This window comes from Geotrypetes seraphini, chromosome 7, assembly GCF_902459505.1.
Source record: "Geotrypetes seraphini chromosome 7, aGeoSer1.1, whole genome shotgun sequence".
NCBI lineage: Eukaryota > Metazoa > Chordata > Amphibia > Gymnophiona > Dermophiidae > Geotrypetes > Geotrypetes seraphini.
The window spans coordinates 127,336,091-127,408,179 of NC_047090.1; positions in this window are offsets into that span (position 1 = coordinate 127,336,091).

The following is a 72,089-nucleotide window of genomic DNA, read 5'->3' on the forward strand; positions in this document are numbered from 1 at the left end:
GTCCTTTTGATGTTGGGAAACAGTAGTCAGAGATAAGTGTTCCACAAAATCCACACAATTCTCCACCTGCTCAACTGTCCTGCCAATCACTCAATTCTTGCCAAATCTCTATCACGGCAGCCTCAAATTCATAGGTACCTCTTTCATATCATAGTTTAGGGCACGGAATCAGAAATTGAAATCCTTTGTAATGACCTCATCATCACTGAACACGTGGGGCAAATCATTGTCCTCTTCAGAATCGGACTGCCTCGATGTCATTTTGTCAGGCCATTCAATTTCTCTCCCAGCGTCCTCCGGTCACTTGCATTTTCAACAACGCATTTGAATTTCTTAAGACGGAACCTTAGTGAGCCAGGGGAGGAAGGTCACCGCAGCCTCGCGCCTCAGATGAAAAGGTTCATTTTTTAGGGACCCTGTAAGCTGATCTGGGACAGTCTTCAGCGACTTGGAGCCCTCCTCCCGGCTGGGCAGAAGGAGGAGGCTTTGGCGGTGGTGGTTTTGGTGGTGAGTGAGGGCGGGAGGGGGGAGTCGCCGGCTGTGCTGTGTGTCAGCGAGTTGCCTGGCTGCTGCATCTGCACTCCTGCTGGCCACAGACCTACTGATCAAAGAGCAGAGATCACAGAAGCACGCAGGTAAGTGCGCATGCGCGGCTAGGGTTTTATTATATAGGATATACACCTATCGCATCTCATTTTCATCACAAACACATTAGCAAGACTATACACAATACATTACAAAGTTGAGCTTGGGTTTGATAAATAAACAGCATAATTTTGACTCTGTATTACATTTATTGAACCATACTTAAGAATATGGGTTTTACATCTGTGACAGCGGTGCTTTACACCATTGAGCTACCAGTCTTTTGGCTCAACTAATTGTGAGATGATAGATAAGTAGATTATACCTTAGCATATCACTAAGGTATGCTATGACAGGGGAGCCAGAGACACTGGTGTAAAAGGTTAGGGTTAGGGTAGGTCAGTGAGTAAAAGCACTGTATCGATCATCCGTAGGTTGTGAGTTCAACTCCCGGCTTGTTTTTTACTTGTGGCATATCTACCTTCCAGGTGCACCTTGATGATGTCACAATGAGGTCAGCATTGTGCTGCTGGCTACTTCCTCTTCCTGTGAACTAGAAGCCACATTCAGGTCTGATCTGTGTTTTGATTCTGTTTCTAAGTTGGGCCAGTGTAAGTTATGGGATTTACATTTGTTCTGAAGAATGAGCTGATTGTAGCAATGTTTTAAGACCAGGAGAGTGTTATTTCGAGCAAGATATCACTTCTAAACTATCCTCTCTGAAATAATGTCTCTGGGAAATCCAGAGAAAGCTTATTGGATGACTTAGGGTGCCTTTCCTGCCAGTCTTTGTGGAACTTAAACAAAGTTTATAAGAAGTCTATATGGTGTTCAAAGTCCTATCCTTTCCACTTCTAATAGGAGGTGAGTATGACATTAATGTACAGCTTTCTGTGTAGCATACATCTACCGGTTCCCACCTTCTATACTGATAATGTAAGTTCAACACCCACTCGGTACGTTTCATCTTCTAGTTCTCCTTTGAAACATAACATATTTTTTTACCTTGTATTAATGGTAAACTGTACAATTCTGATATCCTAGAGGAAAAAGATACAACACAGAAGTGTTTTCTGTCTGCCATTCCCTACCTCACTGATATTCCCAGATCAACTAATATATAGTTTACAAAATGGTATACTGTGTTTTGATTATCCTTTTCATCATCCTATACTTTGGGTTAATTATGTGAAAGCTTACAATGCTGAATGACTGATAATAAATCAGTAAAGAGTATAAAAAAGTATAATTAAATTAAAAAAAAAACCAAAAACAAACATCATACGGACGTCTATCTGGCGTCTAGGAAGGGTCCATTGGAGACGTCTAGATGACGTTTCAGAACCCTGCGTCTATCCTGCGCCCAGCGTCTGTAGAGACGTCTACCGGACGCCTAAGCACCGTTTGATTGACACTTGCATTTTTCGGACGTCTAAAGCATGCCTAAGTTAGATGTAGTATAGAGAATTTACCCCTAAGGGGCTCATAATCAACCCCCCCACCAAAAAAAAAAAAAAACCACCATGTAAAAAGTAGCCTAAATGGGTACTTGGATGATCAAAAACCCATAACCAAAGCTGGTTTTAGACATATCTAAAACTAGCTTAGGCCTTTCCATGCCTCTAAATGCATAGAGCGAAAAGAGGCGCTTTTAGAGGAGGGGAAAGTGCAGAAGGTGGGCCGACCTACACCTAGGCGCACAACCAAGTCAAAACAGGTATAAGTGCCAAAAAAGGGCCCGCTGAGTTGATGGCAGCTGGCACGATCAGCCCGGCAATCTCCCCATCTCCCCACTGCAACCATCGTGGCAAGAGAGATGCCTCATCTTCCCTGCTGCGATGTGATCACCCTTCTACCCGAACTGCCGTGACCCGCGGCAGGAGAGATGCCCAATCTCTCCTGCTGTGGTTTGTGGCAGTTCAGGTAGAAGGGTGATCGCATCGCGGCAGGGAAGATAGCCAATCTCTCCTGCCGTAATGCATCACCCCCCCGTCACAACGATCCAGGCAGGAGGGAGCCCCTCCCCCAACATGGTCGTGGCAAGAGGGAGCCCAAGACCTCCTGCCCTGGTGAGCCGCGACCCCCCAACAGGATTGGGGCAAGAGGGAGCCCAAGCTCTCCTGGCCAGGTGACTCCACTACCCCCCACCCCCACTGATACAGGCAGGAGGGATCTCAGGCCCTCCTGCCCTTGACGCACCCCCTCCCATGATTACCCCCTGAACCCCCGATAGACCCCCTTGCTGACCTGAGAGACCCCCCCTGCTGACCCCTTGAGCACCCACTCCCAATCCCCCTCCCCATACAAATTGGCCGAATGGATGAGTCCCAAGCTTGTCCTTCCGGCAGGCCAGCCATTCCTGGAATGGCGGGCCTTAGGGCCTGATTGGTCCAGGTGACTGAAACCCTACCCACAGGTGGGGCCTGAGGTACCTGGGACTTCTGGAATCAGCCCAGTAGCCTTAGGCCCCTCCTGTGGGCAGGACCTTAGGTACACTCTCTTACCCACCCCTTGGGATTCTTTGTCCTTGGACATAACTCAGTGTATAGCAAAATTACAAGCATGTGCATTCTCCATTCAAATGAAATTAAATGAAGCCAAAACTAAACTCTTATGGCTCGGCTCAAAATTCCTTGCCATCAGGTATTTCTCTGCAAATTGACTTTTCCTCCAAAATTTTGTGCATCATCGTATACTCCTCTCTTTCATTCAATGAACAAATTAACTCTCTAGTAAAAAAAAAAAAAAAAGCTTCTTTAGCCTTCACATGTTGAGGAGAGTCAGGTCCTGTTTTCATCAGCAGCATTTCTCTGTTATAGTCTATTCCATCATCCAACCTCGGTTATTTAAGTCTAACCAAAACAAGCTTATAGAGGCTCCAGTTGATTCAGAATACCGCGGCTAGGTTGATTTTCAGCAAGGGTAAATATGAACATGTATCTGCACTACCGGCCAAACTTCATTGGTTTCTGATATTCACCAGGATACTTTTAAAATGTTCCTGCCTAATTTTCAAGATCCTGTTTGCCATATGTTCCTCACTTGTATCTTTTTCTTGGAATTCTCAAAGAATGGGTCTTGTTAGGACCACACAAAAATTCAAACTGTCTTTTCCTTCTCTTAAAGAAATTATTTTTACTGGTAAATAGGGGAAATCCTGTCCTTTCAAACTAACAGAATTATGGAATGATATTCCTTTAAGGTTGAGACAATTAGGTTAATTTCAACTTTTTTGTAAAAACTTTAAAACATGGTTATTTTCTAAATTGTAAATTCATGTTCTTTTAAAATATTTTTTAAATGATGTAAACTGAATCGAGCTTTATTACATGAAGATGACCCGGTCTATAAAACTAAGTTTTAGTTTAGTGTATGTCCCTAAGAACACCACAGATACAGCACTTATCTTACATATATATGGAAGATAGTGACTAGGATTGAGCACATATTGTAGGATAGTATTATGAAATTATGTAAGACTGAAAAAAAAGGAATGGGTGACATACAAGGTCAAGTAACCAATTTGAGGTTTCAAATGAAAATCTTTAAGGGGCTGGAATCAGACAGTATATGCCACTGTTCCTCCATTGCCTCATCTTTTTCCCATACTGTCTAGTTAAGTGGTTCAAGGTTCAATTTATTTTATATACTGCTCAAGTAAAAGTCTAAACAGTTTACAATTATAAAATCATAACAATAGTAACAGGCAGAAACACAGACAACATAAAAATGTAATAATAGAAGAAATAGGAGGGAAAGATTACAGGATACGTTAAGGAGAAGAAGCTGATGGGGAATAAAAAGGGAAAGATAAGAGATTTCTCATTCTAAAATTGAATGGCAAGCCTATCCAGAGCAAGATGAAATCTTAAAGTAGAAGTTGTCAGTTCTGTTGTTCAATGTGTGAAACGCCATGGAAAAATAATGTGCTTTATGTGATGTTTTAAATCTGTGAATTGATAACCCTAGTCAGAGATAAAAGGGTAAGAAGTTCCTTTGAGAGGGATATGAGACATTGAAGCATGAGTTCTGGATGGTGTCAAGACGGACATATCAAAAGAATAGAACAGACAAGATCTTTGAGAGAAGTGAAGTACTGTGCGGTACGTGAGAAGGGAAATATGGTATGAGATGCTTAACCAGTATTACTGGAAAGCCTAGGGACTGAGTCAGAAGATATAATATGATAAAGTTGATAAAGGGGTTGGAACTCCTCTCATATGAGGACAGATTAAAATGATTAGGGCTCTAAAGCTTGGAAAAGAGATGGCTGAGGGGAGATATGACTGAAGTCTACAAAATCTTGAGTGAAGTAGAATGGGTACAAGTGGATCGATTTTTCACTCCATCAAAAATTACAAACACTAGGGGCTCCTTTTACATAGGCACACTAGGGCCTTAACGCGCGGAATAATGCACGCTAAATTGCCACACGCGCTAGCCGCTACCGCCTTCTTTTGAGCAGGCGGTAGATTTTCGGCTAGCGCACGCTATAGCGCGCCCTAATCCGGTGCATGCGCTAAAACCACTAGCACACCTTCGTAAAAGGAGCCCTAGGGGACACTCAATGAAGTTACAGGGGAAGACTTAAAAAAAAAATCTTTATTGATTTTCTATTCAAAAATAGTGCATTAAAATATACATAGACATATTAAATAACTTCAAAATTACTCTTGAATCAATCATCAAGGCATTTTCGCCCCCTCCCACCCCAAATGCATTACTTCAGACAAGTAATGAAAATCATATTGAACATATTGATCAAAATCTGCTATCACTCCACCCTCCCACCCACTCACCCACTCACCCTGGATGTGAAAATAAAAAAATCAAGGGAATAATCCAGCTAATCATCGTTAACAAATTTTGTCAATGGACTCCAAGTTAATTTGAATAACTTAGTATTACACATTTCTGAATTCATTTTCTCGTATTTGTAATATAAACATCCAGAATCCCACCAAAAGGAGAAATTAAGCCGATCCCAAACAGGGAAAGACTTTTAAAACCAATAGGAGGAAATATTTTTTTCACTCAGAGAATAGTTAAGCTTTGGAACGCATTGGCAGAGGTTGTGGTAAAAGTGGATAGCGAAGCTGGTTTTAAAAACGGTTTGGACAATTTCCTGGAGGAAAAGTCCAAAGTCTGTTATTGAGAAAGACATGGGGGAAGACACTGCTTGCCCTGGATTGGTAGTATGGAATATTGCTACTCCTTGGGTTATGGACAAGTACTAGGGACCTAGATTGATCACTGTGACAATGGGCTATTGTGGTCGGTAGCATGGAATGTTGCTACTCTTTGGGTTTTTGCCAGGTACTAGTGACCTGGATTGGCCACCATGAAGATGGGCTAATGGGCTAGATCAGTGTCCCGTAAGCTTTTCTGGCCGACGGCATACTAAATGCAGTGCCCCAGCCGGAAGGTACCTGGAAGTCAAAGCGATGACATCACGCACATGTGTGACATCGTCACATCAATGTCCATGCATGCACGGAGGCCCAGCTTGCCTCTATCCCACTGTTATAGGGATCTGGGCAGTACAGGGAGAAGAGGAGAGATGCACAGAACTTAGGGCGATCGGAATCACGCCCCAACTGACCATACAGATCACTGAACAGCGAGCAGAGCGCTTTTGATTGTTTTTTTTTTTTTCCAGGGCGGCAGAAGCAAGACAGTCGGCAAGGTTTAGTGAATTGCTGCAAGAATACGTTTTCCCTCATTTGCGTATCGGATCGGGAGCGGACAGGATAAGCCAGAAGGTTAGTGAATCTGGTCAGGGTCGCAAACTGATCACAAACGGGTCGGGACACGATTGGTCAGCTTAGTGAATCTGGCCCTTACTGCTTCATCCTGAAGAAATTCACAGTAGGGATGCCGAAACATCAAAGGGGTCAATTTGACTCCCCTCAATTGTTCTAGGTGTGACTGCTTATATCTTAGACACCACTGTACCTTAACCCCTTGAAACTTACATAAAACAGCAATGAGCATGAAAAGTAGTAGCTGCACAATATATAAATTAGCTAAAGTTAAACAATCTAATTTTGTTAGGGGTCAAACTGATCCTTGTGGTAGGTCTAGTGTTAACTTCCCACTCCCTCTATTGTTTATGTACAATCTAAGGAAGGAGATGAATCAAAAAAACTAAACTACCGGTAATCAGTCTGATAGTAGGAATTATGTCCTGCAGTTTAACTGGCCAATCTGAGTGCTCATAGATGCTAGGCTTTACTTTTTGAAGGTTCATTTTCTTAAAAAGAACATTTTTTTTTCACTAATGAGTTCACTTGACATATTGTACAGAATAATAGTCTTTAAATCTCTGAATCATATCTTTGTTATGTTTCAAGAGCATATCTCCTTTTTGGTCAGCATGAATTCTGTTTCCATGGCATTTGGTTCTCAAACAGCAAGTATTCTACCAGTTTCATTTGGTCCAATATAATCCTTTGCCTTTGTTGTAATAATAGATCACTACTGGGGAAAACAGTGGAATTCTACTGAAATTTCATCTGGGATAGTTGTTTAGAAATTGTATCATCTTTGGTTTGAATATGCAATTTCTGCAGCCTATTTATATGAACCTCTAATGCCTGTAGCAATGTAAGTTATTGCTTTTTCTTTCATGCAGAGTAACTGCCTTTTAGGCGTCCTATACAATTTCATATCAAACATCCTTCTGCTCATTAAATAGGATAAATTCAAAGATGTTAATACATTAGTTCCAAAAAATTCCTAATAAAGATGGAGCTGAATTTCCACAACAGAGCTGCTAGATATCCTCATATCAAAAGTAAGAGAAACACAACATCATCAGAAACTAATCCCCTCTTTTACTAAGCACGATAGTGCAGGCCGATGCATTAAATGTTCCAGTACTTATAGGGATTATATATTCCATTATTTTAATGAACAGCCAGGGAAACCACACATTCTTTGACTAAGAGAAGTTCTCAACATGGGCTACTGTTAAGAAAGGCTATTTTACCTCTAAGGGCTAGATGCACAAAACACGGTCATTAAGACTATGTAAGTCACTGCTGGCTGATATTTTGGCCAACTCTGCAACAGCGACTGATTTTCCTACAAGTTTGGATGCAAATGATTTGCACAAAGGTTCACCGTAATCACATCTGATCAGTCACAGTGAGAGCGACTAACACATGTGCAGAGCTGGTTTGGACAGCCCGAACGACTGAGTGACAGAGGAAGCCCCAAGCAGCCTCATGCCACCCAGCTGTTGGGGCTTTCTTCTTTTTTTTCAATAGCACAGATATTGTGTGTGTGTGTGTGTTACACATGCACGATACCTGCCCCATTTTTTTTTTTTAAGGAAAAAGCCCCCCATGATGGTCCTCCACATCAACCCCCATTGAATGAACCCGATATCAAAAAATCGGCAGGAGGGATGCCCATTTCCTCCTGTTGCAGTGAACTTCCCCCATATTGACCCCCACCCCTGTAAGGACCACCTGAACTGACCCCCTCCCCTCTCTTTCCCCAAAAATCAGCAGAAGGGATGCCCACTCCCTCCTACCACTGCAAAACCCCCCTGCACTGAACCCCCTACCATGCTCCCACCAGCCGAACCCTCCCCATGTCCTTTCCTAAAAACAAAAATCATCAGGAGGTAATGCCCACTCTCTCCTGCCACTGGATGCCCCTGACCCCCCAAACTACCTCCAAACTCCATGAACCTCCCCCCGTACGTTAAAAATAGATGACAGCTGGAAGGATGCCCAGTCCCTCCTGTTCACATGCCTGCCACTCCAAAATGGTGGGCCTTCCCCATGCCTGTGCATCCTGGGATGCACAGGTAGGGGCCTAAGGCATTGACTAGCTCAGATACCTAAGAACCCTCCCCTGGGATTTGTGTGAGTGTTCCATAAAATGTCATATCTAAAATGCCCCTCCACCATCTGTGTGTAAATCCTTCATATGCTTTAGAATTCTTTTCCTTTAAATAGGTTAACACCTCCCATTTTTCAGAGAGCTAATTTAATTTTACCTCCGATAATTTTGCATATATCATACACATAATATACTACCAATATCCCTCCCCATACCAGCCCTCTCCCTGTTCTTCCCCCAGCCCAGAGGTAGGGAACTCTGGTCCTCGAGAGCCGTATTCCAGTTGGGTTTTCAGAATTTCCCCGATGAATAGGCATTGAAAGCAGTGCATGCAAATAGATCTCATGCATATTCATTGGGGAAATCCTGAAAACCTGACTGGAATACAGCTCTCGAGGACCGGAGTTCCCTTCCCCTGCTCCAGCCACTAAACCCCCTTTCCACCAGAGATTCTATACCAGGGCTGCCCAAGTCCAGTCTTCGAGATCTACTGACAGGCCAGGTTTTCAGGATATCCATAATGAATATGCATGAGAGAGATTTGCCTGCACTGCCTTTTTGGTATGAAAATCTCTCTCATGAATGGTCATTTTGGATATCCTGAAAACCTGGCCTGCCAGTAGATCTCGAGGACCGGACTTGGGCAGCCCTGTTCTACACTGTTTCCCTGAAATCCCAAACTCTCCCTCCCCAATTGGAATCCTCTCCATTAATCGTACTTCCATGACTACCATCCACCTCCTCTGCCTCTCCCCATCTCTCATAACACAAAGTTCAGCAATTACAAACTAGCACAATGAAACTTTAACTAATCTCTTCCAACAAACTGTCTCAAAATGAATGTCAATAAAAGATTGCAATCAAACCCGACTCAACAGTCTTCAGAGTGATCTTCTGGATCCTGCAGCCTGACCAGTGATTACTTCCATCTGATCCATGGCTCAGGCTCCATGCCCAATGCATCTGGAGGCTTGAGACTATCCTCCTGCTCAGAAGACAGGACTCTAGCATTCTTGCTGAGACTTCCACAACTTTCCGGGGTAATGGGGATTCATCCGTCCCAGCACTATTTTCAACATTCCCAGGGGAGAGTGTGGTACAGGGTTAAAGCTACAGTCTCAGCACCCAGACATTGTGTGTTCAAACCTATACTGCTCCTTGTGATCTTGAGAAAGTCACTTAATCTCCCCATTGCCCCAGGGACATTAGACAGATTGTGAGCCCACCTGGGCAGGCAGGGAAAAATGCTTCAGTACCTGAATAAATTCATGTAAACCGTTCTGAGCTCCCCTGGGAGAACAGTATAGAAAATTGAATAAATAAAAAAACTTGGAGCTAGGGAAGATGGTGCTTTCTCAAATGAGCAAAACCTGTAGCTTAGATGCAAAGATTTAATAGTATACTCTAACTCCAGAGCCACCATTCTCTGGGAATGTATGGCTCACCTAGGGAATGTGAGATCAAATCCTAGTGCTGTTCCTTGTGACCCTGGGCAAGTCATTTAATCCTCCAGTGCCCACCACTTTGAATGTCAGCTTTGAATGCCAAAATCACAAAAAAACAGTATACAAGTCCCTATTCCTCTTCCCTATCCATCTTGGAAAATAACCAATTTTTCAGGGTGCCATAGACCCACCCGAATGTCATGTGTAGCCCAGTGGCGTACCTAGCATATGTGACACCTGGGGCCCATCATTTTTTGACACCTCCCCCATTTGTATGAAAAACATGATTTTTAGTAACAATCCACATGTCACACAAGAGTGTACCTAGGAAAAGTCAGCAACTTACATACTGCAGTGAAAAGTACATCAATACACGCATTGTAAAACTAAACAAGCCAGACTAGTACAGATCAATCCAATACGGTCAATCCTAACAGAAAACCATGTCTTTTCGAAAACACTGAGCACAGAAAACACCTTCATCTAGTATGTAATCACAAACTAACCCCTCCCCCTTTTACAAAACTGTAGTGTGTTTTTTAGCCATGGTGGTAACAGCTCAGATGCCAACACTAAAAAACGGTCTACAGTTTTGTAAATGGGGAGATAGAATAAAAATACATAGACAAAGGTTAAACTGAAGCACCATGCAACACCACAGAAACAGCGATGCATCTCCCCTAAAGCAAAAAAAAAAAAAAAATAGAATTTTTTTTTTACCCTGTCTTCTCTGGTTTCTGTTTTCCTCGTCTTCTTGTCACTCTCTTCCTTTCATCCACTATCTACCCTCTCTCTGCCCCTTCTATATGGCATCTTCTCTCCTTCCAGAAACTTTATGCCTCCCCCTTCCATCTCTCCCTTCACCTCCATTAATCTGGCATCCATCTTCTTCTTCCCTCCTCCAAGGGCTGGCATCTCTCTCCTTCCCTCTCCCACACCTCCATGGTCTGGCATTTCACTCTCTCCTCTCCCTTCCCCCCACTTTCATAAGCATCTGCCCCTTTTCTCTCCCTCCAACCCAATTCCATGCAGTATCCTTCCCCTTATGTCTCTTTCCTCTTTCCCTGCAATTCCATCAGCATCTGCCCCCTTTCTCTCCCTCCACCATGCTTCCATACCACCCTGACCCCCTTTCTCACCCTTCACACTTCCATACCACCCTGACCCCCTTTCTCACCCTTCACACTTCCATACCACCCTGACCTCCTTTCTCACCCTTCACCACGCTGCTATACCACCCTGACTCCATTTCTCACCTTTCACCACGCTTCCATACAACCCAGACCCCTTTTTTACTCTCCATACCCTTCCTTACCACCCTGACCCCCTTTCTCTCTCTTCACCACCCTTCCATACCACCCTGACCCTCTTTTTCTCCTTCTACCACCTTGCTATGCTCCTTTCTCTCTCCATCCAAATCAGCAAGGTCCCGGGATGACTACTTCTGCTGCCTCTGCGGCAGAAGAGGTAAGTGACGTTGGAGGGGGGCTGGGCCGGCAGACGCAAGGAGTTGCGGCAAGGTCCTGCGATGACTGTGGCTGCCAGTCCACCCCCCCCCTAACATCACTTACCTCTTCCGGAGCAGAGGCAGCAGACGTAGTCATCGCGGGACCTTCCTGCACTTCAGTGCGGCTGCCGACTCTACTCTGGAATAAGTACAGCAGATGCACTGAGGTGCCGTTTTGAGCAGCGCGGGAGGTTCCGGACCCAGCCGGCTGTGCACCCCCTTGAAGCATGGACCACCCCCCCCCCTTGGTACACCACTAGTGTAGCCAATGCCTGCTTGTAGGGTCACAACTCTCTACACTGCTGCATGGTCTCCATACTCAACCCCTGTTTTACTAAGGTGCGCTAAGCATTTTAGCATGCTTTTAGCATGCACTAAATCTATACGCATAAACCGCTAATGCTTCCATAGACTAGCATGCACATGTTAGCGTTTAGTACGTGGTTAGTGCATGCTAATATTTTGCATGTGCTAAAAAGCATAGTGCACCTTAGTAAAATGACCCCTAAGTCCCAGTTGTCACATTTACAAGTCTTATTTATTAAAAAATATATACTGCTTTAAATCAAAGCAGTATACAAACATCTAACACATCACTTATTATTACAAACAGATTCTATAAATAAAGCAACCTTATGATTCATATAAATGCCAACACAAACCAATATGTTTTCAATAATTTATTTATAAAAATCTTTTGTCTTACATAAACATAATTGCTCATTCAGGCATTCCAGAATTTCACTAGCAAAAGAGAACATCGATATCCCAAGTCTTACATGAGAGATGTACATGCCCTATCCAGGGCTAGTCTTATAGCATGTTCCAATCACAATTCTTTTGTTGGAGATTATAACTTCAGTGTTTCCAAAAAACAATCAGAGGCCTTATGGTATAAGACCTCAAGTCTTATGTTGCCTGACCTGTTTTGATATGTATTCCACCTCTTGGTATCTTAGAAGTTGAGCTATAAATGTCCTTGGTGGAAAATTGGGGTCAGGGCAAAGTTTAAGATTTCTGTGGGCATGATCTAAGTCAAACACACGTTGCACATGAGATTCAAGAAAACCCTTAACTAGTAGCCACTGAATCAATTTGAGTTGATCAATGTTGGACAACCCTGCTCTAAAGCAGTGGTTCCCAACCCTGTCCTGGAGGACCACCAACCAGTCAGGTTTTCAGGATAGCCCTAATGAATATGAATGGGGCAGATTTGCAAACCTGTCATTTCCATTATATGCAAATCTCTCTCATGTATATTCACTAGGGCTGTCCCAAAAACCCAACTGTCTGGTGGTCCTCCAGAACAGGGTTGGGAACCAGTGCTGTAAAGCATCTTCTGCCCTTTGCATTATGGGGCTGCTTTTATCAGTCAGAGGTTGAGCAGATCTCCCCCTGCCAAAGGGTCAACTTCCCTTTCTGGTTCACCTCTACTCCAGAATCTTGATTCCCGACCTTAGCGGAGTACATATCTTTAATGGACAGAGTACTCTTTGCTTTCAATACCCATGGCATTTTTTATAAACCTCCACAACCACTGCTTTTTGTCTCCTACTAGCAGCATTTAACATAAGGATTTGGCACGGGAGGTACAATTTCACTCACCTCCTTTCATCATAGCAGCTCCACTGGAAGTCCCTGGTGGGAATAAATTGAGAAACAAGAGTAATTGACAAGATCTTCATTCTCTAGGTTTCTTACCACATAAGGACATAAGGGCAATGTGAATAAGTATTTCATTCCTCACCTATTTCATTTACATTTCTATAAACTGGAATTGGATTACACTCTAATGTACAATAGTTAATATTTTATCTAATCTTTCACCTTTATTTTTCCAAGCTAAGTTTCTCTAGAGAATTACCATTGACTGATACAATGTTCCACTTAAAAAGCAGAGGATTAAAGATTCAAATATACAACTGTCAAAAATCAAGGTCAAAAGATCATCCCCTAACTGCAGCAAAGGTTATAGCTTTATTGAAAGTAAGGTGCATCCGAAGTCAATGGGGCACTCATTGTTTAATTATTAAAATAGATTTATTAATCATTCCTTCTAATGTTGTTAAATTAACATTTAAATATAAAATCAAAGAAAATCCTTTCAAAAGGAAACAAATTAAGTACAGAGATTTTAGAACATCCACATGGCATAAGGAAAAAAAGATTTATCGTATACAATCAAAGGGAGCAAAAACTGAACAAACAATAGAAATATAGTATTTAATGTATGAAGCATTTACAAAGGAAATGAGAGCAAGTATATCGTACTGAAAATTCTAATATGTCCAGAAATAAAATGTGAATAGAGGTCAACCAATATTAATTAATTGTAGATACATTTTTTCTTTTCAAATAAAATATCTCAGAACATAAGATTTGCCGCTACTGTTCATCGTGCCCAGCAGTCTGCTCATGCAGTGGCCCTTAGGTCAAAGACCAGATCCCTATTTGAGTCTAGCCTTACCTGCATACGTTCTAGTTTATCAGGAACTTATCTAACTTTTTCTTGAATCCCTGAAGGGTGCTCTGGAAGAGCGTTCCAAATTTCTATCACTCTCTGGGTGAAGAAGAACTTCCTTACGTTTGTACAGCTTCATAGAAAACATATCTAGGGGTCATTTTACTAAGCTGTGGAAAAAAAGTGACCAGCACTATCAGTATCACGGGACTTTCCCATGTGATGAAGCTTAAAAACGCTGCATTTTCCATTTACTTTATTAGTGGCCATGTGCTAATGTGGTAATGGCTCCCACTCTAACCATCCACTAATTGGTTAGAGCATGGCGATATAGCTCCACTAATCGATTAACACTGGGCACACCTATAAAACCACTACAGAAAGCCAGAGGGTTGGATTCTCAAAACTTACCGTGCCCTTAACGATGGTCACTAAATTGGTTCCAGCCAGTTTAGCATGCCAGTATTTTACCGGTCGATTATCAGAACGGCTCACCGTGGCCTTTTCCGAGCTTCCTAGCAGTCTCCAATTCTGCCATTCAAATGTTATACAATAAGATCATCAATATTAAAATGGTAGTAAAATAGACTCATTAATATTTAAATGAGCACTCTGGGTGATTCTCTGTCATTGCCAGGTGATTCTCCAAAGCACGGCACCGGCTTTTGATGACTTAAAATTACTGGCTGGTCCAGGGGTGCTGGTTCTGTGAAAAGAGCATCTTAGGCATGTGTTTCTAACTGTGGTTCATGATAACATTTAAAAAAATATGCTATTCACATAAATTATAGTAGTTTTGGGGAAAAAGGCCTAGATTCACAAAGCAAACCAATCATGTACTGATCGGTTTGCGATCCCTTTACGACCAAATTTCCCTCCTGCCTGATTCACTTACCACTTCTTGATCCGCTTCCAATCCGTGCATACAAATGAGGGGAAACACATGCAAAATAGGCAGGGACATGATTCACAACACAAAATTTCTCATCCGACTGGGCTGGCCGATCAACTGAAGAAGCGACTGCTGGGGAGCAGTCGAAAACGTCTTTCCGACTCTCCTGCTCTATTGAAGCCCTGCTCTGTCAGCCCCGATCTCCTGCAGCCCTGATCTGCCTGCCCCAAATGCCTCCCGCTGCCCCGATCAGCCTGCCCTGATCTGCCTACTCTGAACGTTTGTCTGACATGTCCTCTCTACTCCCCCTGGCTCTGCTGCCTTCCCTGCAGTGCGAGCCCATGGGTTTAAAGTGGGGCTGCACGCTGCAGCCCCACTTTAAACCCGCAGGCTCACACTGCAGGGAAGGCGGCAAGAGCAGGGCTTGGAAATAGTCAGGTCTAGACGTATGTGAAGAACATCTACAGATGATCTGCGCATGCGTTGGGATCGCAGACCTGTGATCTGTGCCAGCAGATGGGGGCTTTCCTCCGATCGCCCCCATCTGCATATTTGAGTTTAGGGAATTCATCGGACCTGCTCGGATTGGGCCCAATTGGGCAGATTCGTGAATCTAGCCCTATGTCTCAGAAGCACGCATCTCGGGTGCATGTATTAAAGGCGTGAAAGCTGACACTTGCACCTCGCTTCAGCACCTAATGATTGATGCTAATTGGCCCTAATTAGAAGTTACACACACAACATTCTATAAAGTGGTGCACGTAAATTCTTGTGTGTGAATCTCAAAAGGGGGCAGGGCCAGGGGAGGAGAATGGCTGGATCATGGGCATTCCTAAAAGTTAGGCACACTGTTATAGAATATGCTCGATCTGCATGGTTTTCGTTAGCTTAAATGGGTAAACCTAAATGTAAGTCATGCGTACAGATGCTAAGCATGATTCTATAAATGGTGAGTGTCTTTTATAGAATCACTCTAAGTGCTGTTCTGGTCGGCACTGATTTTTTTAGGCAACATATATAGAATTTGTGTGTATATGCATAAATCTTAATTCCACCCATGCCCTATCTAAACTCTTCCCCTCAGCATGCCTACTTTACAAATATACCCTGATCCATACCATGCATACTTATAGGCAAAGTCCAATGTAATAAGAAGCCTTATACACATGCAAAACAGTGTTTTGTGCATATAAAAGGTTTATTCACATACCCTACATGTCTTGTTGAATATTGTTATAGTCGCTACTAGGCTACACTATGCTTCACCATACCATTCTATAAGGCATTCAAAGTACCGGTAGAAGCAGAGTTTCAAATGACCACTGTGTGTCTCAAATGCTAGATTGCAGCTAGAAATAGATTTAAACCTAGCAGGTCCAAATTTGAAGAAATACATTTAAGCCTACAACTTACACAGTTAGTTTTGGACACCATAGCTAGCAGGTTAATGTTGAAGATCCAGACCAGCAAGCTAACATTTACTTAGAACATAAGAACAAAATAATAGCCTTACTGGGTCAGACCAATGGTCCATCAAGCCCAGTAGCTCATTCTCACAGTGGCCAATCCAGGTCACTAGTACTGGCAAAAACCCAAGGGGTAGGATCATTCCATGCTACCGATCCAGGGTAAGCAGTGGCTTATCCCATATCTTTCTCAATAACAGACTATGGACTTTTCCTCCAGGAACTTGTCCAAACCTTTCTTAAAACCAGCTACGCTATCCGCTCTTACCACATCCTCTGGCAACGCGTTCCAGAACTTAACTATTCTCTGAGTGAAAAAAATGTCCTCCTATTCTTTTTAAAAGTATTTCCCTGTAACTTCATCGAGTGTCGCCTAGTCTTTGTAATTTTTGACGGAGTGAAAAATCGATTCACTTGTACTCCTGCCTTAAACTCTGTTTCGGTGACTGCTGATTTTTGAAGTGGTTAAATATACCTGTGTTAGGCCCCCCCTTTTACTAAACCGCGGGAGTGAGTGCCGTGCGGCAAATGCTCCGACACCTATTTAAACCCTACGGGCATCAGAACATTTACCTTGCCTGCCCACATTGCCGGCTTTAGTAAAAGAAGGGGTTAGGTAGGTAATTTAGTGATGTCACTCAGCAGTGGGTGGGTAGAAAATTTTCAAAAGTAGAGGTATACCTGTAGTCAGCTAAGCCCTTTGAAAGGTATTCCAAATATTTGAAAATTAAAGGTTAAGTATAAAAACTTCAGTTGGCCCTAATGAATCTACTATAATTTTTCAGATTTTTCATACTAATGTTTAGCAGACATTTGTTTCACTAATTTGCATTCTAATGCACTTGCAAGCAAGCATTATAGAACTAATGATGCCATTTGGAAGACAGAGATAAGGGATTAAGATGGAATGATTTAAGAGCTTCCTTGAATTATAAACTCAATGTGATAATACATGCTGCAGGATATATTTATTTTGGACAGCAGTCGATTTGAAATGCATGAAATGAACCTAGAAGCTAGCATCCTGCTTGGAATGCTTGGCAAGAGTAAAGGATATGGTGTTTGTATGGCTCTTGGCTTTTATTATCTTGTAGCCACTTGTTTGGCAGATGACAAGAACACATAAATGAATTGATTGCAATCTCCCGTTGGTTACATATTGGCTTTTTTTAAAGCCCCAGAGATCAGAAAGAGGTCTGAAGGTAAACAAAGATGGCAGGTTTCATATACTGTGTCCCTGAAGTTTCTAAACATAATACTCACTGAAAACTTTTCATTTTAATATTGGGAGAATAACATTTTTGTTGAAAATCAATCTTTTCCAGTTTTATTTGGAAAACGGATTGGAGTTTATGCATTACAAAATACCCAGATTGGAAACCACAGTAACATCTTTCACTGTGGGGGTGTTATGGATCTAGTCCTTGACAGCTATGCTCTGGAAACACTTGCTTTTGATTTACTTTCTCATTACCAACTACAATAATAAGTCTTATAAACCTAATTATAGAAAGAAAATCCTCTTATTTACACTGAGATTTCACATATGATTTCTAGCGTTAAATGGAAAATTGACAAGACTGACAATAAATTAAAGCAAACCAGCATTTCACAAAAGGACTACCTTTCCAGTGGAGTTTTGATGGGTTTTTTTTATTGGGGGAGGGTTGTTGCTGTCCTTATGTTGTAACAGATTTTTTTTCTTTATTTTCGGAATTTTTATTTCTTTTCACTATAGTATATTATCTCTCATAGAGCTTTTCACTATAGTGCAGTGGTCTCAATCTCGCGGCCCAGGGGCCACATGCGGCCCGCCAGGTACTATTTTGAGGCCCTCGGTATGTTTATCATAATCACAAAAGTAAAATAAAATAGTTTCTTGATCATATATCTCTTTAGCTATAAATTACAATAGTATTATTAAGACTTAGCCAAAAGGAAAGATTTATAAAGTTTACCTCATGCAAAATTGTCATTTCTTTAATAAAACATTAACTATTTTTTTTCTGAGGCCCTCCAAGTACTTACAAATCCAAAATGTGGCCCTGCAAAGGGTTTGAGTTTGAGACCACTGCTATAGTGTATTATCTCTCATAGAGCTCTTGAATTTTGGCACCAGGCAGAGAGCATACCTTCCAGGACATCATGTCTGGTCTGCAGATGGATGCCTCTGTACCCCTCAAAAAGGACTCGCTAACCACCACTACCTTTCACCTCCTAGTAGTCAAAGATCCAGCAACTTTGGGGATTTCATGCTTAGGAAGAACCAAAGCTTGGAATCCCCAAAGTTGCTGGATAAGTGACCACTAGGAGGTGAAAGGTAGTGGTGGCTGGTGATTTCCTTCTGAGGTGTAGAGAGATGTCCATCTGCAGACCATGAAATAATGGCTATATGGCAAATAATCAATTACAATCATAAACAGACTCGCTATTTTGCCACATGTATCTCTAAATGCAAGGACTATATACTGATACGTAACCACTGGGGATCACTCAGAACGCTACTCTGAAAGATATCAGCGTAGCAGCACTCCTCACTGATTTCCCCCGTGTGTATTGTAATTAATTTTATCTTTTCTTTCCTTTTATTCCTTTTTGTTTATCTTTTAATATTTTTAGTTGATTTTGTTTTTAAATTTTATTGTTAAATTTAGCCCTCAGCTGTTTCTGAGAGCTCCTTCATCTTATCTTTTAAGTTTTTACTCATAGAAGCATTGCATTCTTTAACAGTCATGAACAAATAAAGCACTTAGCTTAATGTTAGAGCTGAATAGCCGTACTGCTCCCCACCAACGCGTTTCGCCTTCTTCGTCAGGCCGGGGCTAGTGCTGCAACTGTTGGTTTCCACCGTACCATTTCATTCATACCGCAACCATTTTAAACATGGCTGTTAAAGAAAGCAATGCTTCTATGAGTAAAGACTTAAAAGATAAGATGAAGGAGCTCTCAGAAACAGCTGAGGGCTAAATTTAACAATAAAATTTAAAAACATAATCAACTAAAAATATTAAAAGATAAACAAAAAAGGAATAAAAGGAAAGAAAAGATAAAATTAATTACAATACACACGGGGGAAATCAGTGAGGGGTGCTGCTACGCTGATATCTTTCAGAGTAGCGTTCTGAGTGATCCCCAGTGGTTACGTATCAGTATATAGTCCTTGCATTTAGAGATACATGTGGCAAAACACCGAGTCTGTTTGTGATTTCATCTGCAGATCAGACATGTTGTCCCTGGAGGTGTGCTGTCTGCTGGTGTCAAAATTCAGAATATTACTGAGAGCTCGTCAAGACTCATCAAGTGTAATGACTATTATCTGATTCTGCTAATTCATGTTGACACTAACAATACTATTAGGTACCCCTCCAAACATATCAAAAGTGATTTCATGGCTCTAGGAGAAAAGGTGAAGCAGACAGGTGTGCAGGTATACTCCCATCAAAAATCCCTGTTGGTGGTAAAGGCCAAGACAGAGAAATTTGCAACCTGGAGAAGAATGTGTAGCTGCACAGATGGTGTTGTCGAGAGTATTTTGGCTTCATAGACCATGGTATGATTTTCCATCTATTAAAGGAGGGGAGAAGTGTCTTCAGTGGCAGACTGGCTAACCTAATGAAGAGGGCTTTAAACTGAAACCATTGAGACTAGGTGATTGAGGCCCCCCCCCCCAGGTAAGTATAAGCCCTCAGTTAAGTGAATCATTAAATACCTCTACACACATGAGAAAAAGGCGCAATGTGTGGAAAGCAGTATATACTAGTGCTTGAAGTATGGGAAACAAGGATTGTGATGGAAGAGGCTGATTTGAATTTAGTGGTGATCGTGGAGATGTGATTCTTGGAGAATCATGACCGGGATATAGTTATATTGAGCTATAATCAAGTACTGCAAGGTATTTAAATTAGTGTGGGGCTCATTAGCAGCTTTTGTTGCATCTATTTAAGTTATATCTCTTTTCAAGTTAAGTTAGGTTTGGTTCCATACACATCCGGAGGGGGATATTTCATAGCAATGTATTGGAATATGTCTATATTTCGGGTCTGTAAAGGGTTGGGGGGGATAATGATGATCTTTTAAAATTTGTTGTTCAAAGGTGTGTTTTTATGGTTGATATCTTTCAAATGTATACATTTGTATTGTACGGTTCATATTAGAAAATAATAAAAAAAATCATAATAATAAAAAAGTACTGCAAGGCTGCAGCTATGGGTCATGGCACATCACCTTTACCCATAGGATCCCCTAAACCAGGGGTAGGCAATTTCAGTCCTCAAGAGCCACAGGCAGGTCAGGTTTTTAGGATATTCACAATAAATATGCATGAGATAGATTTGCATCTCAAGGAGGCAGTGCATGCAAATCCATCTCATATATATTCATTGTGGATAGCCTGAAATCCTGACCTGCCTGTGGCTCTCAAGGACTGGAATTGCCTACCTGTGTCCTCCATCCCTTAAGCCCCCTCCCCAAGCCTACCAGTGGCCACTTAAGCCCCCCCCCCCACTTAAGCCCCCCCCCCCCCCAAGGTAGGCTTGGGGTGGGAGCTTAAGGGATGGAAGAGAGCTAGAGCTCATGTTTGGAGGGAATGAGGGATCAAGCTAGGGCACTCATTGTATTCTGGGGGAGTAGGGGGATCGGGCTGGGGCTCTCATTGTCTTTGGGAGAAGAGAGAGGGCTCAGTCCAGGAATATGATTTTCTTAGGGGGTGGGGGGTGGAGATAGAGGGGATTGGAATTGGGGGAAAAAGTAGGAATTAGAGGAGTTGAGGGAGCCTGTTTCTATTTATGTGTGTCCCAAGTAAATATTGGCTAGGTTCAATATAAGCTCTGGGGGCCAGCACATATCAAATTAGTCCAGAATATTCAGTGTTGGTATATGATATGGCTTTTAATGTTACTCACCCTTATTTTATATCTAACTCCTGCTACTCTGTTATGGTTACTGTCCAAGTTATAGGAGCCAACTTTTCCAAAATTATTGGGGGTACCCAACATCCTCCCTCCCCTGGCCACCACCAAAAAAAGAATTTTATTAAACTTTGTCATAAGAATATGGCAAGATCCCAAGGAGAAAAACAGATTTTGTGCCGCTTATCCTAGGAATAAGCAGTAGATTTTCCCAAGTGACTTATAGATTTCTCTTTTAGGAAATTATCCAACCTTTTTTTTTTTTAATCCTGGTAAGCTAACTGCTTTTACCACATTCCCAAGCAATTAATTCCAAAGTTTAATTACACAATGAATAAAAAAATGTTTCTTTGATTTGTTTTAAATTTACTACTTAGTAGCTTCTCTATCATATATCTTCTCAAGGCTGAAATATACTTTCCTGTGTCCAGTTCCTCAAAATGTTGAACCTGCTCCTGTCTCAAATCTCATGCCCTCCTGAGTCCTAGCGTGCACCCCCATCTCCTATGCTACTTCTTCCCAACTCTCCGTTCTTTACCCTCAGTCCCTAAGTCACTGCTAAAGAAAACAAATTTTCAATCACATAACAAATAATAATATTTTAAAAACTAAACTAAAAGCTCTCTCATAGAATATATGCAACGCAGGAAGAAAGAGAAGCAGCGAATCAGGTGGGAGTTGTGACAGTTCCTACCCCATGCGCCACTATCACGTCCTAACACCTTGCTCAAACTGATTGGAGCCTTCCTCACATTTATGCTCCAATCAGCCTCTCTTTCCTTTGTTATCTATGCTCCTTCCCCTTGCACTCCCTTATTGTTTAAGATCATAATGTTTTGTGGTATTTTTAAGTTATAGCTTTCTTCCTTCTGATGACAAACAGGTACCAAAAGGAATTGATTTTATTTTGCAACAGACAGCAGTTACCTCCCTTCCCCCCCCCCCCAAAAAAAAAAAAAAAGATAAAATCTAAAATTGAACTAGATGTGACTTTTAAACAAATTAATTTTACCGTGACTGATGCAAATTTTTGGAGTTCCATTCTTTGTAAGCTCTGTGGTTTGGGGCCTTCCTTGTAAGTTGACAACTATGATTAAGATTTCAAGGTCCAATATATTTTAAACCCATTTTGTGAGGAGAATTAAATTCCTTTTTCATCTTCTTTCTCATTCTGTTCTGCCTTTCACTGCTTCTGCTTTTTACTAAAGAACTGATTTTCAGCCCTGTTGAGCAGCATCCTTGACATACATTGGAAAATCAATATTTGTTTTCTGAGGCAAAGAGACTCACTGAAAGCAGTATAACATCTGCAGACCATCAAAGTGCCTTGAAATTTTACACACCAAATAGGGCTTAGAACTTCTAATGCAGGTAACAGCACACTATTGGAGCTTTCTATAAAGTCTTTTGTGTGTTTATTTGAGATTCTATTTACTTCTCCATGCTCTTTTACAAAGATGGACTGTCTCGCATGCATGTAGAGTCAAAACACAAAGGGTTAAAAGTACACATATATATATATATATAAAGGGGGAATGTAGGAAAATAAATTACAAGGGGGTGCTGAAAAGTTCTGAGCCCAACCAAGAAGAGAATGACATGGATATGGTTAAATCAATGTTCTGAAACTGTCAAAACATAGAATTTTGTTTCTGCAAATTGACATTTAATGAAATAAGATAACACTCTTTTCAGATACAGTGGCAAAATAACACTCAGACTATAGGAAGTGGGTTGGGCTCTGAACTTTTCAGCACCCCCTCATATCCAGATATGTTTGTTTAAAATAGTGATATTAGAAGAACCTTCTTTGCATAGCTTAAAGAGGAGTCTGAAAAAAGCACTTTATAATCATAAACCAAAGACATTTTTTAACCACAAAGAATACAATACTATGTTGGAATAAATCAGTGCTAATTCCTGTGCCTAACTTTTGCCTGCTGAAACCTGGTATAAATACTGGCACCTAAGTTTATTTAATTTTCTATTCTGTTCTCCCTGGGGAGCTCAGAATGGTTTACATTAATTTATTCAGCTACTCATACATTTTTCCCTATCTGGGCTCACAATGTATCTAATGTACCTGGTGCAATGGGGGGATTAAGTGACTTCCAAAATTATATATAGGATAAAGAGAGAATACTCTTCATACTCCCAAAAAATACCTCTCTTGTTAAACTCTCAGTTCTTCTTATGTATGGAAACAGTGGTGAATGCTTTCTGATTAAACTTATCTCTGGTGATTAAAACAGAGGTTAACCAGATTTTATAAGAGGTAGGAGCCTCAGATTAGAGAATAACACGGTGACAAAATTAATCACCGTTCCCGTCCCCGTGGATAATCGCGGGAAATAATCCCATGTCATTTTCTAGTGTCTATTTTAACCTTAGTCCTTCTACATCAGCATTCTTCAAAGCAAAGCTTGCGGGTCAGTGGTTGTGGCCATCCATATTCTGATTCTTATGTGAGCCAAGGATAATGAAGCCATTGTGACATCACTGATGTGATTGGCTCTTAGGCACTGGTGAATGAAGCATTATGACATCACAATATCTGCTCTGGATACCAGAGACTGTCATTCTGTAGTGTCTATTTCAACCTTAGTCCTTCTACACCAGCATTCTTCAAAGCAAAGCTTGCGGGTCAGTAGTTGTGCCCAATTATACTCTGATTCTTCCCTCTCTCCTTAAAGAATGACATGAAGATGGTTTCCTGCGGTTATCCGCGGGGACAGGAACGGTGATGAATTTTGTCACCGTGTCATTCTCTATCTCAGATCTCCGTGTGTTGCTGGTATATTAACTCTGCAACTACACTAGATAGGGAAATAACCTCATCGGCCCCACTCCCTCTCCTGCTTAGCAATAAATTTTAACAATCTTATAATTCTATAGTTGCTGACTGATTTATCTAGTCAAACAAAGAACGTAGCTTAAGTAGGGTGAAGTCAAAATGCTGCAGCGTGTTTATATGTCCTGCTGTCTTTGCTTTTCCAATTTTGCCAACATATTGCTAGCGAGCGTTTTGCTGTATCACTGCGTCAGGGCGACGTACTCTCAGCACTACAGTTAATGCTCAAAATGGCAAGCTAAGTTCTTTGTTTGACTAGATAAATCAGTCAGCAACTATAGAATTATAAGACTAAAATTTATTGCTAAGCAGGAGGGGGAGTGGGGCCGATGAGGTTATTTCCCTATCTAGTGTAGTTGCAGAGTTTTGTTTTTAAATCTTTATTGATTTTCAAACTTTGATAGTGCAATACAATTTGTAAATCATAAAATACTGCATAGAACGCACTAATAACTATACAATTATCACATTAAACAGTCATTTACTCCCATTTTCATCTTAATTATTAATACAATAAAACATATGATGTGATTTCAATATTATAATTAAATAATTTAACTCCTCAAAGTACATTTCCCTACCCCCCCACCCCCGGATGTGTAAAGAAATCTAATGGAAAGGGAAGAAACATGACCCTTATTGTAATGCAACAATAGTAGTCAATGGATTCCATACATCATTAAAGGACCTACTAGTCCCCAAACGTTCCGCCATCATTCTTTCATACTTATATGTGGTACACACATTTACCCACCAAAAAGTCTAATCCTGTCATGATTCTTCCAATTATGTGTGATCAGTTGAACAGCTATTCCCGTCATGAACAGAAAAACAACCCCCCCCCCCCTACCATAGCAAACCTAAAATTAAACTCCATCTTATATCCCTTACAACCCAACCTAAAACTGCTGGGAATAATGATAGACAACTGCAACTGCAAATCGGCAAAACGTCCAGAAGGCATTCGCAACCATGTACAACCTAAGAAAAATCCAAAAATACTTAAACAAAGAACAATTCAGACTCCTGGTCCAAGCGCTAATCCTGGGACTTCTGGACTACTGTAACATCCTATACCTGTCATGCCCTGCCAACACTTTAAAACAATTGCAAACAGTGCAAAACACAGCTCTCAGACTGATATACTCACTGAAAAAAATACGATCACATTACCACTGCTTTCCGAGACTCACACTGGCTCCCAATACAAGCACACATACAATACAAATTCTGCTGCACCCTATTCAGAGTCCTAAATGGAACTGGTCCTAGCTACCTAAACAACCACCTAATCAGAAAAAACACATCAAGACCAAGGAGAACACAAGCTCTCTTCACCGATCCACCAGTAAAAGGCATACAAAGCAAACAATTATGACAAACTACTAGCCACCAGAGCAGCGGAAATAGACTGCCACATCTTCAAGAAATTGGCCAAGATGACCAACTACAAAACATTCAGGAAAGAACTGAAACTATCCTTTTCAAAAAAATGTGTCAAATGATCTAACTAAACCTTATAAACCCTTCCCCATATCCCATCGCTCACGCTATCCATCAATTCGTGTAAGCTCACTCTATCTGTTCAATTTTGTAAGCTCCCTGGGAATGAGCAGACCAATTCTTTTTGTAAACCGCCTAGAACTGAAAGCTATTAGCAGGACAGAAAACAGTAATGTAATGTAATAGCAGCAAAGTCCAAAGGAAAAGAACACGTTCAAAGCATTCTTATCAGTCATAAAAGCATGCCTTTTTTACATTTTACAGGCATATAGGGCCAGATTCTATAAACGGCACCTAAATCAGCAGGTGCCTTGAAAAAAGGTGTCATTCATGCTTAGGCGCCGTTTACAGAATCATGCCTTTTGATGCCTATCACAAAATTTAGGTGACAGCAAATGATTCTAGTGGCCTACAATGCAGGCACCTAAGTTCTTTTCAGAATCTTGCTTAATGGTGCCTATCTCTGTCTCTAGCCCCAAACTCACCCATTTAGGTGTTAGACACTACTAAGGTGCCATGCAATAGGTGTCTACCTTTTATAGAATCGGGTAGGTGCCTATCAGCCAATTATTTTTTTTTCCAATTATAAGCTTGTTATAGCTCCTTTAGGTAATTAATGCAGGCACCAATTTAGGCAGCTAGCAGCATCTAACATAGGTGTCCTTTATAGAATCTGGCAGATACTGTATGTCTGAAAAAAGCTTTTATAAAATATCACCTATGTGCAAAGAGTTCACATATACATATATGGAGGTATTTGATGTGTTTTATGATGTGTGGCTCATTTAAGTATGAGTGGTAGCAATGACATAGCGAGGGTGAGAGGCGCCTGGAGCGGTGGCGCCTCCTCCCCCCGCTCCTTCCCTGATTCCGCCTGCTGCAGATGCCCCCCTCTTCCCTTCCCTTGTATCTCTAGTTGAAGTTGTTGTTGTTGCAGTGGTCAACAGCATGCTTCTCGCGACCCCTTTGGCTCTCCCTTTGATGTCAATTCCTCTGCTTGGCACCCAGAAGTGATGTCAGTGGAAGAGCCAACGGGGTCATGAAGAGCAAGTTGTTGACCACCAACAACAATAACTTCAACTAGAAGTATGGGTGAAGGGAAAGGGGTGGGCACGTGGAGGGGAGGAATGGGAAGAGGTGGGAAGGCAGATAGGAGGAGGGGTCCTGTAGCCCCCACCAACATGATGCCCATGGCAGATCAATACCCCCTTTCCCTACTCACTACACCACTGAGTGGTAGTACATTGAGACAAGGTGCTTTATAAAGGGTTTTGGCTTTTAACTTTTAAGATGAATGAAATGCGATGTGTCTGTTTCATGCAATGTTTGTCATCACAGGACTAATGAAACTCAGTGGCTTCACAACCTGAGTGGTGTGCATGCAGCAAGGTTTGGCAGAGAAAGCCATATGCTTGAAGTTTGAAGCAGTTGTGCCCAGATGCTCCACAACTGGTAGAGTTTGATGACTTTGGAAGGAAGCAATGCAAGTGCAGTCAAGGGTGTTAGAGAGTGAAGAAAGCTGCATCTGTGCAGCAAGTCTTTGTGTTAGAAATGTTACTTTAAGCATTTTCAATGTTTTGTGCTCCACTAATTCTTTGTTTCTTTTTAGTTTTAAATAGCCCCCAAAGCAGACAAGCTAAGTACTAAAATACTGGTGTCAGGCATTCACAAGAGGATGAGAAGAGATTTTGGACTTATCCTGTCCCTTTTCCAGTTGTAGCTCAAGACATTCAGGTACAGCAGATATTTTCTTGACCCCCCAGAGAGCTCAAAATTTAAGTTAGTACCAGAGGCAATGGAGAGTGAACTGACTTGCTGAAAATCACAAGGAGATGCAGTGGGATTTTCACCGAGAGCAATATGTCCTTGCAATCTTGTCTATGTGGGAAGAAGTACTCCCCAAATAAAAGTGCGGCTGAATGAACACAAATCAAAAATTCTATTGGGTAATGTTCAGGTGCTCTTGGTGCAGCACTGGCTAGACTACAATCACTCAGTTTAAGATGTTCTTTGAAGAGTTATTGATGTTGTTCAAGTAGGGTGAGAGGATGGTCAGCTTGAGAACTGCTTAATTAAAAAGAACAACAATGGATTTTTTTGTTTTTTAAATTACATTCAGAATCCCCATCAGGTTTAAACAAGGAAGTGGAAAGGATGATGCTTGTTTAACCTTACTCTGTGTTGGCTACCTGTGCCCTTGTGACTTTATTTATTCAGAGAAAAATGTTGTGGCCATTTTGGGAACAACTATTGAAGTATTATTGTAAGTTAACACTGGTATAAAATAACCATTTTTGAGATGTTACTATATTTTTGATTATAGAAGGAACTGGACACCTATAAGCATTTTTATATAAATGGGGATTTTGTTTGTTTGTTTCTGTGTGGGAGACCTCAATGACTCAGCCTGAGACGAAACATGGATTCATATTGGGGAATTCGTGTCTCCAAGGATCACAATTTTTGAATCAATACCTTGCCTTAATAAAGAGCAGTTAATCACCCTTTTTAATTTCTCTATTTTGAATATATTGCATTATTAATATGATGGGCACATATGCATGAAAAATTTTGGACCTAATGAAGAATTTGGTATATTTCCCAAAGGGATTGTTCAAGCCTAAACTTCCTGAAGGTTACCCCACTGAAGGTCATTTTTAAATATCATATTTATTTGATTTGAATATAGCATCAGTGAAGTTTGTTTATGGGTATATTTGTTTGAAGAGGACTTTTTATACCTATTGACATTTATGTGCCTATATTGAGCCTTCTGACATTATCTATCATGGAACCCTTTGAACATCATTCCTCTTCTATAATACATAATTCAATATACTTTAATTTTATAAAAGTTTTGTGTGTACTGAGAAAATGGCTGCCTCCTCAGCAGCTTGTGCCCATTTTCCCAACAATACAAAGAAATGATAGTATAATAAATGCGAATTTTAAAAAGTATATTGAATTGTATATTATAGAAGAGGGATTTCATATACCAAAACTCTCCACTTACAGGATGAAAAGCGATTATGTGTGCCCTTGGGAAGTGCCTTTCACCTTCAGAATGCCAGGAAGAGATATTACTCGCACCACTTACCATACCTCTGGAATAAACTACCTAACTACATGAGATCATTAGAAGGTCTACTGAGCTTCAGACTCTCCTGACTCTCTATGAGATTGTGCTGATCTAAATTCTTCTAGCCCTCTGACGAAGTTCCCTGACCCTCAAGCCTCAAACGCTAGGTAATTTGTCCCATGCCAGACCATACCATATGTTCTTATTCAATGTTCTTCCACACCTTGTCATACTGTTCACCATTTCTGTCCTAATATACTAAAATATATGTTACTATTCACTATACTTACCATACTATTTTGCAATACTATGTCTACCAAGCCATAATCTCTCATATCATGTACTGTATGCCACTCAGTTTTTACTGTATCATGTCTTTCATGGTATGCACATTTGCCTTACCTTTTTTCCAAGTCATGTCCCACATTATCAGCCATTTTTGTAATACCATGACTGCCGTGCTATGCCCTGCTATTCACCATGCTGTCTCACTATATCAGTTTTTTGCCATTTTATGTTTTACCACGTTTTAACTGTTTGCCATCTCTATCAAACAATGGTTATCTTGTTATTTTCTAGCATACAATATCCGAGAGTATAGTGCAGGGGTTATAACTACAGCCTTGACACCATAGTTGTGGGTTTAAGCCCACATTGTCCTCTGTGACCTTGAGTGGATCACCTGGTCCTCCATTGCCCCAGATACATTAGATTGTGAGCCCACTGGGACAGATAGAAAAAAAATGTATGAGTACCTGAATAAATTTATGTAAACCATTCTGAGCTCCCCTGGGAGAACTGTATAGAACAGTGGTCCCCAACCTTGTCCTGGAGGACCACCAGGCCAATCAGGTTTTCAGACTAACCCTAATGAATATGCATGGAGCAGATTTGCATGCCTGTCACTTCCACTATATGCAAATCTCTTTCATGCATATTCATTAGCGCTAGCCTGAAAACCCGATTGGCCTGGTAGTCCTCCAGGACACGGTTGGTGACCACTGGTATAGAAAATTAAATATTACATTACATTAGTGATTTCTATTCCGCCTTTACCTTGCAGTTCAAGGTGGATTACATAAGAATTGTTATGATATTAAGAAGTATATATTGTTAAGAAATTGAGAAGTTCTTTAGGAACTTAGTTCTTTAGGAACTTAGTTTGAACATTTTCTAATCTGCTAAGGAGTAGTTGGTAATTGCAGGAGTTCGGAACATATTTGGTTGTGTTATATTGGTTTTATGTATTTTTTGAAGAGTAGGGTTTTTGTTTCTTTTTTGAAGGTTTTGTAGTCTGTGGTCAAAGTCAGCAGATTGGTGAGTTGTCAGTCCAGTTTCGCTGCTCTGGTGGCCAGTAGGTTATCATACATTTTTCTTCATTTGACATTTTTGGTTGGCGGGTGTGTGAATATTGTGTGGGTTCTCCTGTGTCTGGATTGAGTTAGTCGATTGTTCCAGTAGGTAGGGCTATCTCCATTTATAGCTTTGAATAGTAGGCAGTGGAATTTGAAGTGTACTCTGGCTTGTATTGGGAGCCAGTGTGAATTGTGATATGCTTCTGTGATGTGGTTGTATTTTTTTCAATAAATAGATAAGTCTTAGGGCTGTGTTTTGTATTGTCTGAAGTTGTTTTATTGTGGTTGCTGGGCAGGGGAGATATAGTATGTTGCAGTAGTCTATTAGGCCTAGGATTAGTGATTGAACCACTAGTTGGAATTGTTTTCTGTCGAAGAATTTTCAGACTTGTCTTAGGTTTCTCATGGTTGTGAATGATGTTTATATTATTTTGTTGATTTGTGGTTGCATGGTACAGCCTCTGTCTATCAGTACTCCCAGGAGTTTTAGTGTGGGTTGAATGGGGTATGAAATTGAGTTTATTACTAGGTTAGTCAAAGTTGGGGTTTTGCTGTTTTCTAGGAGGATGAAGTTTGTTTTGTCAGGTTTACGTTTTAGTTTGTGTTCTTTCATCCATGTTGCTACTGTTTCAAGTGTTCTGTGTATTGTGCCTATCATGGAGGGCTCAAGTTGGTCGAAGGGGAGGAGTATGGTGATGTCATCTGCATAGCTGTAAGCTTGTCTAGGTAGGAGTTTAGGGAGGCAATGTATAGGTTGAAGAGTGTGGAGGATAGGGGTGATCCTTGGGGGACTCCACATGGGTTGGACCATGGTTCTGATTTTTCTTTGTTTGTTTTGACTCTATAAGTTCTGGATTGTAGGAATCCTTTAAACAATGTTAGTATCTTTCCTGTAATTCCTATTGAGTCTAGAGATTGTAGGAGGATGCCATGGTCTACTAGATCAAAGGCTGCGGAGAGGTCTAATTGTATGATTAGCATTTTTTTTGCATGTGCTGAGGTGTTGTCTCGCGATGCCCATGAGTGTTCCTAGTAGGTTCTCAGTGCTGTAGTTGGTTCTGAAGCCAGACTGTGTAAGACCAGAGGTCCATCTCGCCCAGCGGTCCGCTCTCACGGCGGCCCATCAGGCCCACTGCCTGAACAGTGGTCTCTGACTAATTTTACAAATTACCTCTAATCCTATCCCTATAACCTTACCTCTACTCTTATCTGTACCCCTCAATCCCTTTGTCCTCCAGGTACCTGTCCAGACCTTCTTTGAAGCCCTGTAGCGTGCTTCTGTTTATCACATCCTCCGGTAGCGCGTTCCATGTATCCACCACCCTCTGGGTGAAAAAGAACTTCCTGGCATTTGTTCTAAACCTTCCCCTTCTCACTTTCTCTGAGTGCTCCCTTGTATTTGTGGCTCCCCATAGTTTGAAAAATCTGTGTGGGGTGGAATAAGTTGTGGTTTTCTAGGTATACATTTAGGGCTTTAGCTACAAGGCCTTCCATTAGCTTGATGTAAAGTGAGATTGAGGCTATGGGTCTGTAGTTGGATGGTTGATCCTTTGCTCCTTTTGGGGTCTTTTAGGATCGGAGTTATGATGATTTCACTGAGGTCTTGTGGTAACTGGCCATCTGTGAGTAGAGTTTGTATCCACTGTGGGAGCAGAGTGCGGAATTGCGTACTGGAGGTTTTCAACAGGTATGAAAGAGATAAGTGGAGAGGTTGGTTCGGGGTGTAGGGCAGAGGTTTGGAGGTCATATAGGCTGGTACCATGTCATGGAAGAGTTTGTAGGTCATTACTAGGCATTTGAATATTCATCATTGGTTAATCGGCAGCCAGTGGGCAGAGCACAATGCCGGGGTGATTGGACCTCATATGTGGAGATTCTTCAGGAGTCATAGAACAGCATTTTTTACATGTTGAAGTTGATGGAGGTTTTTTCCAGTGAGTCCATTTAGGAGCATGTTGCCATATGGAAGAGGACAAAGGTATAAATTAGTTGTGAGAAGTCTGGCTCCAAGAAGTATTGTCTGATTTTCTGTAGTTGTTGAGGTAGTAGAACAAGGTAGATACCATTTGGGATACGTGATCAGAGAGCAAAAGGTCACTATCAAGGGTCACCCCTAGGCTATGTACTTTGTCTTTGGCTATGAGAATGGTAGATTCCCAAAAGATCAAAGGATGAATGAGTTTGGGGTCACAGAGTGCCACAGGGTTCGGTGCTTGGACCCGTGCTCTTCAACATATTTATAAACGATCTGGAAATTGGTATGACGAGTGAGGTGATTAAATTTGTGGATGATACAAAGTTATCCAGAGTAGTGAAGACACAGGAGGTCAACGAAGATCTGCACCGTGACATAAACACGCTCAAGAAATGGGCTGTGACATGGCAAATGAGGTTCAACGTGGATAAGTGTAAGGTGATGCATGTCGGTAACAAAAATCTTATACATGAATACAGGATGTCCAGGGTGGTACTTGGAGAGACCCCCCCAGAAGAGAGACTTGGGAGTACTGGTCGACATGTCAATGAAGCCGTCCACGCAATGTGCGGCGACGGTGAAAAGGGCAAACATAATGCTAGGAATGATTAAGAAAGGGATCACGAACAGATCGGAGAAGGTTATCATACCGCTGTACCAGGCCATGGTATGCCCTCACCTGGAATACTGCATCCAGCACTGGTCACGGTACCTGAAGAAGGATACGGTACTACTTGAAAGGGTCCAGAGAAGAATGACTAAAATGGTAAAGGGGCTAGAGAAACTGGGCGTCTTGTCCCTTGAAAAGAGGAGACTGAGAGGTGACATGATAGAAATATTTAAGATACTGAAGGGAATAGACTGAGTAGATAAAGACAGGTTGTTCACCCTCTCCAAGGTAGAGAAAACGAGAGGGCACTCTCTAAAGTTAAAAGGGGATAGATTCCGTACAAATGTAAGGAAGTTCTTCTTCACCCAGAGAGTGGTGGAAAACTGGAACGCTCTTCTGAAAGCTGTTATAGGGGAAAACACCCTCCAGGGATTCAAGGCAAAGTTAGACAAGTTCCTGCTGAACCGGAGCGTATGCAGGTAGGGATGGTCTTAGTTAGGGCACTGGTCTTTGACCTGGGGGCCGCCGCAGGACCAGATCACTGGTCTGACCCAGCTATGGCAATTCTTATGTTTTTACCTCTCTGTATCCAGAGTAGCTTGGTTTATGCAGAGTTTAGTTGCAGCTTGTTTCAGGACATCCAGCTTTTAATTTCTGAGAGGCAGTCATATAATGTGGAGATTTGGGCAACTAGGTTAGAACCTAGTAGTAGGTAGAGTTGTATGTTGTCAGCAAACAAGTGGATATTTATGTGATGTTTTGAAGCAATGTCTATCATCAGTCTGATACAGAGGTTGAAAAGTAGAGGGGATAGGAGAGCACCCTGTGGTGCTATATATTTTATCAGTTTTGGTTGCAATAGAGTAGATCTTAGTGGGACGCTTTGGATCCTATGGCTCAGGAATGATGAGAACCACCAGAGCAGTTTCTCACCAATTCCAATCTTTGTGAGTCTGATGAGGAGGCAGGGGGTAATTGATGGTATCAAAGGTAGCACTGAGGTCCTTGTCTAGCATGTTTCAGCAGTCATCAGTAAAGTCTGCCAGGATTGTTTCCATGCTATGGAATTTTCTGAAGCCAGATTGGTAAGGGGAGAGGGTGTTCCGTTTGTTGACGAAGGCCGAAGTTGCAATAGTATGGTCCTTTTCAGGATCTTGGAGATGAAGGGAAGTTTGGAGATTGGTCTGTAGTTGCTGGGTTCATTGGGATCCAGGTTTGATTTCATTATGATTGGCCTGGTGATTGCTCATTTCCAGTTTTGTGGTATTATTCCTGTTTGCAGTGAGGAATATATTAGAGGTAGGATCGATTCAATGAAATCATCTTTTCTGGCCATCGGGAGGTTTGGAGGGCACAGGTCAAGGATGGATCCAGATGATCGTAGTGAGATGATTTTTTTTGCTAGGTCACGAGATGCCAGTTCAAAGTGATCAAGGGTTTCGGTTCTGGGGTTTCTCACAGAGGGGGGTTCATTCTTTGTGTTTGCTGGGTTTTGAAGTGTTGAATCAAGATTTATGCAATCAATTGTAGATATATTCAATTTGGGACTATGAAACTTGTCTCCTGTATTTGCTGTGATTGTATAGTCTATCGTTGCACAACTTACAGTGATTGAATTTTCTGAATATATGGATCAGTAGGTCAGATATTATTTCATCCTGCCATATTAGAGGATGAATCAAGGGAAACTGCACAGAGTTCTTGGCTGGACTTGAAGAATCTGCAGAATGCCTAATTAAGGATGAATTTAATTGGAATACTTTAGTTCAATATCTTATAAAATCAATGATTCATCAAGGTCTATGAATCATAAAACAACCTTAGCTATTCAGTTGTGATAAGATTTTTACGGACAAATGGATAAATAATATCAACAAGTGTAGTCAAGATCTTATGGAACTGGATAAACAGGGTTGATGAACTTAAAGATCAATTGAAACAAAGTAGTACACTGGAAAAGTGTGAGAAATGTCATTATTTTTTTTGAAACTCTTGTGAAACACACTAAACTCTTTGAAACACGGCTAAAGCACAAGTCAATAAATCCAAAAATGGATGTAATGGAGAGGTACTAAGGATCTCAAGCGCTCACAGCTATAAGCCTGATGTATTTTTCAAGCTAATAACTACAAAGTGAGCTATCATCGGTCCTGTATGTTCTCCTTTTTCTTCAATTGTTATCAAAAAATATTTTTTTCTTTCTTTTAAGATTTTTAAATATTTTAAATACTTTGTAAGTCTTATTTTCATTTATATAATAATCTTCATTTACTGAGCAATACTCTCCCACTATAGAATATAGTTCCATAACTATATTCTATAGTGGGAGAGTATTGCTCAGTAAATGAAGATTATTATATAAATGAAAATAAGACTTACAAAGTATTTAAAATATTTAAAAATCTTAAAAGAAAGAAAAAAATATTTTTTGATAACAATTGAAGAAAAAGGAGAACATACAGGACCGATGATAGCTCACTTTGTAGTTATTAGCTTGAAAAATAAATCAGGCTTATAGCTGTGAGCGCTTGAGATCCTTAGTACCTCTCCATTACATCCATTTTTGGATTTATTGACTTGTGCTTTAGCCGAGTTTCAAAGAGTTTAGTAGATTATTTTTTTGAATACAGTGAAAGCATTTCGTGAAACTTCACATCAGGGAAAGATTAAGAAATATAGGCGAGAAGAAAGAGATTATAAACAAAATATGATTTATTCATGGTTAATTAAGAATGACTGAGAGGTAATGTGAGAAGGAAGCAAGCTTATGAAGAATCATTGGAAGAGTTGGAAATTAGTAGTGAAGAGGACAGGAGAGGTTAGAAAATATTTTTTTATCAACAATCGCGCCCTCAGTGAGGGTCCATGGAAAGGGAAATCAACGAGTAAGAATTCATCATCAAGAAGGGGAGGTCTGAATACTTGATCCTGTACAATGGGGACTCAAGAGTAGTAAATCTATCCTCCTATCAGCTTTCTTCAGCACAAAAAGTTTTATTGGATCTTGGTCTGGGTTTTGTTCCATCACAAAAATACACTCATTTAAAGTCTGTGAAATGTTTTTTGGGGGGTTTCTCAGTTTGAACAATGATTACAACTTTGTGTATAATTTTCTTCTAATCCAAGTCATCCAAATATATTGGTGATGTGTCCTCCCTCAAAACAGTACCCACCAGGTATCGTGAATTGCCATTGTTACTTCTCACTCTTATGAACACTTTAGAAAACAACTGAAGTCTTATCTTTTCCCTAAGTACTGAGTAGTTATCTATGGCCCTTTTTTGTAGATTATGTAATTTTTGTAAACCACATTCAACTTATGGTTATGAGGTATAGAAATATGATGTTATGCTATGTTATGTCCAATGGATTCTGCAATTTCAGCCTTTAAAGATTTGGTGTTGAGAGATCTGGAGCAGTTGGAAAATAGCAATACACAGAAATGGAGTAGGAACAACATCTCCTCAACTATGAAGTTTCAGGTACCACTTTATAGAATATGCTTCAAAGGCTGTGCATGTAACTTCTAATTTGTGTTAATTATTAGGTGTTAATTGCCAATTACTGGCGCTCATTAGCTTGTTAAATAATCGTGTACCGATTGGTTTACGAGCCCTTTGCGACCCAATTTCCTTCCTGCAGTATTCACTAATCTGTTTTACGATCCGATTCCGATCCACGCATGCAAATGAGGGAAACTGCATGCAAAGTAGGCAGGGATGCGATTCACTAAACAAATTTGCTGATTCGACTGTGCTGGCCGATCAACCCAAAAAGCGACTGCTGAGGACCAGTTGCTGAAGCCCTTTCTGACTGCCTTCTGCCACTCTGCTCTCAGCCTTGTCAGCCTCGATCTCCTGCTTCCCCGATCTGCCTGCCTGCCTCAACGCTGCTCTGATCACTTGCCTGCCTTGAGCTGCTTGCCTGCCCCAACACTGCCCTGAATAACTTCCTGCCCTGAGCTGCCCTCATTGCCTGCCTGCCCCAAATCTCCCACCCTTCCCCGCAGTGTAAGCCCGTGGTTTTAACCCACAGGCTTTAAAGCGGGTTAAAACCACGGGCTGTAAAAAAAAGTTTGAAAAAAAAATAAGTGTCGGGCCAAGGTCCAGCACATGTGCAGACCATCTAAAGATGGTCTGCGCATGTGAGGGAATCGCTATAGAGCAGGGATCTCAAAGTCCCTCCTTGAGGGCTGCAATCCAGTTGGGTTTTCAGGATTTCCCCAATGAATATGCATTGAAAGCAGTGCATGCACATAGATCTCATGCATATTCATTGGGGAAATCCTGAAAACCCGACTGGATTGCAGCCCTCAAGGAGGGACTTTGAGACCCCTGCTATAGAGCAAGCTATGCCGGCAGATGGGGACGTTCCTCCGATCGCCCTCATCTGCATATTGGAGTTTGTTGAATTCGTCGGAACTGCCTGGATTGGGCCCGATCGGGCAGGTTAGTGAATCTGGCCCTAAGTTGCATATACAACTTGGGTCACACAATACAGAATCTTAGCCACAGAGGGTAATTTTATAAAAGATTGCTTAGTTAGGGAGGCCAAATAGGTGCATATTTAGAGGTCATCCTGTAAAGACTCATATGCATCTTTATAAAACTGTATCACAAAAGCTGCAAAAAATCTTGAACAAAATGCAGCTGTGTACATTTACATGCCCAGGGCCTGGTGGCATGTGCCTGAAGTACACATTTAATTACCTATGCATGTATTTCATAATGCCTTCTGTGCTCAATCCAAACGATACCTCTGTACATGGGTACATCTATGTCGTAAAAATATTCACTGTTTTCTCACTGAGTGTACTTTTAAGTATAGGTAATTATATAAGAGGTTTTTTATGCATGGTGAGCAATAGGGTTTATGTATGAACATTTTTTTTTTTTTTTTGCAAAATTGCTCCATAGGGCTTTCACATTAAAGATTATCATGAATACCAGGTCTGCTTAGTATGGGCATATATTACTGTTTCATGCACAAGTGTCCTAGTGTGTGAAAATATTAATAGGAATGGCATGTTCTGTTCCAAAGGTTATTATCAATGAGCTAGCTAAGGCACCAGAATTCAATTCCTTTTTTGGGAGCAGATGCTAACTTTATAGAGTGCACAATGTTTGAATACCTCAGCTGCCATAAAACATCATGGCTGAAAAGATGAAGGTAATGTATAACAGATGACACTGCAAAAATTTACCACGGGACCTTAAACAACAAATCTTTTCACATTTCTCTTTGGAGATGAAGAAAACTTCAACACAAATTTTTGGAACTGCCTGCATAAATTTATAGATTTACACAGCAAGGTTCAAGTATTTTTGATACCTTATAATATGTTCACTTAGGCTTCCAAGGCTGGCATCATGATTGTTGCAGCTTTCTGGATCTTGCTGCTGTTAGCTGTCAAACTCGTCAAAAAGACCTTTCCCAAAGACAACTTACAGTTCCACAGGGCTTAGCTGCCTACATTGGCTGACTAGCCCTGGGTCTTTATATGCACCTGACAATGTTGTGATGTTAAGGACACCCCGGCCCTCAAGCAGACTCAACTTCTTGGTAATAATGATTAAAAAAAAGAAAAGAATGTAAACAGTCTAAACTATAGCAGACAGAAATGCTTTCCAGATCAAGATGACCCCCAAAAATGTTTAAAGTAAATGAAAAGCCTCCCAGTGTATAATTAAGTAGCAGGAGGGTGCTTGTTCTAGAATTCTGATTCTCTACATTCTCTACAATGCCTTTGTTTTTAAAATTAAAAGATGTGTTTTTACATGAATACTGTCAGAGGACCAGTCAATACAAAATACCTCTGTGGATTTAACTGGGGTCCAGATGTTAAATGTCACTGGAGAACCCCTAGAAAAGTCCAGAAAGTGGTCTTGGATAATCTAAGCAAGTTCCTGAAGATGAGGTAATGTGTGTTTCTTTCTCAAATTTGTTTTACTCATCAAAATTCAAAGTTATGACCAATTAACTTTTCTGACAAAATTCAAATTTGTGACCAACAGACTTTCTTGCCTCAGTCACCTCAAGCCCCAGTCAATCAGGTTTGAGGATCTGCTATATAGACAAACTGAAGATCTCACAACACACCCTAAAAAAAGGTACAGCAAAAGGCCTAAGACGTCGGTTCTATCTACCCAGATGTGGTGAGACCCAGAAAACTGCAACAACCTTAAAAAATACTGTATAGGATACAGTGGCCATATCTGGACACTGGCACATAATTTCTGGAGTAAGGATGCCACACAGATTTAGCTAGCCAAGCCGATACTCAGCAACTGGCCGGCTAAGACCTAGTGGTCAAAGATAGACCTACTTGAAAGGAAACTGCAATGAGAGTGCATAGGATTAAGTTAGGAAATACGTTTTTACAGAAAGGGTGGTAGATGCGTGGAACAGTCTCCTGGAAGAAGTGGTGGAGACAGAGACTGTATCTGAATTCAAAAGGGCCTGGGATAGGCACGTGGGATCTCTCAGAGAGAGAAAGAGATATTGGTTACTGCGGATGGGCAAACTAGCTGGGCCATTTGGCCTTTATCTGCCATCATGTTTCTACTTTTTAGACAGGTCTACTTTGGCCACTAGACCTTAGCCTGCCAGCTGCTGAATATCAGCGGTCACAGACCAGGCTATCCAGCAACCCAGATATTCAGCGGAAGATAGTTATCTCTGGCTGAATATCAGTGGATAGCCTGCTATATATTATTTAGCCAGCCAGGAACCTTTTCTGGCTGGCCAAACAGCACTGAATATGGGACGATCTGTCTTTATTACCTAAAAACTCATATGTATGGGTTTCTAACCTACGTGCTTGACTAGGTCCTGTTTTCAACAAAAAAAATCAATTCTGCTTACCTTTTACAGGTGTTTTCTGTAGACAGCAGTATTGATAAGGCACATAACCCCTTCCACCTCCCCAAGAACATTGGAACCAACTGAGGAACTGAGGAAACCACTATATGAAAGAAGGGCCACATGTGTACACCATAGGCAGCAGAATGCTTTTTTTTGTTGTTTGAAGGGCCCAAAAGCTCTACCCTAGACCAGTGTTTCTCAACTTGGTCCTGGAACTGCCAGCCAGGTTTTCAGGATATCCACAATGAATATGCATATAATGGAGGCAGTGTATGCAAATCAAGTTGATGCATATTCATTGTGGATATCCTGAAAACCTGACTGGCAAGGGGGTACTCCAGAACTGAGTTGAGAAACACAGCCCTATACCACACCCAAGCCATGCCCAAGCTCTGTCCCAAATCCCACCCCATAATAATTCTAATTGTAATGCCATTTCGTCCATTCATTCTTCAAATACACACAATACAATCTTATTAACAATACATAATGGTAACTACATAATTAAACTACACAAAGCATACTGTATGCAGAGAAAATTTTAATTAACTATCATTTATATTCTGCTTTTTTTCAGAGGTCAAGGCAGATGCAATGTTACCTCAGTAACTGCTACAGAAAATTCCCCTTCAGTGCCAAAGAAGTACATCAAGAAGTAACACAAAACCCTGCAAAGAATTATTATTATTATTTTTTTTTTTGGTAAACTATTTAATTTTAATAAACATACATTGTACAAACTGTGAAGTGTTGTGAGTTTTTCAATGTCCACCCTCAACCCAAATCACTGCAAAAATACAGTTTTCTTCACTAATTTTTAAGCTGGGGCTGTTTCAAGTCCAAAAAAGCTAAAGGAGAGCCATCAACTATTTTCCTACTTGGGGCCTCGATACCAACCAACGTTTCTGGACTTCCAACCCCAACAGAACACCTGGCTTCAGTCACACATGCAGAAAACAGAAAAAAAAAACCTTTTCAAATACAAACCCTCAAACTAAAAGTACTATTGTACACAAACGAAAACCTAAAATGCCAGACTCTGCACACAGTACACCACAAAAGAAATAGAAAGAAATGCATTTCTTCCTGAACAGTTCAAAATCTAAAAATAACAAGATGTAAATTTTCAAAAATGACATATTTCAGTCACTAAATTGAAACTAAAAACATTTCCCTACCTTTGTTATCTGGCAATATTTTTTTCTGATCATCTTTTTCCCTATGTGCTCTTAATTCTGTTTCCAGCATTTGTTGTTTCTTTCCTCTCCTTTCTTCATCTTTTGCACCACATCCATCTTTGGCACTGATTATCATATTCAGGTCTCTTCCATTTTTCTGCCTCATCTCAAATCTATCTACTTCTCCATCTCTTCTTCTCTATCCATGTGCACCATCTCTTCCATCTCCTCTCTTCCCCACCCATCCATCTATGTGCACCATCTCCTCTTTTTCTTCCCTCCTCTTCCTCTTCCCTCCATCTATGTGCACCATCTGTTCCATCCTCTTACCTTCCCCTCTATCCATGTGCATCATCTCTTCCCTTTCTTCACCTTCCCTGCATCCATATGCACCATCTCTTCCCTTTCTTCTCGTTTCCTGCATCCATGTGTACCATCTCCTTTTCCTCACTTCTTGCCTTCCCCTCCATACATGTGCCACCATCTCCTTCCCCTTCCCTCCATTCACGTGTCCCCCAATGCTCTCCGTTCTGCCCCTCCCATTCAGAATATTTCCCTTCTTCCTCCCCCTCCCTTTTTCACCAAATAACCTCCCCCCTGGTTCCTAAGCCCTCCTCACCTTGAAAACTACAAGGAGATCGCCGGTGCAGGAGTGATTCTCTGGCACTGCCCCCGGCCTCCTCTGCACTGCTCCTATGCCATGGTCCACCCAACAGGAAACAGGAAGTTGCTTCACAGGTGGACTGCAGCAGAAGTATAGTGCAGAGAAGCACCCCAGCAGCGCTGAAGAATCAATGCTGCTCCAGCATCCTCCTTGCAGTTTTTGAGGTGAGGAGGGGACCTTGGAACAAGGTGGGAAGCTGTGAGCTACATAAGAGGTACTACCACCATTTTGTGGGGAGGTCATGGCCCCTGTGCCCCCGCCCCCCATTCCAATGCCTATGCTTTACATTCAATTCTAAGCTCTGGGAGAGCAGTTTCATCCTGGCACCATCAAAAGAAGTCATTCGCTCCTGTGTGTTATCAATCCTACTATCTATGGCAAATAACTCTTATAAGGAGACAACTTTGCAATTCCATGAAATGTATAAGCTATATTTGCAATGAAAAAGCAAGAGGACTGGGGGAAAATTTCAAACAAAAGAATACAATAAACACTCCAGTGTCAAAGCACCACACACTAAAGCCAGAGAATATAATACTTAAACTGAAAGAAAAGCCTCTTACATGCATAGAGGTGAATCCAAACTCTACCGCCTTAGCATCACTGGCAGAAAATCTTTTGCAAAAAATTATTAATTACTGGCAGGTTGGAGCATTTACATAGCCCAAACTAAGTGCTATGGAAAAATCCCACAGGCAGGGAAACAGGCTGAGGATCGTTTTGTGGTAAAAAAACAAAACACTGTTTCAGGGCCTTGAACGCTAATCAGTCAAGCCAATTGCCACTTACTAAAAACAAATATCACGCAGTATAGTCATTGTAGAAATCTTGAAAAACAGAATAATTCATAGCTCATGAGAACTAGATCTTGGAACTACTGAGTTAGAAAAAGAGAGAGGAAATTCTATCAATTGCAAATCCTAAAGAGCCCAGGGAAAATCTATTAGCAATATTTATTCCATTATTCATTTCCCTTTTCTGTACAAAATATGCTTTAGCACTCTCACATAAACGCATATCTCTTAAAGTTGTCCCAATTCTCATATTCATTTATCAAAATTTCCAAACGCACTTTCTTGACCTTCAGCATGATGTGCATTTCCAACTCAGCATCTATTCTCCCACTGCCATGCACAACTCTCTTTCATTGTCTGAATAGCTTGTCTTGTACTTTGTTCACAGCTGAAAGCATCACACAGTTCAGCAGTTTGTAACCATTCCTCAAAAGAAGCCTTATGGTGGTATAGCATATACATTTCAGGCTATAAAATTGTTCCACTTGTTGAAAATTATTTTGATGTGAGAACATAAGAATTGCCGCTGCTGGATCAGACCAGTGGTTCATCCTGCCCGGCAGTCCGCTCAGCCCCCAAGTCAAAGACCAGTGTTCTAAATAAGTCCAGCTTCATCTGCGTATGTCCCAGTTTAGCAGGAACTTGTCCAGCTTAGTCTTGAAACCCTGGATGGTGTTTTCCCCTACAACAGATTCCGGAAGAGCATTCCAGCTCTCCACCACTCTCTGGGTTAAGAACTTCCTTACGTTTGTATGGAATCTATCCCCTTTCAACTTTAGAGAGTGCCCTCTCGTTCTCCCTACCTTGGAGAGTGTGAACAGTCTGTTTTTATCTACTAAGTCTATACCCTTCAGTATTTTGAATGTTTCGATCATGTCTCCTCTCAGTCTTCTCTTTTCAAGGGAGAAGAGGCCCAGTTTATCCAATCTCTCACTGTACGGCAACTCCTCTAGCCCCTTAAACATTTCAGTCGCTCTTCTCTGGACCCTTTCGAGTAGTACTGTGTCCTTCTTCATGTACGGTGACCAATGCTGGACGCAGTACTCCAAGTGAGGGCACACCATGGCCCGGTACAGCGGCATGATAACCTTCTACGATCTGTTCATAAACTCCTTCTTTATCATTCCTAGCATTCTGTTCATCTTTTTTGTCGCCACAACACATTATGCAGACAGCTTCATCGACTTGTCGATCAGAACTCCCAAGTCTCTTTCCTGGGAAGTCTCTCCAAGTACCGCCTCGGAAGTCCTGTATTCATGCATGAAATTTTTGTTACCGACATGCATCACTTTGCACTTATCCATATTGAACCTCATTTGTCATGTCGATGCACATTTCTTGAGTTTGATTAAGTCACTTTGTAGATCTTCGCAATCCCCCTGTATCTTCATTACTCTGAATAACTTTGTATCGTCCGCAAATTTAATCACCTCACTCGTCATACCAATGTCCAGATCATTTATAAAGATGTTGAAGAGCACAGGTCCAAGCACTGAGCCCTGCAGCACCCCACTGGTGACACTCTTCCAGTCTGAGTATTGTCCATTTACCCCACTCTCTGTTTCCTATGCTCCAGCCAGTTTTTAATGCACATGAGTATTTCACCCTCAATTCCATGGCTTGCAATTTTACGAAGTAGTCGTTCATGTGGAACCTTGTCGAACGCCTTCTGAAAATCCAGATATACAATTTCAAGGGGGTCGCCTTTTTACATTCTAGCATATATGATTAAGGGCTCCTTTTACTAAGGTGTGTTAGTGTTTTTAGGGCGCGCTGAAGATTAGCGCACATTTAACAAAAAATACTAATACAAGCTCTATGGAGTCATTAGCGTCTAGTGCATGTGGCATTGTAGCGCATGCTAAGCATATGCTAAAACCGCTAGCGCACCTTAGTAAAAGGAGCCCTAAGAGTTGATATTTCATAAGAATATTTGTTGATTGCACTTCATATACAATTTTTAAGGGGGTAAATTCATAACAGGGCATCTCTGAAATGTCCAAAATGGTGTCCCTAGTATGTTTATTTTATAAAAGCATTCAAAACACACACTCCAATTTTTTCATAAAGAGGGGTTGTCACTAAAGTCTTTGAAGGTAAGAATGCATGTTATTTGCCCCTTAGCATGTGTTAAATAATGCATATTATATTGCAACTAGTATTTTAGCCCGTTACATTAACAGGTGTTAGGATATATGTCTGTCTGTCTTTCTTTATTTCTGTCTCTCTCTCCCTCCTGCTGTATTTGTTTCTGTCTGTCTTTCTTTCCCCCACCCCCACTTCCCTGTGCAGCAGCCACAGCAGCATTCCCTCCCCCTCCATGTCCCTGTGGAGCAGCATTTCCCCCTACAGCAGCATTTCGATCCCCTCCCCCCCCACTTCCCTGTGCAGCAGCCACAGCAGCAGCATTCCCTCCCCCACACACCACATTTCCACTACCCTCCTTCCCTTCCCGTGGTCCCGACAAACCTGCAGATTCCAGTAGAGTGTGCAGCACTCTACACACGCTGCTTCGGGGCCTTCTACTGCCCTGATTTACTCTGGCACATCCCTGATGACATCTATAAACTTCGGCTTATACGTTCCCTAACTTCTGTTCTCGACACCGAAGCCATCACGACTCTAGTTCACTCTTTAGTTATTTCCCATCTTGACTATTGTAATTCTCTCTACAATGGAATTCCCCAAAAAGAGATACGACGTTTACAGCTTATTCAAAACACGGCAATAAAACTTATATATAAGTTAGGGAAATATGATCATGTCACCCCTCTCCTGAAAGAAGCGCATTGGCTACCTATCACACACCGTATCACCTACAAAACTCTCATGTTGGTATTTAAAATAAAATTTTCATATCAACCGCCTTTTCTTGACAAACTCCTTATCCCTTTTTGCCCATCACGGACTCTAAGATCAGCTGATCAGAATCTACATGGCTTCTGCAAGGGAAGATCGTGCCAAACAAACTTACTGCACTTCTTCGAGGGGGTAAACAGCCATTTGGACAAAGGGGAACCTGTAGACATCATCTACCTTGACTTCCAAAAGGCCTTTGACAAGGTACCCCATGAGCGGTTACTTAGGAAGCTGTGGAACCATGGGGTGGAAGGGGACGTACACAGATGGGTCAAACACTGGTTGGCAGGCAGGAGACAGAGGGTTGGAGTGAAGGGTCACTACTCGGGCTGGAGAAAAGTCACGAGTGGAGTTCCGCAGGGGTCTGTACTTGGACCGCTGCTGTTCAATGTATTTATTAATGACCTGGAAACGGGGACGAAATGTGAAGTTATAAAATTTGCGGATGACACTAAACTCTGTAGAAGGGTCAGAACTACGGAAGAGTGTGAGGCCCTACAAAGAGACCTAAGCAAACTGGAGGAGTGGGCAAATAAATGGCAGATGAAATTCAATGTAGGGAAATGCAAGGTCATGCATATAGGGAGAAAGAACCCGATGTTCAGCTACCAAATGGGGGGATTAGTATTAGAGGGAAGTAACCTTGAAAGAGATTTGGGTGTACTGGTGGATACAACAATGAAGTCAACGGCGCAATGCGCAGCAGCCGCGAAGAAGGCGAACAGAATGTTGGGTATTATTAAAAATGGTATTACGACCAGAACGAAAGAAGTCATCCTGCCGTTGTATCGGGCAATGGTGCACCCGCACCTGGAGTACTGTGTTCAGTATTGGTCACCGCATCTTAAGAAGGATATGGCAATACTTGAGAGGGTCCAGAGGAGAGCAACACGAATGATTAAGGGCATGGAAAACCTTTCATACACTGAAAGATTGGAGAAGCTGGAGCTCTTCTCCCTGGAAAAGCGGAGACTCAGAGGAGACATGATAGAGACCTACAAGATCATGAAGGGCATAGAGAAAGTGGAGAGAGACAGATTCTTCAAACTTTCAAAACATAAAAGAACAAGAGGGCATTCGGAAAAATTAGAAGGGGATAGATTCAAAACAAATGCTAGGAAGTTTTTCTTTACTCAGCGGGTGGTGGACACCTGGAATGCGCTTCCAGAGGATGTAATAGGGCAGAGTACGGTACTGGGGTTTAAGAAAGGATTGGACAATTTCCTGTTGGAAAAGGGGATAGAGGGGTATAGATAGAGGATTATTACGCAGGTTCTGGACCTGTTGGGCCGCCGCGTGAGCGGACTGCTGGGCACGATGGACCTCAGGTCTGACCCAGCAGAGGCATTGCTTATGTGCTTATGTACTAACTGTCCCCTCTATAAAGGAATTCTTCTACACCAGGAAAACCAATTTTTCTGTAGTTGCTCCAACGCTATTGAACGCCTTGCCATCTCAACTTCGTCTTGAAAAATTTACCGATAAATTCAAGACAAAATTAAAAACGTTCTTATTCCAAGACGCATTCCACTGCACCTGAACTTTTTATCATCAAGTCAACCAACCGTTTTCATGAAGTGATCCCATCCCCTATGTTTTATCCCTTTCCCCTTCTTTCTTAATCAACCCTTTTTTTTTCTTCTTTTCTTTTCACCATTAATATTGTAACTTTACTCCCCTCCCCTCCTCTCTAAACTCACCATCATGTCTGTTATTAACATGTCTTTAATGTTCACCTTCCCCTTATTTTACCAATTTTATTGTTTATAAGTACTATCTTACTTCTATTTTATCATTTCATTGTAAACCGGCTAGATGCTTGTCGATGGTCGGTATATTAAAAATCAATAAACTTGAAACTTGAAACATCGAGACGCGGCAGAGCAAATCAGAGCAGTAGAAGGGCCCGAAGCAGCGTGTGTAGAGTGCTGCACACGCTGCTGGAATTGGCAGGTTTTGAGTCAGGACTGCGAAGAACGTAGTGGCTGGACTGTTTTGTTGGGCTTCCCTTCCCGCGAGGTGTCGTCGCGGCTCCTTTCAATCCCCGCCAGCGTCAGAGAGCAGGGAGTCCAGCGCTGAGTTCAAGTCCTGGAAGCACTAACTGTGAAGGTCCGTGAAAGGAAAGGACTCCTGCAGCACTTTGAAGTCTGTTAACGGCGAACATAAAGACCGCGTCAGCCAAATTGAATTCAATGGCTGAGGGAAAAAGAAAATGCCTCGTTGGAAAGATGGCTGGGGACTCATGCATGCGCACTCTTGCGACCACAGACCTACGGATCATGGAAGCACGCAGATAGGAGTGCGCATGCGCGGCTAGCGTTTTATTATATAGGATAATGCAGTAAGACTTAAGCAAATAAGCATAATAGGGGCACCATTTTGGATATTTCACAGGTGCTCTCTTATGAACTTACCCCCTTAAAAAACTGTATATGGAGTCAGTGACATAGCGAGAGTAGGAGGCGCTCAGGACGGTGGTGCCCCTCCTCTCCATCCCCTGCTCCTTCCATGCCCAACCCCTGCTCCTACCACACCTTACCTTTCCACCCCTCTTTAAATCTTCGACAGCACAAGCAGCTTCTCTGGCCTATGCTTGCACTAGCATTGGCTTTCCCTCTGTTGTCACTTCCTGACCCCGTGACCTGGAAATGATTTCAGAGGGAGACAGGCCAGTGCGAACAGCAGGCTAGAGTAGTTGTTCACATTGGTGAAGATATTAAAGAAGTATGGGGGGACAAGGAAGAGAGGGCGCAAGCAGGGCCTGGGGGGCGGAGAGGTGCCGGAGCCCCCCATCAAGATGGCACCTGGGGCAGTCCAGCCCCCCCTTAGCACACCACTGTATGGAGTGTAATTATTAAATAAGAACATAAGAATAGCCTTACTGGATCGGACCAATGGTCCATCTAGCTCAGTATCCTGTCTTCAAGGAAGCCAATCCAAGTCACAAGTACCTGGCAAAACCCCAAATTGTAGCAGCATTCCTATGAAACATCAACTGTTATCCATATATGCTAGAAGAATGAAGTCGCATCAAAATAATGTATAGAGAACTGATGCATTTTAATTATCACAATCATAATACTGTAGTACCTCCTTTTATGTATTGTTTGGTTTTATCATGTGTTTATGTCAGTGTATCGAAAATTGTGTGCCATGGCACATTAGTGTGTGGCAGCAGATTCCAGGTGTGCCCGAAACACCGACAAGGAGGAGAGGCACCGATACCTGTTGACTGCTTACACAACATGCCTCTTGTGGTGAGAGGCATGTCCTTTAGGCAATTAGCCGGCGCTGATGACTCTCCCCCTTCGCTGATGTCTATCCTCCTCTCCCTGCACCTCCCCTCCTCCAGGATCCCCCACTGGTGAAGTGACATGTTCAGGGTCTCGGCCGGAGGGCCAACGCACATGTACGGATGTCATGATGATGATGTTACATTGAGTCATTGAGTCGATGTCCACACAGTTCTGGATGCCTTCTGGTTAGGGCACCGGGTTTAGTGTGCTGTGGTGCCAAAAGGTTTGCAGGACACTGGTTTATGTTTATTATTTCAATTGTCTTGCCCCTGACACAGCCAATTCTGGTAAAATGTAGACACATTGGGCAATTTTATCTTTAAATAAAGACTGTTTTTCTTCATATGGTCTGCTTTTCTTCTGTCTTCCACACAATAAGAAGAAAAATAAGGATTTTAAAAGTATGAAGGTCAGAAAAGGTAAGAATAATGGGTTTTAAAAGTGTATTTAGTTGGTGCTGTGTTTAAGTTTCCGTAATTTAATGTTTTCAAGCTAGCACTGTTGTTTCCTGCACAATGTTCATGAGCCCTTGTGCTGGAAACCAACAGTATAGGAGAAGATTCTAAACTGTCAATTTGACAGTTGAGAGGCTTAGTCAGGACAGTTGTATGTGAGAACGGTTCTTTGTAGAGGTAATATTTGATGTAATTTTTTTTTTATTATTCTGAGGCAAAATTTTGTATAATGGTAAAGTTTAGATTGTGGTTGAATAAGTTCTAGTTTGGTTCTCTGGAGTTTTGTGGGTTTGTGAGTTCTGTGAGGGTGTTTTATGGTTCTGCTGTATTTGGCTGGTTTATGAAGAAAGTTCTGTAGGTTGCTTATTTGTTCATTTTTAATATTTCTCTCTAATTTTTGTGGTAAGACATAGGTTTTTCTATAAGAAGTTTCATATTTTGTATTTGAGAGCTGCATTTGCTGGGCTATAATATTTTTGGTGACAGCTTTTTTTAAGTGTTGACCAATGGATTGTTATAAGTAAATCCTATCTATGGTAATCACTTGAGAGGAAGAGAAAAATAAGAGCTGTGTTTGACAAAATTATCCTTCTATTTTTTTGAATTTGCTGACATTTTTTCCTCTTTAACCTTGGTTATTTCCCTTGAGCACTGGCTGAGATAATTTTTGATTCTCAAGAGACTATTTCATGACTGAGAGGTTAGAGGAAAATTTTTTTGCTTTCTGCTACCACTGCTTAATAGATTTATATCTTAAAATCAGAGTTATTACTGATAAGACTGGGAGACTTCTGTCTGGTGTGTATTACCTTTGTCCTGCATTAAAGGAGTTTGTTATCTTTCCATTCTTTCAGGACATTATTGTGAAATCTGTTGAGGAAAATTTTAATTGTGAAAGGTTCTTATTATTGCTGGGTTTTTTTTTTATCATGAGGGAAGGTTCAGATTAGGGCTTTACAATTATCTTTCCCTTTGTGGGAGATTAGACAGAGAATAACTTTTTAGTTAGATTTTAGATTTCTCTTTTTTAAGTTTTAAAGGTAGGGAATAGAGAACTTCAGACTTAAAGCAAAAGTGTGCTAAGAAGAAAGGTATTCAACGTAAAGAAGAAAAGAAAAGAAAAAAGAAGAAAGAATACTTACCTCAAATCTCCAAGGAGGGTGCACATGTAAGATAAAAAGTTTAATACAAAGGATCAATTTTCAATTAGAGACATTTGTTTTAAATCTGAATTTAGAAATTATCTAGACAAGAAAACTATCTCATAGTTTGTATGGGAGATAATTTTTGAAATCATATTTAAAAGGAACTTCCTAGAAAGAAATGAAAGTTTGTTCTAGTTGTTTAAGTGTTTTTTTCAGGTTTTGATTTAATGTAAATAATTAGTTGATATTATTAAAGTTCTATTTACTCTTCACATAAAAAAAATGCAAAAGGATTAACATTAGCATTTGCATTCCCGTCACCTGCAATTGAAAGCTAATCACCATCAATCAATAATCACAAAACTCAGTTTTATTGGAATAAATATTTGGCCGCAGCTTTATTATGTGTCTGAATATTATCTCCACTTACAATACAATCTGTGTTCAAAAACCAACAAACCCCCAATGCATATTTCACACATCCCCAGGGAGCTATTCGGTGTCGAAACTAGCTCCCGTTAAGTCTTTAAATTTATAACATTCCCCCAAACATGACCCATGGTGACGCAAGGCCATGTTTCCCCTCCCCTCCCCCCAAACATGACCCACGGTGACGCAAGGCCATGCTTCCCCTCCCCACAAACATGATCCACGGTGATGCAAGGCCATGCTTCCCCTCGCAGCGGTATCGCCTATGAGTGTTACATTTATTTATTTATTTATTAACTGCTCATCTCCCAGATACAACTGAGCCAAACCCCATTTTCCGCCCCACCCAAAGCTGCGACCACCTCCCTCCAACCCCATAAGCTCCACCAAACCCACCCAAGTCGATATATAACATGTACACCCCCCACCCCACCCCACAACACTGACAAAAAAACATAACACCAGCACAAATGGGAGGGAGGAAGGGATAATATTTTCCTGAAGAGACTTCTCTACTGTTCCCCTTTCCTCACAGAATTCACTTCAGACTGCCACAACATTCAACCAATCACGTGACTGCTCCACCCCATCACCTTAGAAACCTCCCTAATCATTTTTCTTTCTTACAAGCTCTATTAACCCTTTCTTACCTCCTCTTATAAACTTGTCAATCTTTATTCTACAAACCCTTTGCAACACCTCATATATTCCCCTCACCCTCTGCCCCCCCTCCCATTTTACCCACACCATCATTCAATAAATATTACCAGCCGGTGACATCAGCTCAGCTAATGTTATATCACACCAGATGAATCTGGTGTTCTTCTATATATTTAAGTATACAATAATTTTATAATTTTATATATATATTTGTACTTACCAGATCAGATTTTGTTTCTTTTAACTTTAATTCACTCTGGTGTCCTAAGTATCTGGGGAGAGTATTTTTTTGTTTTTTAATGTTAACCTCTTCTTCTAGGGAAAAGTCTATATAATTAACCCTTGGATATCCATGGCTACTGAAATATTTTATCCTGGAGGGAATTAAACCCCAGAGGAAGAGCAAGGTTAAATTAGGATCTTTTGCCTTAGGATATATGTATGTGGTTTTCCAGCAGTGGGGAACAGCCCTGACTTAAGAAGTGGCAATAAAACTATGAAGATATGGCAGAGAGAGCATTATGGTTTTCCAACGATACATTGTTGTAAGTCCCCTCTTTCCACTTGGTACTGTTGAAGACCTATAGATCTCTGTTTAAGGTTAAGGGTCCCAAATTATGGAATAACCTGTCTCCTGAGGTCTATACGTTGTCTAATTTTATAGGTCCTTTTACTAAGGTGCGCTAACCGATTAGCGTGCGCTAAATCAGTTTGCGCACGCTAATCGGTTAGCGCACCTTTGTAAAAGAGGGGGTTAGTATTTTAAAAAGGAATTAAAAACTATTTTATTCATGCTTGCCCATATTACTCAATGATTGATGATGGCATAATTACTCAGATGTGTGTGAACAGAGGACAAAATTACTCAGATATGTGTGAACAGAGGACAAAAAAAAGACTAGTACTGCGAACTGAAACATTGTGGACAACATAGATAAGCTGACAAAAATGATGCCCACAATGTTTCAGTTTGCAGTACTGGTCTATTTCTTTTTGTCCTCTGTTCTTTCTCATCTTTATCTTCTTTTATCATTATTTTTTCCTTTCCTTTTTTTCTTTTTTCTTTCCTTCCCTTTCCCCTTTTTTTTCCTTTCCCTGCCTTTTTTTCCTCTGCTTTTTTCTTGTTTGTCCTTTTTTCCTCTCCTTTTCTCTCTTCTCTTTTTTATGATCTCACTTTTTTTCTTTGCTAAGAATTTCTTACTTTCTTTTAAGCAATGTTTTGATAGTTAATTTTATTTCACTGGTTTGATTTCTATATATCTATTATATATATATATATATATATATATATATATATATATATATATTTCTATATATCTATTATATATATATATATATATATATATATATATATATATATATATATCTGTTTCTATATATTTATTATTATTTTTATGTGTAATTTCATATAGTCTTTTATATACTTTATATATGATGTTCTATTTGTATTTTATTCTATTTATATATTTATATTTTATGTTGTCCAGTGATTTTAATTTATTTTGCTTATTGTTTTTATATTCTTTTATCTTTTATAGACTTCTGATGCAGGCCTTAGGGGCCGAAACACGAATCATGTCAAGTCTTTTTAATTTCATCCATTAGTTTCCACAATAAAAGCAGTTTTATTTTATTCTTACCTTCCAGTCTGTTCATCTCCATCGCTGTTTCCTTGTGTTGGACTTTGTTTGTGTTGGATTTTGTTCTTCTGTTATTGTGTCTGTTCATTGTAACCAGCAGAGAAATATGGCTCTAGTGGGCTATAAGTATGATAAATAAATAAACAAACAAATACATGTCAAATAGACCATGGTCAATCAATATCTATTAAGGATCTATGGTAAATGAAGAATATTCAATATGTTGAAAGAGGAAAGTCTACTACAGGAAACCAATGTCTGAGCAGTAGTAGTAGTTGGAGACATCTCGATGCCCTCTACTTGAGGTCATTAGATACAAAAGTGCATTGATGATTATGTATTTTGGATGCAAAATAATGAGCTAGGTCCTGTGTTCCCTCTAAGCTGAGCACTTGAGCAATTGCTCATACATTCTAGGAGTGTCGCTCACAGATTTTACATGGTCACTCTCAAAACTATTTGCAAATCTGGAAAATTGTTGGGTTTTAGAACTTGTTGCTCACACGAAAAAAATATTGTATAGAACTTGTCACTCACATGAGAAAAAAATTGTATGCACCTGGCCAATCCTTAGAGGGAGTACTATATTAGCTATGTAGGTCTTTATTAAAATGCGTTACCCCCAACACCCTTTTACAAAACCGTACAAGATGATAAAAATCTTTTGTGCAGATATGTAAAAGGGGGGCATTAGGAAATATATAAGTTGAAATAGTTGTGTACCTTTCTCTGCTTTGAAATCTCAAAATTATTCATGTTCAGAATCTGTGGTTTCCATGGTTGATGTGTACAAAATATATGTAATCAAATGCCTCACATGTATCTCCTAGGCCCGATATTCAAAGAGTTTATGCTCCTACCTTTTTAAAGCTATAGGGTCAATATTCAAACATACAGCCAGTAGCTGATTATGGCCACATATGGATTCTTTCATCAAATTCCAACAAGATAATATATTGTGGCTATAAAGGTTGCTATAAAGCCCAAAGTCAGGCAGGATTTGGGGAGAAGGCCCAAAATGTACTCAGAGAGCAAGGACATTTCTAATAGCAGAAATGTACAGTAGCTTAGTGCAGTGGTTCCCAACCCTGTCCTGGAGGAACACCAGGCCAATTGGGTTTTCAGGCTAGCCCTAATAAATATGCATGAAGCAAATTTGCATGCCTATCACTTCCATCATATGCAAATCTCTCTCATGCATATTCATTAGGGCTAGCCTGAAAACCCGATTGGCCTGGTGTTCCTCCAGGACAGGGTTGGGAATCACTGGCTTAGTGGTTAGTGTAGCGGCCTAAGAACCTGTGGAACTGGGTTCAATTCTCACTACTGCTGCTTGTTCCATTGTCCCAGGTATAAAACAATACCTATATACTGTATAATAAGTAAACTGCTTTGATTGTAACCACAGAAAGACATTATTTTAAGTCCCATTCCTTTTAATAAAGCATTTTTTCAACTTTGAATACAGAAACAGCAGGGATACGTACATAGATGGATCAGAAACTGGTTGGCGGGCAGGAAACAGAGGATAGGGGTGAAGGGCCACTACTCGGAATGGAGGAGGGTCACGAGTGGTGTTCCGCAGGGCTTGGTGCTCGGGCCGCTGCTATTTAATATATTCATAAATGATCTAGAAACAGGGATGAAGTGTGAGATAATAAAATTTGCGGATGACACCAAACTATTTAGTGGAGCTCGGACTAAAGAGGACTGCGAAGAATTGCAAAGGGACTTGAGCAAACTAGGGGAATAGGCAACGAGATGGCAGATGAAGTTCAACGTTGAGAAATGTAAAGTATTGCATCTGGGAAGCAGAAACCCGAGGTACAACTATACAATGGGAGGGATGTTAGTGAACGAGAGTACCCAAGAAAGGGACTTGGGGGTAATGGTGGACATGACAATGAAGCCGACGGCACAGTGTGCAGCGGCCGCTAAGAGAGCGAATAGAATGCTAGGTATAATCAAGAAGAGTATTACAACCAGGACAAAAGAAGTTATCCTGCCGCTGTATCGGGCGATGGTGCGCCCGCATCTGGAATACTGCGTCCAATATTGATCGCCGTACCTTAAGAAGGATATGGCGTTACTCGAGAGGGTTCAGAGGAGAGCGACATGTCTGATAAAAGGGATGGAAAACCTTTCATACGCTGAGAGATTGGAGAAACTGGGTCTCTTTTCCCTGGAGAAGAGGAGACTTAGAGGGGATATGATAGAGACTTATAAGATCATGAGGGGCATAGAGAGAGTAGAGAGGGACAGATTCTTCAAACTTTCAAAAAATATAAGAACAAGAGGGCATTAGGAAAAACTGAAAGGGGACAGATTCAAAACAAATGCTAGGAAGTTCTTCTTTACCCAGCGTGTGGTGGACACCTGGAATGCGCTTCCAGAGGACGTAATAGGGCAGAGTACGGTATTGGGGTTTAAGAAAGGATTGGACAATTTCCTACTGGAAAGGGGGATAGAAGGGTATAAATAGAGGATCACTGCACAGGTCCTGGACCTGTTGGGGCCGCCGCGTGAGCGGGCTGCTGGGCACGATGGACCTCAGGTCTGACTCAGCAGAGGCATTACTTATGTTCTTATGTATGAATAAGTTATCCACTTAAGGTTATTCAGGATTTTCCACTATAAAGCCCAAACATATAATTCTGATGAAAAGCTATATACGATAAAATATTCTTATAACATGATATGGTTTATGTCCCACTGGATATTACCCTTGTAGTTTCCCTAGAGCAGGGGTATACAATTCCAGTCCTCGAGAGCCGGAGCCAGGTCAGGTTTTCAGGATATCCACAATGAATATGTATGAGATGGATTTGCATGCACTGCCTCCTTGAGATGCAAATCTATCTCATGCATATTTATTGTGGATATCCTGAAAACCTGACCTGGCTCCGGCTCTCAAGAACCGGAATTGCCTACCCCTGCCCTAGAGTAATGTTTCAAAGTACGTATGTACATTCACTCAGAAAATCTGTCAAAGTCCACACAGTGAAAAGTATATGCATACTTCTTACTCATGCATGCAGCTGTAATATGTTATGGTGGTTAGTGAGCTATACTTCTATACTGCATAAGATCAGGCCTTGTTTTCATTAGCTATCTGCTCTTAGTATATTTTGTTTCTACGTTCTATATTGATGTATAATTATTGGAACATCCATCATGCTGTATATAATAACAGATAAAATACCATGTATTGATTAAGTGGAAGATAAATAATGTGTAGAATGTCTGTACTGTTATTAATTGTAAAAGTTATAAATGTTTACCATCACTTTAATGCCCTCTTCTGGACGTTCATCTCCAAGCATTTCTGTTCCTTTTAATCATATCTTGGTAAATCAGCAAATGTTTTGTAATAATACATATGCAGTGATAATTCTAACATAGAAAAAAATTGACTAATACAGTACAGAAATATTATTAAATTTGATCTAAATACCAAACTCATAAAATTTGACGGAATTGTATCATGAAAGTGCTAAGAACTTTATACTGAAATAAAAAGAAAATGACCGTAGAAATAATTATTTTTTATTGAAAATCTCACCCATGCAGACTAACAGCAATCTTAGTGTGTTCTTTCACTTAAACTTGGAATTCTTTGGTTGTTGTAATGAATTTTTATTGGACTAACCTAATTCATCTGTGACTAGCTTTCATGAGCAGTGTAATTATGCTGTTCCTTCAATGAACTGATGAAAGGATCCTATTTTAAAAACTGATCAGGCCCAGAAAGATCTGTGAAAAGCAGCCCTTTTCCACAGAACCCCCCCTCCCCCCTCCCTCATCCCCAACAAATTAAGGCTTCTGCCTCCTACAAAGTAAACACATTGGAATCCATTTTGAAATATAGTACCAGGTGATTTCTCACCTGACAAACTAAAATTAAAAGCTGGTTGATTCCTCAACCACCACAAATTACACTGAATTGAACTGAAAGCATAAAGGAACAACAAAATAATTTAAGATAAATTACAGTATATTGTATTTCCTGCTCCCTAATTTCTTCCCCACCCCAGAGCAGGGAAGTGCCTGGCCATGGCTAAATTCAGAATTTATTTTAAAAATGTATTTATTTATTTAAAAATGTATTACTTGCACCATCCTCTAGTTCTATGCGAGTTACAGAATAACATTCATAGTTAATATTCAAACAACATAATATCACACATATTGTACAGCACTATAAAATAACTGCTTGCTAAACAACCTTCTTACTATCCAAAAAATTGGGACGAAAAGCTGCATCTGAATAACTCCTTCTTCAGTAACTTCCTAAAATTTAATAAAGTTGCTGCTTTCTGTACTTCAAGAGGCAAAGCTAATGCAAAATGCTTTACCATATCATCCATTAGGCCATTTTTGCTGTATTAAGAGTGTGTTAGTACTTAAGAAGTGCACCTGGAATGAGTTGGGTGCACATAACATTGCACACATGGCTGAGCTGACCAAGTTGAGCCCCTAAGTGGGGGTAAGATAAAAGAAAAGATGTGGGGGGTCAGGGGAGGGGATAAGTGAAAAAAGGGAGGCAGAATGCAATGAGGTAGAGTCAGTAGGTTGTAGGGTGAGGTAGTGGTTGGTGGAGAAGTGACAGTTGAGGTGACAAAAAGTGCAGGTTGGAGGAGAGGTCATGTGGGATGTTAGGGAACTGTGGTGGGTAGGTTAGGGATGTGAGTTGGGAGGCTTAGGAAGGATTTTGGTGGGCTTTGGTCATTGGCAGGAGGTAGAAAGAGAGAGGGTAGAGTTGGTAGCATTCTTCTTACCCTTCCCTCCTGTATTTTGTGGGGGGAGGCAGTTTAGGGTTTGTGTTTGGTGTGGGGGATAGGGTGGGGGATGAGCTGGGTTGCAGTTTTGTCTGTGGCAGAAAACTATCTGGTGATGGGGGAAATTTCCTCTCATAGTGGATGACATTTCAGATGACCTAGATAGGAATTAATCGGAGATATAGAGAATATCACCTTGCATGGGGACACAGTATTGTTAGGTGACTTCAACATGCCTGATGTGGATTGGGACACGCTTTCCTCTGCTTCCGGCAGCAGCAGGAGGCTATTAAACTCTTTGAAGGGATCAAGACTCAGGCAACTGGTGTTGGAACCAACAAGGGATCAGGCAATACTGGACCTGATACTTACCAATGGAGAAAGTGTCACAGAGGTCTCGGTGGGCGACACATTGGTATGGTTCAATCTCAGGAAAGGTTTCACTAAATCTACCACACTGACCAAAGTCCTCAAATTCAAGGACACAAACTTCAAAGAAATGGGAGACTTTGTTCACCAGGCGCTAAAAAAGCCAAGCAGAAACCGATAACGTGGAAGAAATGTGGTCGACTTTGAAAGCCACCATACAAGAAGCAACAAACCGCTATGTTAAATCAGTAAGTAAATGGCGAAGGAACAATAAGCCACAGTGGTTCTCTGCGGAGATTTCGGACCTCATCAAGGAGAAGAAAAAAGCATTCATCTCTTACAAACAATCAGGGAAACAGGACTCTAGGGAAGTCTATCTGGCCAAGTCAAAAGCCGTCAAAACAGCAGTTAGGGAGGCCAAATTCCGCATGGAGGAGTCTCTAGTGAAGAACATCCAGAAAGGAGATAAATCCTTCTTCAGGTATATCAGTGACAGAAATAAGAACTCAGGCGGGATAGTACGTCTTAGGAAACCAGACGGAGACTATGTAGAAGCGGACTCGGAAAAAGACCAACTGTTAAATCATGCAATTCGACATGAGCTCTCTGCCTTTGACCTTGTAGACCATGCGAATTTGCTACAGTGTCTAGATGCTATTGGCATCAGAGGCGAAGTGCTAAACTGGTTTCATGGTTTACTTTCGTCCCGAACCTATCAGGTTCGCTTCAACAATGATCTCTCCAACACCTGGAGCAACCCATCCAGCGTTCCGCAAGGGTCCCCACTATCCCCTCTGCTTTTCAATATTTACATGACCTCACTGAACGTTCAATTAACCCAGCTGGGGATAAAATTATTCAGTTACGCTGATGATTTCACAATTATTATCCCATTTGCCAACTCCATCTCGGAAACAATTCCAAAAGCATCAGAAGCCATAAACTTGATGGAACATTGGATGACAGACCTCAAACTCAAGCTCAATACTGAGAAGACAAAATTCTTTGTCGCTTCACCGCGCCCTCTTGACACCAAAACCCCACTAGACATCAACAAACATAACTACCCCATACAGCCCACCATTAAAATACTGGGTGTAACTCTGGACCAATGCCTCACCATGAAAGATCAGGTGGACTCCCTAATCAAAAAGAGTTTTTTCACCCTCTGGAAACTTAAATCCATTAAAGCATACTTTGATAACTCTGCCTTCAGAATCTTGGTACAATCCCTCGTATTAAGTCAACTCGACTACTGTAACATCGCCTACTTAGCAATCCCCCAAAAGAATATGCGACGATTACAACTAATGCAAAACACTGCGGTCAGACTAATCTTCGGTCTAAAGAAGTTCGATCACGTGACGCCATACTTCAAACAGCTACACTGGCTGCCGATGGAAGCTCGTGTAAAGTTTAAGTTCGTCTGCCTCTGTTTTAAAGTTTTCTACGGTCTAACCCCTAAATACATCACTGACCTATTCTTCTTCTCAGCCAACAAACACAAGAGAAGCTCCCACTCGCACTTCATTTCTCCCCCGGTTAGAGGATGCAAACTAAAAAAACACCATGAGCATCTTCTCTCACATCAGGCTGCTCTATGGGGTAAAGACCTAGAACAACTCCTATTGCCCACCACTTATGAGGTATTCAGGAAACGCCTCAAAACTCACCTATTCCTGAAATACCTAGACAGCTGACCCACTTCCCTCCTTCCCCTCTCTTGCCCTTTCTCCCCATTGTTCCCACATCCCTTAAGTTAACTCAACTTGTACGTCAACTCAACTTGTACTCCACTAATCTTCTGTAAACCGCATAGAACTTAACGGTATTGCGGTATATAAACTGTTATTATTATTATTATTATTAAATGAATACTTCTGCTCAGTCTTCACCCGCGAGGTGCCAGGACTCGGCCCTCAGCTACAGACAAGGGTTGACGCAGATGACCCGTTTAGTAATTTCAAGTTTACACCCAGCGGTGTCTACTGCGAGCTGTCAAAGCTTAAGGTTAACAAGGCAATGGGTCTGACAACCTACACCCCAGGGTGCTCAGGGAGTTGTGTGATGTCTTGGCGGAACCGCTATCCGCGCTCTTCAATCTCTCCCTTAGTACGGATAATGTCCTATTGGTCTGGAAGACGGCTAACATCATTCCACTCCACAAGAAAGGCTCCAAGATGGAGACAGCAAACTACAGACTGGTGAGTCTCACATCAATAGTGTGCAAACTAATGGAAACTCTAATCAAACGCCAATTGGATACGATCCTGAACGAGGAGAAGCTAAGGGATCCCCGTCAACATGGATTTACTAAGGGGAGATCCTGCCAATCCAACCTGATCAGCTTCTTTGACTGGGTGACGAGGAAGCTGGATGTTGGGGAGTCCCTGGACATCGTATACCTGGACTTCAGTAAAGCATTCGATAGCGTACCACACCGCAGGTTGCTGAGCAAGATGAGTTCTATAGGATTGGGCGACACATTGACGAAATGGGTTGGGAACTGGCTTGGAGGTAGGCTTCAGAGGGTAGTGTTGTACGGCACCCCCTCCGAAATGATGGAGGTAATCAGTGGAGTGCCGCAGGGCTCGGTCCTGGGCCCGATCCTATTCAACATCTTTATAAGAGACTTGGCAGAAGGGCTGCGAGGTAAAATAACATTATTCGCCGATGCTCTTGAGTCTACCACCCCTCAACCTCAGTTGCTTGAGTGGTCAGTGGACTTCCACCAAATTCTTGGGATAGCAAAGTTCATGGCTCTCTCTCCCCTTCCCCCCCCCCCCCATATCATCCTATAGAACAGTGGTTCCCAACCCTGTCCTGAAGGACCATCAGCCAGTCAGGTATTCATGATAGCCCTGAGTATGCATGGGACAGATTTGCATGCCTGTCACCTCCGTTTTATGCAAATCTCTCTCATGCATATTCATTAGGGCCATCCTGAAAACCTGACTGGCTGATTGTCCTCCAGGACCTGGTTGGGAACCACTGCTGTAGAAAACCAAAATGGAATTGTGGTAATAAAAACAATAATTTTATTTCACCTATGACTATCGTGTATGAGATTCTTGCAACATATTTCATATATGATATATTTTCAAATAACAGTGAAAATTTTAAATATTTTTAAAAATTAAACATTTTTAGAAATTTTATAGCAGAAAGTTTTATCATCCTAGCAAGAAACAAAATTGGGATTCTAAGAGCATCAGAGCATTCACCACACTGGCTCTCACTAAAATATCTCTAGCTCAGATTGATTAAAGAAGTCCAGAGTTTTGGGGAAGTTCTTGAATGTGAAGAGAGGTACCCAAGCATGACAAAATATGCTTTGTAGGCATTACACATCTTAGCAGATACTTCTGTGGAACACTTTTCTCTCTTGTCTTGATAAACACTAAAGTATATGTGTTTAGCTAACAGCGAAGCATGTTAAATTTCTGTTATTTTCCACAATAAAGTGCAGATATTGAAGATTCATTTAATAAAATACTGCTAGAGTTTTTGTATAAAATGTCTTTTTATTATTATTTGATGACAGGAGAATGTTTTCCTATTCTTTAGTGGTAGTAATACTGTATTAGTGGGGTTCTAAGGAATGTGACCCCACTTGTTAAAATAATCATATTGGAGACTGTAATATTTTTTCTGTACTGATCTTTTTCAATAAAAAGACTTGACATAAAATTGTTGAATGTGAAAACATAAAATTTATAGCTATAAATTTGCTCCATTAAGCAAAAACAATAGCATTTTTTTAAAATGGAGCTTTATGTAATTAGTGGCTTTGAGGGACTCCAGTATAGGCTTAAAAAAATTGTTTTCTGATCAAGCACAGTCAAATTCATTGGAAAAACTTCAATTCACACAGTTTTTCCAACTTTAGGTTTCTCTGGACAACCCTATTTTTTCACCATTGCTGAAAGTACACCACTGGCTTCCAATTGAAAAGAGAATTAAATTTAAGATCCTTTTTCTAGAGGGGCGCTGCTGAGCCCACACGAGATGGCAGCATAAGACCACAGCTCCCTTAATCTCCTGCCTTAAAACGAAGCAAACGGCGACATAATCTGAGCAATTCAAGAATCGAACGATCGCACTCGATCATAAAGTTGTGGGGCATAATTAAAACCAACTTTGCAAGCTCCAAACATCAGCGATGGCAGATAAAAAGGTGGGTAAACGGCACAAGCCAGACCCCGTGTCCCCGTCTAAGACACCACTTCCTGCCACATCGGAGGACACAAATCGCGAGATTTTAAACGAGTTAAGAGAATTAAAAGAATTGGCAGCAGACACTAAAACGAGCACAGACGAAATAAATGAAAAACTGTCTGCTTTAACTGCCGATTTTACCCACATGCAAACACGTGTCTCCACACTCGAATCCAAGATGGAGGCGTCCTCTGTACAAATCACTGAGCTCCGCAGACAAACTAACAGAATAAATCTGCTAGAACAAGAGCTGGAAGATAGTAATAACCGCTCCAGACGCTGTAACCTGCGCATATTAGGTATTCCAGAAAATGTGCGTGACTGTGATCTAATAAAGCACCTTGAAACATTGCTGCCCAAACTGCTTGACATCACCTTTCAACGTGATTTTGAAATAGAAAGAGCTCACCGAGTACCCTCTTCCCGTATGCCTGCTGACCGCCGGCCCAGACCAATTGTACTCAAATTGCTGAGATACCAACATGTGCTGGATATCCTTCAAAAAGCAAAGATAAAATCTCCGATTCAGCATGAGGGAGCCACAATACTGTTTTTCCCTGACCTGAGCAAGTCCACAGCCTCTAAACGCAAACAGCTCCTCTCCTACAGGCCACAACTCAAAGCTTTGAATGCTAGATTCGGCATGATGTATCCAGCACGGCTAAGAGTGACATTAAACAACCAAACTAAAGATTTTACTGTCCCGGAAGAGCTGGCTACATACATTGAACTCCATTCACCAACACCGATTAATCAGGTTTGAATGGCCCCATGATTTTTCTGGTATGCCTCAGTGTCTCATAGAATCTCATTTAACTGTTTAGCTGCTGCTTTGTATTTGTTTATGGATTTTGCTTTCACCATAGATTATGTGGTGTCTGCTCACTCCACTATTTGCATTGCTCATGCTTATATAGAGATGTGATAAGTTACGTTTGCTTGTTAAAAATACTGACAAGATTGGGAGTTTTGGTTTTCTCTCTCTGCCTCTCTGTTAACTTAGCTGTACTCACGCTGTGTTATAGAGGTGCACTCTTCTGCACCATAGCTTACCAGATGTACACCTTACAGATAGAATTGTTATGGCTCTCTCATGAACTGCTCAGAACATGTATAATTGTATGGTTTGATACCAACTCTGTGACATTTTCTCCATCATTAATATGCATATTTGAATGCCTGCTTGTATATGTTATTATACCACAACATTACAATGTCTTTTAATATCATTTCATTGAACACAAAGGGTCTCAATAATAAAGTGAAAATGAAAAAAATCCAGACATATATGGACACATTTAATCCTGATATAGTTATGCTTCAGGAAACTCATCTTAATAAGGAACTCTCATCGAAAGTCCATTTCTCATGGTCTTTGAATCCATTTTACTCTCCTGCTTATGACCGCAAGGGAGGGGTAATCACCTTAATCCGCAACAGACCAGACCTCACAATAATTTCTTCAGCTACAGACCTTAATGGAAGATGGGTCAAAGTTAAATTTAATATAGCAGGTGAGACTTATTGCCTGTTGAACATCTACGGCCCCAATATTGATAAACCTGAATTTTTTCATGAACTGAAAGCAACAATACTAGAAGACATAGACTCACATGTGATACTAGCGGGAGACTTTAATATGGTACTGAATCCACTAAGAGACAGAAAATCTAACTGTGCCTACAAAAAACCCAAAGCTTGGTACGCATTACAAGATCTAATCACTGATTCCTCACTCCTTGACATCTGGAGACAGATGCATACTAATGACAATTCTTACACATTTTTCTCCCCCCCACATTCATCATATTCACGTATTGATATGTTTCTGATCAGTGCCTCTCTCACAAATTCAGTTGTTAAATCTGATATCTCTCCTATCTGTGTCTCAGATCATGCAGCCATTACTATCTCACTCAAATGTTGTTTGACTTCACCTTTACCTAAACAATGGCGCTTTAACAACTCGTTGCTACTGGATTCACACTTTTGCACCCTGATGAAATCCAGGATAGAAGAATACTTTCAACATAATAAACCTGAACACACTACCTGGATATGTTGGTGGGATGCCTTCAAGGCATATATCAGAGGTATTACCATTACCTACACAGCACATAAACATAAACAACTGAAAGAGAAGACCAGTCTCCTAGAACGTGAGATATTAACTTTGGAGAACAACCATCAGAACACACCTACTGATGTTTCCATATTGATTCAACTAAATAAAGCGAGATTTCGCTATAATTCTCTATTGAGCCACAGAGCGTCGCAGGAGATAATGCAGCAATCAGCATCATATTTTGCAGGGAACAATAAATGTGGGTCTCTACTGGCCAAATATCTTAAAGGGCGCAGAGAAAAATCCACTATTGCGGCCATTAAAGCGAATACAGGCGACGACATCACTGATCCAACAGACATATCCCAAGCCTTCATGGAATACTATCGCACTCTTTATACATCAGAAATCCAATCACCACACAGAACTACGGAATTCTTAGAACATATTCCGCACAATTGTCTTTCCTCAGACGACAATGACAAATTGGATGAACCAATAACCCTTGCAGAAATCTCATCAGTAATAAAATCCATGGCACTCAAGAAAACTCCAGGACCAGACGAACTGACGGTGGAATACTACCGAGAGTTCCAGGATGTTCTGGCTCCATATTTCTTACAATTTATTGAACACCTCATGGAAACTGGTGAAGCTGCTGGATCATTCACAGAAGCGACAATTATTGTCCTCCCCAAACCGGATAAGGATAAGAAAATCATATCCAACTACAGACCATTGTCATTAATTAATGTAGACGCGAAGATCTACGCCAAATTATTATCTACACGTTTGCAAAAAGTCATCACTAAACTTATATCAGCAGACCAAACTGGATTCATTAATGGTCGATACTCCTGTGAGAATACACGTACCTTCTCTCACGTTCTTACACATGCACATACCCAGCATCAGGACATTCTCGCAGTAGGGCTAGATGCTGAGAAGGCATTTGACCGTATTGAATGGCCTTTCCTCTTCCAAACAATGCGCTGGTATGGTTTCTCTGAGCATTACATTACCAAAGTTAAGATTTTATATTTCAAGCCTTCCACCAGAACATATATCAATGGTCGCCTATCAACACCTTTTCATCCAACTAGAGGAACTAGACAGGGATGCCCCCTTTCGCCACTCCTCTTTAATCTGGCACTCGAGCCCTTGTTACAAAATATACGTCACGATACGAGGATTACCGGTCTAAAGATGGAAAGTCATGAACTCAAACTATCGGCGTACGCGGATGATGTTCTACTGTACATAACCCCTGCTTCATTCCCTCACCTGCTGGAAACCATCAAGGAATATGCTGCGGTATCAGGTTATAAATTGAACACGGGCAAGACGGAGGTGATGTCGATCACTTGTCTGGCTGCTGAATTTGACATAACATCACATGGGGTTAAATGGTCTTCTTCCTCTATGAAATACTTAGGAGTGCTCTTTGGTCCTACCATAGCTGAATCTATACAACTAAATTGTGCTCATCTCCTGGAAATTCTTAAATCGACAGTAACTAAATGGTCTCCCCTGACGCTGACCTGGTGGGGAAAACTTGAGACCATCAAGATGATGTTGACCCCTAAAATCAACTATATACTTTACATGCTTCCATTTCAGTTGCCCTCTCATTTTTACAAACAAGTTGATTCCATACTCACGAAGTTTTTATGGAACTCTAAACAACCACGCATTGCGTTAAACAAATTGAAGGCTCCACGTAAATCTGGAGGGGTTAACTTTCCGTCATTTACTCACTACCATAATGCATTCATCATGAGACAATGGTCGCTGGGGCATTACCTTATGGATAGAGATCCTGATCCTCCAACATGGATACTGATTGAACGTGAGCTATATGGGGAACATAGACTTCAACTATTGGCGGGTGCATTACTGCCTAAAATAGATGCCACTGATCCTATTCTTCAAGCATATAAATCAGCCATCCATAATCTTGACTTAACTTTTAAGGATAAATGGGAAACATCGACCCTGATTCCTATTTGGAGGAATGATCGCTTTAAAATCCAAAACTCAATTGTATCCTGGAAAGAATGGCAGGGTTGTGACATTTGGACTGTGCAAGATTTAATGACTGCAGCTGATTGGACCCCGTTTCAACTACTTGTTGAGAACAAAGGAATTCCTGCTACTCAACATTTCAGATGGCTACAACTTCTGCATTGCATTCGAAATGCCATACCTAAGATACTCACCTCCAATGTTGACTCTGGTCTACGAAGTTTTCTACATAGGAACAATGGACAGGTACTTACCGCATCAATATGGTATAAAATACTGCAGATGACAGCTTTCCCTGGATCTACGGAACTAGAACAGAAATGGAATTACAAACTCAATCTCCCATCCGATGCTATTGATTGGGAAGAGCTCTGGAAGATCTTCTTCAAATCCATTCGCTCAGCTTCCCTATTGCAATCTATTTACTTTGTGATTCACAGAGCCGTATGGACCCCACAATTGTCTCATAAAATTGACAAAAAAATATTCCCTCTCTGCTGGTCTTGCAACTCAGATGAGGGCTCCTTGGAACATTTACTTTTCTCCTGTTCACACGTCCAAATATTTTGGGATAGAGTTTGGGAAACTGTTTGTGCAGTTCTTCAGATACAAGAAACAAGGTCACCTGCCATATTCATTGGTATGAGTCAATCATTATCCACCCCCATATCTAAACCCTCAGAATGTTTACTTACCATTATGTTGGTGCTAGCCTTACAAACAATTTTATATTGCTGGAAGGATCTTACTAAAGTTGAGTTCCACATGTGGTGGAATACTCTTTGTAACACTGGTAAATATGAAAAAATCTACGCTGAAAAATCTCATCTAATGTCTAAATATTATGATATATGGAAACCATTACTTGATTACTGTTCTGATTGACCTTTTTGTGTCTTTACCATATGTATATTTCATAGGATATATGTACTTAGAAAATTTAATGTGAGCAGGATATAAATTGTACACAAATGCGTTCATGTGCATGTCTGAGTTGTTGGAGAGATAACTGTGATTATTTGTACATCTTTTCATAAAATTTTGTATTTCTTCTTACCATAATCAATAAAAATATTTGAACTTAAAAAAAAAAAAAAAGATCCTTTTTCTAGCATTCAAGTCTTTGTATTTTGGTTTACCAGTATACCTTCACTACTTAACTATCCCATACACTCCGTACACTCCGTTCCATAGACAATCATTCATTAATTTTACCCGCATCTCGGTACATGCATATAGGAGCTGATTCTACAAATGGGTGTACCGACTGTAGGCGGTGGCGGTAGGCATCCTAACGCCATCTCAAGCCAATCAGGACACACTTCTTTTTTAAATGTAGGCAGGGAAGGACACCTACATTGTAGGCATATGTCACGTACCTATGGAGATGCACAGAGATGCTTACAGATGTCTAAGGCGTGGCATGGGCATGGTCTCCACCAGAAGTGGTCTTGGGCATCCATGAGCATCCTTACACCTCTCCATAGGCACAAGACAGATGCTTTAAATGTAGGATTGTAAAGTGCTGGCTTACATTTAAGGCATCTGTTAGTAAAAGATGTGATTCTCTATAGGACACCGCTGAGATTGGCGTCCTTTAGAGAATCAGGCCCACAGAGTCCACACAACACTGTGCCTTTTTTCTTTACAGCTCTCCAGTACTATGGAATTCATGACCCTTATCTTTTCGTAGTGAGCTTTCCTTAAGAATTTTTAAAAAACCAGTTAAAACTTGGTTATTTGAACAAGCTTTTTCACACAGATTGGATGGTCCTCTGGGCTCTGTCTGCTGCCAGTCCTTGAACCCTTGTTTCCTTTGCTCTTTGTTTATCCATCTTGTCTGTATGTTGACTTAGGGGTCCTTTTATCAAGCTGCGGTAGGGGGGTTTAATGCGCGTAATACCGCACGTTAAACTGCCTGCCGCACTAGACGCTAACACCTGCATTGAGCAGGCGTTAGTTTTTTAGCCGGCCGTGGGGGTTAGCGTGTGAAAAAATGTCCGACACGCTAACCCCGCTAGCGTGGCTTGATAAAAGGACCCCCTAGTGTGGCTGGTGATATTCTGTCTTAGAATTGTAATTCCTTTCCTATACTGAACATGTAGATCGTGTACTGCCTTGCTCTGCTCTCTCAGTTAAAGGCAGTGTTGTAAATCTGAATTAAATACAATTATTAAGATGGACTTGGAAATACACTGCTTATTTCTAGAATAAGCAACATAAAATCTCTTTTACTCTTTTGGGATCTTGCCAGGCACTTGTGACCTTTATTGGCCATTGCTGGAAACAGGATACTTAACTGTGCATTTCCCACCTCTCCCATTTTTAACCTCTTATACTTTGGCTAGCTTGTTGGAAAGGCAAAACATAAATGGTCCTCAGAGTGCATTAAAAAATACAAACCAAGCAATGATTTATCCAGGTAACTGCCAGTTACCCAGAAACCTTGTTTCTGCTCTTGAAGAGCCCCTACTCTTCAAACTGGAATCTATATTTCTTGGAGTTAAAATTGCATTGCATCTGGGTGTTTCACCAAAAATGCAGGACAGAAGCAAAATATCTTGGTCTTGCAAACAATAATAATAATTGTTATTATTATAAATGTATTTATATACCATAATACCTCACAGTTCAGTGTGGTTTACAATAAGAAGTAAAACTGTAAAACAGCAAATTTACACTGTTAAATTGAAATACATAGGTAACGAAAGAGGTCACAAAAAATGACATCACAGTATAATTAACTTATCTAAATTATCATATTTATCAAACAGATATGTTTTTAATGATCTTCTAAAAGCCTGGTAAGAAGAGGAATTTAAAATCAAACCACTAAAGCTTTTATTCTATTTCCCTGCCTGAAAAGATAAGGGAAGCCCACTGATATTATCTGTGGGCTAATAACTGGCCGAGCCCACTAAACTATGATAGACTGTAAGTGTTTGGAGGGGGAGGGGAGGAGTGATGACTTAAATTAATTGGTATAGGGAGTGAGTGGATGTGTCAGCAAAGGTGGGTGATTGGTGAGAAGGTGGAGTAGAGTTGTTGCTAACGAAAGACAGAAGTGGATTGGGTGAGTTGGGAGAGTTCTGATTGGTCGGTTGAGGGCAGGAAACCTGGGGAAGAGAGCGGGTGTTTGTCAGCTGAGGTGATACGGGAGGTAGTGTGGGTGGTGTGAAAGCTGGGGGATTTCGGGAGTGAGGAAGGATTTGGTTCTCAAGGTTTGAATTTGCCCTCCCTTCCCACCCCAATTGTATTTGGGCTGCTGGGCATGGGAGGGTGGTTTTTGCATTTGGTGCTATTTAAGAGTTGTGGTGGTTTGGTTGGCAGTATGTGGGAGTGGGTGAGATGGGGGGCAATCACAGCTTTGTGAAAAATGTGGGTCTTTATAAGTGGCCAATAGTCTGGGGAGGGGTGTATGAGATATGTTGAGCTTGTAAAACTGTGTGCGACACTGCCTCAGACAGCTGTAAGGCCAGGCAACACTGCTGGTCTTGCAATAATGGGATACAGTGGTACCTTGGAATCCGAACTCTGCTTTGGAATCCGAAAGCCCTGCACATTGTATATGTGTGTTTGGCCCCAGAATCCGAACTTTGCTTTGGAATCCGAACACCCTGCACATTGTATGTGTATGTTTGTGCCCCAGAATCTGAATGCTACTTTGGAATATTTGTTAACATTTTACCTTAAAATCCAGTGTATTTCCTGTTAAAATTTGAGTTTGTGGGACCCAAGAACGTATTAATCCAGTTTCTATTATTCTCAATGGGAAAAATTATCTTGGAACTCGAACGCTTCGGAACTCGAATGGGGTTCTGGAATGGATTAATTTTGGATTCCAAGGTATCACTGTACTTGTAATTAACCTGATTTAGTATGATTTGATAACATAGAGCAGCTAGGTCGTGTCCGATTAGCTGATGGGGAAGAGGAAAGTTAGGAATTGCATTGTTATTTGAATTCTTGCATTGTTATTTGAATTCTTGTTAAAATAAATAAAGCTGCAGCCAATTTATTGCCAACGTGATTATGAGACTGTTTTTGTGCTTTATTGAAATATGGTGGTTGATACAGTGTTATAAGAGTGCAGTGGTGCGAGTGCCAAATGTTAGGTCCTATTAAGAAATTTTTTATATTTTGTGACAAACCCAGCACCAGCACTAGTTCGGTCCCTAATAGGATCGGGTGCAGAAGAGCTGATCAGATTGATTCTGGCGCTCAACTTGAGGCTGACCTCCCTTGCCCCTATGATCAGAGCAGTAGTGATCTGGAGCAGAGGCAGGCAGACTGGCAACAGCAGCCTCCGGGCTTTAGGGCAGTTAGAGAAGCCACAAGATATATAGCTGCATTAGATAAACCCAGGCAGAGAAAAGCTGCTTTAGAGCCAAAGCCCATCCCCCGCTACAGGCTGAAGGGGATTGGCTCTGAGCTGTTTAAAAGCAGGCTGAGACAAGCAGCAGGAGGAGGAGCGAGTGACCAGGGTGAGTCACTCCCACAGCCTAAGGCAGGTGAGGAGCTGTGGAGCAGAGCAGGAGAGACAACCGTGCCAGATTGGCCCATGCAGGATTTGGAAGAAATCCTTCCCACTTCAAACTTCCAGATTCCAGACCGTGTGGAAAGCATGGAGGTACAAGTAGCTGGCCCTATGCTAGAGAGCCAGACAGAATATATGGAAACTGAATGAAGAAAGTGAGTAACTGGGAAACCATTAGTGGTTTGTGGTTTTTTTTCCCTTTTGCCTATGTTTTTCTGCTGTGCAAACAAGCCTGAAGAATGTGAGATAGGTTTGGACTTTATGAGTATTTTTGGGTTAAGAATAACACTTACCTGAATCCTAAACCATGGAAGTGATTTAAAATCAAATTTGGAAACAAGAAGCTCAAGATAGAACATTTTAAGTTTGTGTTTTGAACTTTAGAAATCCTGCTGTGGCTCCTGTTCCTGAAGAGCTAATTAGCTTATCTCCCTCAGCTGTTTGTTTTGCCTGCACAGGGAGCTGAGGGAAAAGCTGATCTGTTTGCAAGAGCTATATTGCCTAAAGAGTTTTGGTTTAATTTGGATTTACAGCAAAGGTTTATTTCAAACTTTATTTGGCTGCTGAAATCTGCTGTTACATGCCTTTGATATTAATGCTAAGAGAAAGTTTGAACTATGAGTGAACACCAGTGTAAAGCAATCCTGAGTCAGAGCACATGATTCCAGGAATAACCAACTACAGGAGTTTGCTGTTTTGTGATATCTTTATTTTACAATTGACTTTATTTTTGAATGAAATGCAAAAGTGATTTTTGTTTTATGCTGCATCTTTTTGACCTCTGGGTCAGAATAAACATCTTATTCTTTCTTAAAGAACTTGGTTTGGACTGGTGATATTTTGAAGCCCTTTGCTTGCCTTGTCTCTCCCAAGCCTGGGCAGTTGCCTAGTGCTACCTTGAAAAGTCCTGAAGGTACCCCTGGTTAGAGGGGACCCGCCAGAATCCTTGTGTTTGTCACACGACAGCCCGCCGCTGCAGAGGGTTTGTGACAATATGCAACCTCTTATTGAAGGGAAGGAAAATAAAGTAATATTACGTAAAGACTGTTTTCTACCAAATCAAAGTGATCTAAGAGGTAACCTGGGATAAGACCAATGTTTTATAACAAATACAGGAAAATTTAAAAATTATACTCACCTCGACCAGAAGCCAGAGCAACTTTCGGTCATAAGGTGTCACATGTTCTGATTTTTTTAGATTGAAATTTAGAAACACTGCCGTATTTTGAATGATTTGCATCCTCTTAATAATTTTTTGGTAAGAACCTAGATAAATGATGTTATAATAGTTTAGAATGCTCAGAACCAATGACTGCACAATCAATCTAAAAGACGTAAAGTCAAAATAAGATTTTATTATTTTTGGAGCTTCCATAATGTAAAAAAAACCCTTTTCTTTACTAAAGCATCAAATTGAGCATCAAATGACAAATTTTTTTTAGTTTGTTAGAATTTAATTTTAATATAAATTCTTTAGCCCATTGCTCAAAAATCTTAATTATAGATGATATAAAAAGTTGAGTATCAGATGTTAAGAAGACAATAGGGATTGCAATAGTTATGTCATCTACATAACTATATAATGTCAAACTTAATCTTGACAGTTTATTGCCCAAAGATACC